At 41.6% G+C, this 72,089-nt stretch overlaps 2 protein-coding genes, 1 long non-coding RNA gene and 2 other non-coding genes across 6 annotated transcripts in view; 3 read left to right on the top strand and 2 right to left on the bottom strand.

Moving 5' to 3' along the window:
* Window positions 1-8,492, top strand: part of LOC121530403 — a 9,694-nt gene extending 1,202 nt beyond the window's left edge. The window contains exon 2 of the long non-coding RNA XR_005993942.1: window positions 8,152-8,492. This is a non-coding gene — a long non-coding RNA (uncharacterized LOC121530403). The remainder of the gene's footprint in view (window positions 1-8,151) is intronic.
* Window positions 8,493-22,819: 14,327 nt separating this feature from the next.
* LOC108117566 (segmentation protein fushi tarazu) lies at window positions 22,820-24,280 on the bottom strand. Its single transcript, XM_017230073.2, has 2 exons — window positions 23,481-24,280; window positions 22,820-23,332 (listed from the first exon to the last, which is right to left on the bottom strand). Exons 1-2 carry the CDS (start codon window positions 24,226-24,228, stop codon window positions 22,833-22,835), a joined length of 1,248 nt encoding a protein of 415 aa, XP_017085562.2. The 5' UTR covers window positions 24,229-24,280; the 3' UTR covers window positions 22,820-22,832.
* Window positions 24,281-40,418: 16,138 nt separating this feature from the next.
* LOC108117569 (homeotic protein Sex combs reduced) lies at window positions 40,419-68,243 on the top strand. 2 transcript variants are annotated; one of them, XM_041819426.1, is made up of 3 exons: window positions 40,419-40,926; window positions 49,496-50,481; window positions 66,737-68,243. In XM_041819426.1, exons 2-3 carry the CDS (start codon window positions 49,530-49,532, stop codon window positions 67,042-67,044), a joined length of 1,260 nt encoding a protein of 419 aa, XP_041675360.1. In that variant the 5' UTR covers window positions 40,419-40,926; window positions 49,496-49,529; the 3' UTR covers window positions 67,045-68,243. The 2 variants fall into 2 exon arrangements, with proteins under 2 accessions (XP_041675360.1, XP_017085569.2); XM_017230080.2 differs by lacking the exon at window positions 40,419-40,926 and adding an exon at window positions 41,855-42,948.
* A 1,163-nt stretch (window positions 68,244-69,406) lies between these two features.
* On the top strand, window positions 69,407-69,479 carry Trnak-uuu. The gene has a single exon. It is a non-coding gene; the product is annotated as a tRNA-Lys (tRNA).
* Window positions 69,480-71,439: 1,960 nt separating this feature from the next.
* Trnak-uuu lies at window positions 71,440-71,512 on the bottom strand. The gene has a single exon. It is a non-coding gene; the product is annotated as a tRNA-Lys (tRNA).
* Window positions 71,513-72,089: the final 577 nt, after the last annotated feature.

Genomic DNA, 72,089 nt, shown 5'->3' with positions numbered 1-72,089 from the left:
GGAAACTAAATTCTCTTCAATTTGGTATTAACAAATCAAAGTTCTAAAACAGTCTTGGTTTACTATTCATCGATCTTTAAAGAACCATTTAAGGAAAGTTGAGTAATCTAAAGGACTTGTCGTGGTAGCTTGAGAGGGTGTCACAAGTACTGGATCTCATATAAGAACTCTAGTTTGACTTAACATTATCAGATCAAACCTTTCATAACCTGTCATATCTGTTGAATACTCATTGAGATATACAGATATATTTTAGCGCATTTTACATCCTTTCAAAGTGCTATTAAATATTGATTACTTATCAAATATTCAAATAATTCTTCTTCCTAAGTTTCCAACATCAAATCTATATAGATATATACATAATCCGATAGTATATATACACTCCTATATAGTTAACAGTGGAATGAAAGAACTTCATAGTTTCCTCGTTTGTAGATTTGCATTGCCTGGGTAGCAAGTCATTTATCAATATTTGGTGGAAATTAATTAGCCATCGTTTGGCTCTGTCTTTAATTCGATTTGTATGCGATATCGGCTGGGTGTGAAATTCACGTTTGGGCTTCATCAATCAACCAGCTCCACTCCCCCTTTTCCCCTCTCTCGTTCTACAACGCTCCACTCGAAATGATCGAAAACAAACGCAATGTCGACATGGAGTCTACTGAAGTGCTGCCAAAGGATACAGAGAGTCTCTAACGCGGCAGACAAGATGGTACCTCGTACATGGCCAAAACCCACCCAAACATCAACACACTTTTCAATTGTTTATGCATTTCGGTTTTGTTTGCCAGTTTTTCGGCTTTAGTTCTGGGCCAGTTCATTAATTTCCGATCCAACCGAGTGGCTGCCCACGGATGTGATCCTTCGGACTGGAACCGCACTCCCTCCTTGGGCTGGACGTGCGTTTAGCACATCTTTGCAGTGGCATCTCATAAGCATTCATTAATCCTGACCGCTCCGCTCGTTGTATTTTGTTATTAATGATGTCCAACAAAACGGCGGCTCTTCGGTTTGTTTTATTTTGGTTTTGGTTTGGGGTTTTGGGGGTTTTGGTTCTGGTTCTTGTTTTGGTTAAGACTGCTTTTCCCTTTGGCTGCTGACACATTGGCGGGTGGTTTCTGTTTACTCTGCTGGGCCATCGGCTCATCATTGCTTCGGCTGTTCTTCATATTTTATAGGGACACGCAGGTCTTGGTTTATCATTACTTAATGTTGAATGATGTCGAGTGTTTGTTTTGACGTCGACTGTCCTGCCCCTCCCTCGCCAAATTAAACATTCGGACCTGTGATTAATGGTTTTCCAATTTGTTGCGAGTAACTCCTTTCGAGAGGTGACGTGTAATGAAGATTTGCTAGGGGATAACAAGTTCAGGAGAGCTCTCTTGGGTGAGGTTGGAGGAGAGCACGCGATTTTTGAAGGAATCTAATTAAAAAAATTAGCTATTATTCGGGGGATTAGAGATCCATAGGGAAAGATTGCCAAAATATGAAGAAGTGAACAAATAGAAAAGGGGGTGCTCAAATTCGTGTTACGGCAGAGCATTTACTAATCCAAATACAAGAAAACGTAAGCGTGCATATATTTAGAGACGCTTTTGTGCTGGTTTGCAACTGTGCACTGAGAGAAAGAAAAACACTTTTGTTGCTTACCAATTTATCACTTACACTCGCCAAATAGTCCACTGCGAAATCAATTCCAAAGTGCAAACCGAAGTTATAGGGAATGAATTGCAGTGCAGTGTTCGAAGATGATAAAGGAAGAAACAAGAACAGTTAGGGACGGAATGAGAGGGAAAGAAGAAAACGAGAAATTGATAGTGGAATAGCAAGGAGTTCGAGGATGATCTAGGAAGAAACAAAAACAGTTACGGACGAATGAGGCGGAAAGAGGAACACTAAAAATTGTTAGTGTAATGTCGTCGCGAGCGCTCAAAGCTTATGACCGAGCAAGCCCTTACGCAGAGAGCATAAAAAACAAATGAGCACTCAGAGCGTAGGCAATATATAGGAGCAAGGATTTAAAACTTTAGGTAATAATGATTTGGTAAATTTAATTAATGAAAGGGGATATATTTATACACCTAGTAACATAATACGGACCGGACTTGTTAATATTATTATATTATTAAATAATGAATAGCCATTGCGAGGTACTTCAGGTATACCATTTAGTTAACATTCCCTTGATGTTTACCCTAAAATTCCCTTGAAATTCCCTTGATGTTTACCCTAAATGCTCTTTCGATTGACTAAATTTTCAAGCAAACTTTCATATAAGTAAAACCCTGTGACATTTCCTATCTAAACTCCCACCTCTAAAAGCAGGGATTCCCCAAAGACTACAAATATTTGCGAATCGAAAACACTTAATGCAAACACATTTACTGATTTCCTGCCCAAACACACGGATTCCCGAAAAACACTAATAGTAGAGAAAGGGGAGGGGAATAAACACAACCACCCTCCCACGAAAGAATTTCCCCTTGCGTCGGGGGAAAACGCACCCACAGAAGCCAATTCTAATTCTCAGAAAATGCTTTTCATAAAAAAATGTCGAGGGAAACAAGGAAAATATTTGACATCGAATTCGTCAAACTCATGCGTCGAGGGCGTTTGGGTGGTGAGATGTGGGTGGTGGTTGCTGGCTGTAGGCGGAGTAGGCGTGGGCGATGACTGCGGCAAGTGGCTGAGTGACTTTAAGGCCCAGGACAATGCCGAACAGGATCCAGAACACAGGACCCTGTTCCGGCTTTTCTGCCTTCTGCCTGTCTGCCATTAGAGCCTCAAATGGAAAACGAAAATGTCTGACATTGACAAATGCCATCCGTCATTGCAAACACAAGATTGATATAGATTGGAATGTGACACAAAAATACGCACAACTGCCACCACCACCATCGCAGCACTACCACCACAATGGCTCCGCCGTAGCACCACCATGATGCCAATGGCCGCCATACGCACGGTTCTGAGTGCGTGCGTCCCTGCGGAAGCCGTGTGCACTGAAGAAAAGTACTAACTACAAATACGAAATGTGTATGTAATTTCATATTTTTAACTTACTTACGGTGATTGGTTTATGGTTTCCGAAAACTATTATCAAATAATTAATGATTGCTTACTGTCTTATGTTATTTCTCAGTGTGTTTTTTTCTCTTTTTCTAAAAGTAAGTCAACTTTAAACATTCTAGATAGACTGAGCTACAGACTGTCTTATACCAATGATATATTATGTTAAGTATAAAACTTAATTCTGTTCACAAATTACAAAAGATTTTATATTTACTATCATATTATTTGGAAAAGTTTATACCGCCGTTTGATACCGCAGCTCTAATGAGTTCAGCATTTTCATTAATTTATATATTCTGTATATCTGTAGAATCAGTTTGCTACCATCTTTTTCTCTCACTGTAAAAGTCGCCGTCTGACGATGACACAAGATGACGACCGCTGATGAAAAACGTCGACGTCTGTCCATCATGTCACCCTTGTTTTCCCGGAACAAAAAAGAAAACAGTAACAGGGAACTATGGTTGCCCAAAAAGAATATCCTTGCGGGGATGAAAAGCGGATTTTTTCACGCTTTGTCCTGACTTGGGTGGTTCAAGGAGTTGCCATAGTCAGCCAAGAAACCAAATTGACAGTTTAAATCGTTAAAATATAATAAAAATAAAATTATAAAAAAGAGTACCGTGACATATTGGCTTATTAAAAAGCAAAATAAAACAGATGTCAAGATTTAAAGTTTATGCAGAAATATTTATTTTTATTTTAGCTTCTAAAGTGAGAAGATCAAAATCAAATGCAAAACTATATTCCATTACTATTTTGCTAAATACAAATTATATTATTTTGACATCAAACTCATAATTCATAATCTATTTAAAGATGCATTTTTCATCAAACTTATATATAAAATTCTAATTTTATGGAATTGATTTCAATAAAAAAAGTTCTTAAATCATTTTCATCTCTTACTAAGTACTTATAACTTTTAGTTTAAATAAATTATTAAATTACCATTTATATTTTTATCTAATATTAAACCATTAATTCCTTATTACCACCATTAATTAGTACCATCTTTGAAAACTTTTGTATCCGCCCCGGAAGTCCAGAGTGAAGCGCATTTCTCCCATTCGCATTTCGGTGTGTGTGTGCGTGTGTGTGTGCGTGGCACATAATAATGGTGGATTTTCTTTGTTTGACGTTAATTTTTTATTCGTGGTGCTTTTGTCTTGGCTTCCTTTGTCGCCGGCTTGCAACTTGCACTTAAGTTTATTAGAAAGAACAAAGGCGAGGCGGAGGGTGTGGCGTTTTTTGATAAATTGGGGTTTGCATCCATCTTGCTGTGCTCTGCAGAAATTTGCATCCCCCAAGCGCCCCAAAAATCTCAGCTGCTTTTCTGCATTTTCCACATTTTCTGCTGCTGACAGCAGAGGCACAAGCTAAATCTGTTTTTAGATTGCAGCAGAATAGTTTTCCGAGGAGTTGGTTGAAAAGAGGCGGGGGAGAGCCTGGGGCGGAGGGACATTAAGTCGATGTCACCCATGTCGGCACTTAAGCGGAGTTGCCAAACTTTCGTCCAGCCATCGCTCCCCGAATAATAATCAAGTGTTAATTATTTTATGGTTTTCACAAACTTTCAACTCTCACACACCGCAAATCATCGCTCAAGATACGCATCGATTTCAGCGCTTTCGCAGGCTCTCTCATTTCCTCCTTTGGGCGACTGTAATGAAACTTCCGCTTCCCTGTTCTGGTCGCCCCTGGAAAACTAATGCCCTGCCATCAGTTGACGATGGCATTCAGATTAAGCGCTGCCGGCACCGAATGAACTCGATGCGGTGATAAAAGCATTTATCAACCAAAACGGACGAATAATCGCAGGAAAACCTCTCTCCAGCCCCAAAAGGCAGCCAACTAATTCCGAATTCGACTCTGAATGGGAGTCTAAGTCCTTGGGATTTCCCGAACGCGATTATGTAATTTGTGCGGCACTTAAAAATCAATTAAATTGTATTCAAAGTTTGAATTACATTCGGATAAATCCCCTAAACAAATGCTTCTGTCTGAGCATAATTTTTTGATTAATCGAAAAACAACGAAAATAGAACTTGGAAAATATATCTTTAAATATCTTCTCCACCTTGAAAGGAAAGGAAACTTCTTACCCATCAATTTTAAATTCCTAGTTTTAGGAAGTTTAATTTCAATTATTGAATAAGCTAATAAGTTCAGAACAATATTAAACATCTTTCTTCAATTATTTATATTTTTGTGATGATGCACAGCCAGTTCTAGCAGCTTCACTTATTGATTGCTTAAAAGTTACGAAAATATCAACTTCAAATATCACATTCCCATAATATTTTTATTTTAAGTCCAAACAACGTGTTTTGGTTGGAAGATGCCTAATGAGAGCCCAAAATCCCTCGCAGATCAAGACAAAGTACAGAGTTCGGAACAAGATCTTGGCTGTCTGTACAAGACGAGGGATCGGGGAAGATGGAGTCACACTTTGGGAATGCCGACATGGCCCGACAATGGTTATTAATCAGTTTCCGATAATGCCGTCGACCAGGAGACAAGAGTTTTGAATAAAATTCACAGATGTCTGGGAAAGAAGAGCGACAGAAGAGGTGTACAGTGAACACTCTTTCCAACGAGGACGTGTCACAGTCACACTTTTGTTGTTAATTGAACGTGGCAAGCGAATGCCAGTGCCCCCAAATTTCCCACTTTCCCTACTTTCCCCTCCTCCATGGCCGATCTCAAGTGTCTTCTGGGGATGTCGATGCCTTCCCACTAATGCCGGATTCATGCTAAGTGGTGTGCCTCCTCGTTGGTAAGTGCGATGGCAATGGTCTGGGATCCGGGTTCTATTCATAGCAGCGTTGTCATTGGACCTTGCCACAAGTTGCCAGCTCTTCCGGCAATTGATTGATCGCAGAGTCTGCCTGGGCGATGCACTTTGACGCCTTCGATTCAATGGGAATCTTCGAATCCGATTGTTATGTTCGTCTTGTTTTTACAATTTTGTAGGATTTATAATTTAACATTTGTTAACCAAGTTCTAAAGCTTTTGTTAAGTTTTTAAGATTACTCGCTAAAGTAATCGTATGAAAACATTTTCTTAATAATTGAAGTGTAGTTTCCTGATTTCTTGTAAGTCGAAAATAAATGTTTGATTTGGCTTGCAGGCGGTGCTTCGAGTTATGGAAGTTGGAATGTATTTCGGCAGACATACTCGTAGAGTATATTAGATTTGTTTAAATATATGCAACAAGTAGAAGGAAGCGTTTCCGACCCTATAAAGTATATTCTTGATCAGTATCAATAGCGAAGTCGATTAAGCCATTTCCGTGTGTCCGTCCGTCGGTCTGTCCGTATAAACGCCGAGATCTCAGGAACTAAAAGAGATACAAAGTTGAGGTTAAGCATAAAGACTATTGAGGTCTCTACTCAGCACAAGTTTATTTCAGCATCTTACCACGCCCACTCATACGATTACAAGCCGCGGAAAACTGTGGCGTCCATAATATTATAATGAAGGTCTTCGTTTGACCTTGTATAACAATTTTTTGTCAATATCTATCGATTTATCAAAGATTGTTCAAATCGGAGCATTATTTCGCTATTTATTAAGAAATGTATGTTATAAGGCGTCACATGGGCAGTGACGTCACAATCAGTTACTAAACATGCTTTTCTTGACAATAGGTGGAGCCTTGTCCCATTCCAACTAGCAAAATAAATATTTTAAGCCTGTATAAAACAGTAACGTTTATCTTATAGATTTTTAAATATTTAATTTTAAGTTTTTCGGAATATATTTCCTATTAAGTTTTTGGTTAACCTTCTTTATTTCGGAATTACTAAAAGCTTGAATCAGCTTTTACTTACAAAATCTACCCCTCTGTTCTTAGTGCCATCCAATAAAAGTAACACATCTGACAAGAGATGGTTTACTAACCTTTTTACGTAACTTTAAGATACTCCCTTTTGATAACCCCTATACAAATATGTCAATATAATATAGAGAAACCTTTCACTTCGGCTTATCTCGAAACAAAACTGAAAGCCAATACAAACTTTGGTGGTCGCAGAGCCTGATAAAAATTCACAACAAAATCCAGGAGCTGGAAACAAACACAAAATCGACCAAGCACAAAGAACGCAGTTAACAAAAAACCCAAAAATTTTGCCTTTTTTTAGCTGGCAAGCTGGCAAACATCCCCTTCTCTCTCCCGCTCCATATGTCCGTCTCACTTGCTCCCACAGAGCTGCTGGACTGGCTGGCTGCTTCTTCTGAATTTTCGGCTGTTCGTCATGTCCATCGAGTGATTTTGATGGATTGCTGCCATTAATCTATGACGTACGCAACTACCAAAGGAAATGCCATCATCATCAAAAGCAGCCCAGCAGACCGGGCCAGCAGCCGGGGTCTGAAGCCAAGGGGGAGCCAGCATACAGAGCCAGCAGGGAGGGCTGATTCCGAATCCGGAGAAGGGACTGGGAATTGGTAACTTTGTACTGGGAACTGCGAACTGGGAACCGGGGCCATGGCTCTCCGAAAACAATGAGCAGGCCAACGCCAAGGCCTCTCAAGGAAATCCAATCCAAGCGGCTCAAATTGCAGTCCCGCTCCTTGCTGAAAAATGTAACATTTGGGAATTGGTGAATATTTCGCTTTCGCTTTCTCAATTCCAAGCTCTGGCTTTTGTCCAACATAATTGGCAACACACACTGGGCAACTGAGTTTTTTCCTTCTGTTAAGCCTTAAAATTAGATAGAAAACTTCCGAACAAGTTAGTAATGAAAAATGTAAATTTGATAGAACCCTTTGGATCATATCGTAGATATCTTTTATAATACTATCTCCTTGCTTTTTAATATTATTTTTCCCAAAAAATCAGAAAAGTAATCCATTTTCCCTTACGCAATGGCTCCCTCCCCCAATCCAACCCTGTCGACTCTCTCAACTGAGACGCGCCATGTCAAACCATTTTTTACTAGCAACAACTTTGCATCCCCAGCCCTCTTGCCCCCGGCAGATGACAGGGCGGGGAGGGATATTTGTGTTTCGCGCAGATATTTTTTCACATTTCTACATAAATGCATTTCATGTTTACATTTTTCCAGTGACAAGTGTCTGAATCACTGGGCGCTGCACTGCGGATGACATATGGAGGCAGGGAGAGCCAGCGACACGCAGCCGACAATCGATTAATCAGCGGAAAATAATAAGAAACACGTTCGCCCCTTCCCCGCCTGGGAGTTCTGCCGGGAGATGCAACTGCAGGCGGGTCGGAATTGGATTTGGAATCGGAATCGGAGTCCCTGAATGCGGAACTGATGTTGCTCGGGGCCCTCAAAAAATGGGCAACTTCAACATTTCGGGCAGCCGAATAAATAAGGAGCAGCCAAAGGGGCAACGTTATGACAAAAATTCTAAGATGAATAAAGCTTTGAGTCCGAGTTGGGTCTCTTGTTGAGTTTTCACTGGGCTTGGGTTGGGGGCTAAGAAAATCGCTGACAAAGTCCGTGGTGGACCCACGAAATAAAGACAACAAAGCCAAATGAACGAAAATGTCAAAGCCAAATGACTGACCAAACTCATTACAACGAAACTTCAAATTACCCAAATTAATCTAATTTTGTGTGAGTTTTGTTTGTTTGTTTGTTTGTCTGTTTGTTGTTTTCAATGTCAATGAGTTGAGTGGCTTGTCATTGGGCAAAGTTTTGATTCCTCCCAACGTTCGACTGTCATTTGCTTTTCTTTGTTTTTTGGGGCTTTCTGTTTGCTTTTTGTTTATTCCGCTGATTTCTCTGTTAACACATTTCCCACATAATGGGAATTGTGTTTGTCATTTGTTTGGTTGTTGGCTTTGGCCCTGGGGGCCATTTGGATATTGAAAACAAATCTCACTTCCATTTATTCTTTGCCAATTTTCGTGGGCACCGAGTTAATTATATCTTAAACGGTTGCCACGGGTTCCACTTCAAAGCCTCCTGCAGAACGATATGTCACTCAAACAAGCCAATGGCAAGAGTCAGACAGCCATCCGCCAGCTCTTTGATGTCGCAAACTGCATTCAAATCGGGGAGAGATATGTCAGCGTGACACGATTATAGATGAAACGAATATTTTATACAATTATATTCATATTTCAGTAATGTTTGAGTGCTCTATGAGAGGTCAAAGAGGCTGAATGCGGTTTTGGGAATAAAATGCAAGCCGTTTGAAAAGATTTCCCTTATGCATGGCTTCTACTCTGGTTTTAAAGGGAATCATTCTTTGTAAGGAAACAAAATTTTTGAATTAATAAGTTGGTTTCTTATCCTTCGTATGGGAGCTAAAGGAAAGGAGGATGTTGACTTTTGGCTTTTAAAATAAAAATGTCATATAGGCTCATGTCATGGCATCATTCCTGGCTAAAGTGAAATATTATTATTAGAAGTATATTTATTGTGAAAATCGAAAAGTAATGAATGAGGTAGTTAAATTTAAATATAAATATCTTTTAAAGTATACAATATTTCCTATTATTTTTTGCATAGTATCTTAATAAAGTCATAATAAGAATCTGTAAGTAAAGCTGATGTACACCTCATAGACTTGACTATGCCTGATCCCGTTCCCATCTCTAGGTGCAATCTGCTGCCCACCCGACTGCATCTAGATATATGGCTATATAGCCTCGTCGCGCCGTCGACGCCGTTGGCGTCATTATTAATTTGTGCCTGGCATGCGGGAGGGATGCGGGAGCGGCTGTCGGAGGCAGAAGTTTTCAAAATGAATTTTTATGCGCCTCTGCTGCCATTGCATCGCCCAGCAGCTTCTGTTATTTTTACTTTTTGGGCATCACGCGGCTGCCACTCCCGCAGTCTACATTCGTATATATATATAGAGATATACATATATCCCCCGATCCCAACTGCTGCTGTTATATTTGACATATTGCCGACATTGATAGTATGAGACGTTGCAATGAAATTTGTTGTGCTCGTCAACGGGAGTTGCGGCCATTACTCAGCCGCCGACAGAGATACGCATTCAAATGGCAGGAGAGGAGCTCTCCTTGGCCTAGGCACCCTGTTACCTTTGGCTGGATTCAATTTGAGCAGATGTTCCATGTGGGCAAGGGTGTGGGTGTGGGCGAGGAGATTGGGTGTCGATTTCCAAGCTGATGGTGTTACGCAGTTAAAAGTCGGGAGAAACGGGAAAAAGATTTCTTCTAACCTCTGGTTAAAGGGGTCTCAGTTGTAGATTAGAGGATGAAAACTTTGACTCATTTTATAGTGTTAATACTATCTATATGTTAGTTTATGAGGTTAAACAATGATACTATTAATAAAGAACACTGTTAAGTTAAGATATTAAATGTTAAAGATAACAACTCTTATGGTAATCATCTCTTATGGTTTTCCTCATGTTAATTATTCATTAATTAATCTTTAACAAGACTTTTGTTACTTTAAGTATGACAGATTTGCCCAAAACTGTTACGAAGTCAGTTCAAAACGTTCTGCCAAATCAGTTTCTAGGATAGCTACACTTCTTTCAACACCCTCATTACACTTTTTTACGACTTTCTTTTACTTTTAATATGAGTGCTTTCCTCGATACTGATATAATTTTAATACAAAAACTCTTTTTTCTATCAATTTCTAAGTCAATCTATTAAAATTCCTGCTGAAATCGCATCCCCACTCTCCTCACTTATGAACTACACTGCCTTCATCACCCTCATGCCACTCAATGCAATAATTTATCCCTAGTTCCTGCACCAAATTAATCCACAGATCATCTCCCTCAGATGTTACTCTCCAGCAATTACAGCGTTTCCTTTCGGCCATTACATACAAGTCGGCCATTTTGCAAGTGCACCGAATGACGGCAATTAGTTTTTCCCAAACGCATTTCACTTTCCAATAGATGGGGAATAAGTGCGTAATTTCCCTGTTGAGGCAGCCACGCATGAAATGCAATTTTTCACTTTCCCTTTCGCCCTCCGACTTTCCTGCCCAGCTCCCTCATTCACTCAGCTGATCGAACACTAATTACGGACCAACATCAAAATAATTATGGCCACTTTGGTCATAATAACTGAAGAATTTCCACATGTACCTGTATGAGGCGGTGGCGGCAGTTTCGTTTGAGTCTTGACTTGGATTTGCTGAAATTGCTTTCACATTAAAAACACTCTCACCCACCGCAAGTCCTGGCAGGCTACCTGGACTCTGTCCGGCAATTAATACCTTTCACTCTGGCCCGTTTGATGTGCCCTGTCATTCCGACTGCCGCTGCCCCTGCCTCGGCCCCTGGCGCTGCTTCTGTTGGCCATTTGTTTGTGTCAACGCCGGGACGAACTGCCTCCGATGCCTCTGATTCCTCTGATGCTGCCACGGATTAGAAAGTAATCACGGCCGATAAGGAGAGTCCAGCGGCGAACGTCTCCTGGGACCTCAAGGTGGGCAGCGGTCAAAAGCGCTGCGTTCCGGCCTGGCTGGCAATTTAAATTACACTCGGATCCACCACCCAAAATATAATCCCATTCGTCGACACTCGAAGAAACTACTAGAAGCTTAGGTAAAGTAGCTTGAAATCTTTAAAGAAGTGTCAGGCGAAGGTTAGATACTAAAACAAGATCATCTTGGTCTTAATATTATTGGAAAATATCTACAAATCAAGTCAAAGAAGCTGAGGGATGGGAACTAAAATGCTTCTCTTGCCAATCTTATACAAATAATTATCATAATAAGAAAGATTATTATTTCTTTCAGTGGACATACCGCCCACACTCGAGTCGCCGTTCGGTTACAAATGTCCATTGGGACTTTGCTAATCTGTCATTCGCCATGATGTGCTCCCGAAGGCGGCCCTTCTGGATCGGTTCGGTTGAGTTTGGTTTGGAGTTTGGAAGTTACACACATGTGCCCAGACAGAGATAGCAGAGAGAGAGAGAGAGAGAGAGCGAGGCAGGGACACCAACTGGCAATGAAAAAGGACGAGTGTTCATATAAATGACCAAAATGCCACGCACTGACCCAACGCATCGCCCTTCGCCCAGCCCCTTATCAGATTCCACCCACTTGGCCAGCAGCCCACCACCAACCACCCCCACCTCCCACAGGACTACGCCCATTGGCATCGACGACATGGCAGATAAAATGTTTCAATGTCCAATCGGGCCATTTGTCAAAATACTCGCCAATGGACATGCTTATTTCGTTTTTTGCGCCCTTTCGGACTGGGCAAAATGTTTACTTTTTGTGCTGATGTGGAAATTTGTTTAACATTGCGATGGACTTTAAGGTTTCAGCTTAGAGGGAGATGGAAAATCTAGCTTAAAAGTATTTTTTAAATTTAAACAACAAACTTAGCCATGAGCTTAACTGTTGTATCAAAGTATAAACCTCGTTAAAAGACAAATATTTAATAACTAATAACATTTAATCCGACCTCACAGTTAACGACAGCTTGTTAAACAAATTTAACACTGAATTACAAATTTTGATTTAGTTCTAATAATTCAAAGCTAACACGGCAACTTGCAACTTAACCCCTCTTAGTTTGCATGTCAGATGAAAAATTCGAATAGAAAACACTTTTGCGCCGCTGAGTAATTTAATTACTTTGTCCCGACTTGGGCTGACACACGAGGTGGAAGAGGAGGATGAGGCAAGGTGCCAATGGAGCATATCAAATTCAATTCTAGCCAGTTACTCAACAGCCACGACTGCACACGCCGCCTCACATCGCCATTGTGGCTGTGTGTGGGCGGGCCAGGAGCTGATTAATCGCCTGCAATTAGTCAGCATAATTTCCGCTAGATGATTTTGCATTGGCATTTGCATGGCCTGCATATACGCACGTTAAGGACTGTCTTTTTGCACAGGGAGAATTTGGTGGTTGCTTTCGTAAATGGTATCTAATTGTTACGTAGAATTATCATTAACAAGGGGAAAGAGACCAATGCCAGTCCTATGAAAATGAGGCGGAAGCATAAAGTCAAGCTTATTACAAATATATAAATATAAAAAGTTAATGTTAGGAAAATACCTTAAATAATAACAATTAAATTGTGATTTCCCACAGAAAGCTATCATTTACGTACCATACTACAGAGTTACTGTGAGAATTCATTTCACTTGAGCTTAATTTTGAATACTAACAAATACTTCTAATTAATTCTTCCTAAACAATAAACTCTTCTTGCAGTGTACATTTTCTTTGGTCTTCAAAATATGCAAACCCCGAAAAAGGCAAAAATGTTGCGAATTTATTAAGTGAATATTGAATGCATGATATTGAAATGGGATTCCGGATCTGGAGTGGCAGTTGGCAGTTGGGCGAGCTAACGCTGCTGTCGTTGCTGGGCGATGCGATGCTCCTGCTCGCATCCTGGTCGCATTCCCATTTCCAGCTCCTGCGCCTGCTCCTGCTCCTGTTCCCCGCCCCTTTGGCATTCCCTTCAGAGAGCTGCGGACGCCGTTGCTGCTTTGTAACAGTCTGATTTTGACATTGACGGATTCCCCGGCATTTATCATGCACTACGCCCCTGAAGGGAGGCCAAGTCAGTGAAAGAAGCGAAAAGGATACTCTCTCGGACTGGCCCGTTCTGTGTTTCTGTGAGTTTGTGTCGGCCTTAAATGCCTACCATCTTGGTGGATGACGGCGATGACGATGACGACTGGCCCAGAAACCCAAGCCCAAGTCTGGCAGCATTCCGTCAGAAGGTAAGGAACCCTCGATGGCGTTGAAGTTTTCATTATACATATTTGATCCCCGGAACGTTGCGTGGAACAAATCCATATCAGTCAGCAGGCTGGGAAAACCCGGGAAACCCACCAAGCGATGCGTGTAATTAAAATGTTTTAATCTATGCGATACATTCAGCGAACGGGGGAGTACAATCATCTAATTGGTTTCCAGCATCTTTATCTTTCAGTAAGTTTGTCTACCATTGAATTGAAAAATATTACTTACTTTAAAAAAGGGTTCCTTTTATAAGAAAAGTGCAGCTAAAAGGCTACTTCTGATGATTTTCACTTGTTTCTGAACTCAACTTTTCTGTAATTCTTTTCTAATCTGGATGACTGCTTAAACTGACTTTTATAGAAATCCAAATGGTGAAATTATGAAATCAGGAACTATATTCAAAGGTAATTTAAGAGCCTTAAGCGATTTAGTTTCAAGTTCCTAGTTGCTTGCCCTTAACAACTTATAAATTATCAATTCAAAGTGGGAGCTCAAAAATATTGATAACTGAAAATGTATTATTAAAAAGGGAAGAATACTATACTATAAGCCCTTTAAATATTCATTTGCTATAACTTATTATGACTAAAATGGTACACATAAACTTATAAACTACTTCTGTTTATTCCCTTCACCTTATTATTAATCCCTACAAAACGCATTCCTAGAACCGCCGACCTCAAGCTTATCATTTCGAGAGTAATTTGAGGACGGAATTGAAATATCCACACCTTACTGATTGAAATCGATACGATTTGGGGATGCCTCGGGAGACAGTATCTTCGTCGGCACTTGGAGGACAGGAAAACCTGTAGAACCTGTAGATTGTTCCGAGTATTCCGAGGCCGCAACATGCAAACGAGCCAAATATTAATTAGGATGTCAATTTTAATTTTTCCCTTTCGTTTCTCCGAGACTTACATTTAACAGCTCAATTAATTGTGGGGTCTCATGTGACCAGGACGGCGGCGGCGGAGACCGAGAGCCGAGATTTGAGTTATGCGATCCATTGGCATTATCTGAGGCCCGACTTGGGCGCATGTGACAAGCGGCCACTGATTCATTCGGGGACTATCATCGATGGTCGGATGGTTGGTTGGTCGGAGGGAGCGGCGAGGCGATAAAGATCTCAAAAGGATCTCGCTGACTGCTCTCCCGCTTTCTTTCTCTACGGCCCTCTTCTCTTTTTTGGGGGACGGGGAGAATTAATGAGCGCCATTATAGTGCGACAACTCTTAGTTGTGGTGAAAACGACTTTAAGTCAGTTTTAAATTGAATAATATTAATTTGCGAGATAAAGCGTGTGATCGCGGCCATTAATCATTTAATTAGTTTACCTTTTGTGCGAGAATCTCTTCATTCAAGCGGCGATTCGGACTGCAGCAGAAACGGCGAGGAGGAGAGAGCAGCTCAATCTAACAGAATTATAATTGCTCAGGGAAGCCCTGAACAAAAGTTATTATTCCCCCAGACTTTCGGATCGAGAAAAAGCACTGCCTTGCGGCACTTTTATTACATTTGTTCTCCCATTCTCAGGTTGCTGCGGCTTTTAATGACCGGCGAGCAAATAAAAGAAAAATGTCGTTCTGATTGACGAATTGCGTGCGTATAATTGTATCTTCCAGATATTTTTGTTTACTTGCGCCATATTTACTCAGACCCCGCAGTGTGTGTGTGTTTGCCTTGTGTGGGGAGAATGGAGGCACAGGAAAGTTTAATTGAGGAACAACTGTAGAGAGGCGCCATACAAAACTTTGGCCCGTTCACGCTCACGACTCACGCAAGACAAAACAAAAATGTCGGATGTCTTTGAAGTTTCGACGAACGACACGAATATCTGTGAGTGCACCGCTTTCTGTTATTCGTTTCCCCAACTATTGTTTGCGGCCGTGGAAACTCATTCATGGGCCGCAATTAGGAGAACAAAGTGGGGAATCAGATACATTTCTTTGATTACACGGCATACCAGTGCAAGGCAAATTGAGAAACATGTTTTTGTGAGTATTTTATCTATTTTAAATGTATTCACATCAATTAAATCTTTATGGTAGCTATCACAAAAGTTTTTATTTTATTTTTTATTTTTTCTAAATTGGTTTTTTGTCGAATTTAACATTTTTAGTTCGTATTAAATAAAAATCTAAAACCTTTTGGTATCCTTTTTGAATCTAAGTAAATGCTTATCAACATTATTTCTAAACATATATTGCGCAACATGGATGGGACAGCAGCTCGTGTCAAGCAGTTCATGCAAGCAGTACAAGTAATGCCCAAGATTTCGGTTGTTGTCTTTGATATCTGTGTAAATAGAAACAATTATGTAGATAAAGGATATTTCCAAAAAATCCAATAAGGAAAGGAAACGTGTTTGTATCGCCTACCACCAGATGGTGCTTGTTTCTCGTCCTTTTTAGTTTCCATATCCTTTCACTAGGACCTGGGTAGCTTCGCATTTGATACAGCAAAAACGCTGAGGCAGACTTCTGTTCAGCTGAGGCCTTCGCTGAGAGTTCACGTCCCCATTTATGAAGTTATCCTTGTTTTGGATCAAAATATTAAGGCATACACCAAATGTTATGGATTATGGCAGTTAGTTTTCAATAAACGCCAATTATTTACAAATCCACGTGATAAGATCTGCAGTTGCAGATATTTAGGTCTTTAGGCATAGAATCAGTCGAGTTAACTACATTGAAAAAGAATTTAAAAGGTCGAAAGAGATTTGCTTATATTTGAGTAAAAGTATTGTATCCAATGCAAAGGAAATCTGTTGACACTTTCGGTAGATTTCCAGAATGGGGCCCGGATGATCATCCCAAGAAATCATTTTCCCGAACTATTTTTCCGAAGTGTTCCTTTCAAACGATCAGAAAGTTGTCTAGCAATATAAATAATTGTGTTACGGGGATCCAAAACTCTGCGGTATTCCCACAGGCTGTGCAAAAACTTTTTCCTTACCATACCGACGTATAGAAGTTCTTCTCTTTCTCAGATTTTAGTGCGGCATTGCCATGGCCGTGAACACACGAGTATAATGCCAGCTATAGACAAAGCTATATAGTACCGATGCGGAGGCGGTGGCAGTGGCAGATCGGACTCTCGAGCGCTCAAGATGTGCTACGTCGAGCGGTGCCATCCGCTGAATCTGAGGATGCATCCTCACATGTTTTTTCGGCGGTCTCTTTGACACGAAAATCCGCGGTGGATGGCAGTCCTCTTCGGTGCGGGCTTTGCACTGCATATGTTTGATTAAAAATTAAAATTATCTTTTACGGCCCATTTAAAATAAACCGACCAGAGATTTCCTCGCAGTCGCTCTCATTTTCAGAATAACGAAAGACTTTTTCATTAGCTGGCTGGCCAGGCATCACAATAATTGAAATATATCTGCAAGATTACTTTACAAGATGCTTTCTTTGTATTGTTACTTGGTAGAGTTTTGTGGGATATTTTAAGTTATAATTAAAGGAACTACTTGTAGGAGAGGCATGTGACAGGTAAGTAGATAAATCAGAGCAAATATTTCTTGAAGATCATGTTTTAGTCTGATGTATTGATAGATACTCTCACACAGAGGCTTCCAGTTTTAAAGGCTTTGCAAAACAAGTAATACTGAAAAGGACATTGAATATGTTTTATAGCTTTATATTGGGGAAATAATATCAATTAAAGTACAGGAAGGTCTGTATTAAAAATAACTTTTTATAAAACAAAAATTTATTGATTTGGCTTCCTAAGTTTATTTTTGGTTTTGATTTTGGCAAACGGCAGCGAGTCAATTTGTATAATCCCCAACTTGAGCAGCGAAATCCCTTTATTGGGAATGCCTAACACAAGCCCGAATCGAAACCGATTCGTGTATAATCAGCTTAATCATAAATTAACAATAAAAATTCGTGGCCAGCGCCGTCGCCGTCGCCTTTTGCAGATAAATTAGTCAAAGCGACACGCCATAAAGCATTCGGTGAACTCATAAATCCAGCAGCAGCCTCACATGAGGATGGCTTGGTCTGGGTTGGATCGAGGGTTCTCAGTGGCTGTGATATGGCTTATTACCATATTGATGTTAACCTCTGGCTGGGGCAGGGTTCAGCACTGATCTAGCCGCTGGCGGACGATCAGGTTTGTTTTAGTTTTGGTTTTAGTTTTGGTTTTGGCGCTGATTTCATCGCAGTTTGGCTTGGAGATTCCTCGGAAAGTACAAGCAACATGAACTAACTTGGTGCACTGAGGAAAACTTATTCATATTCTTACAAAAAGATATTTCCTTTCATTGTAAATTTAACATACATAAAATCAAATGGGTTTACATATCAAAAAGGTTTGATAAAAATTTACTGTTGGAGCAAAAAAGGCTATTAAGATTTTTATAAAAAACTAAAATTTCTTGAAGTGTGCATAGAAATGAAGCATTTGGGGCGACATCTTACCGTGGTGGCCATAACTCATGCAGCATACCAGGCCATGCCGATCTCGATCTCATTACCATTCCCATTCCCAGCCCCACTACGTGCACCACATACATAGTATATCCATTCCTATTCCTACGTCTTGGTCCGTGGAGATCGGTGGCATTTGCCGGGCCATTAGATCGGGCTGCCGTGTTGATATTGCCAGCCATTCGGAAATTGTTGATTTGGGTCACAATTAATTGCCTTTTGAGCGCCATAAATACATGGCCATCACAACAAAGGGTGCGCCCGCACCAGAAGTGCTGACCTCCGCGATGACTTGTCGAAGTCGTTTGGGTTTATCATTATGATTCGATCGATTATCATCTCATGTTCGGTGATAACATGACAGGAGCATGATTTCACAGAGATTTTCAAGTGTTTGTGGTTACTACCTACCCCTGCCATCAAGAGGGTACCTACTTCATGACAGAATTAATTAACATATTCATAATCATATACTCCATTACAATGTGGCAAATTATGTGAGAAAGGTAAGGGTGAGGGTTTGCCTATAAATTTTTACAAATTTTACTATATTTATGATGGTTTAAATTGACATTTAAAGGCGGAATGTATTAAGTTGTTAAATATGTAATATGTATTGTTGTTGAAGTAAGTTTTGTACTTAAATTTATGTGTCGTTAACCAAAAACGTGAAATTTAACAGAGTTGGTAGTTTACTCAATTTTTTTCTTAGAACTTTCAATAAACATTAAAAAAGGTCTTTCACTTTCTTTTACAAATGAGGCGATTTCTTCGACCGAAATATGATTAACGTCCATCCTTCCTAAAAGGCATAAAAAAAACATAAAGAAACGCTTTAGTTGAGTGCAGCGACTAGTTCCTGAGATCTCAGCGTTCATACGGACAGATGGACGGATAACCACGGCTTAATCGACTTCGCTATTGATACTGATCCAGAATATACTTTATAGGTTCTGAAACGCTTCCTCCTACCTGTAACATACTTTTCAACGAACCATATATATCATTTTATTTTACGAGTAAAGTATATAAAAAACCATCCCATAAATTCAGAAAACCCAGATATGTAAGTAGTCCTTAATATAAGCCAATTCAATGTAAGCCCTTTGCCTGCTTATGGCCTAGTAGCTATAGCTAAATGAAAAGATTATTATTATTCCCCCCAAAAAGAAAATATATAAATAAATAGGTAAAAAATCGTTCCTTATGTGTTAGCTGACAACTGATTTATATGTAATACATTCCAGTATTAAGTGCTTTCTCGAATTAGCTGACAACTTAATTCTTTTCATACCGCTATTTATTAATATTTATGAACACTATTCTGAATTTTGTACTCTGGTCAACTGCATTTAAACACCAAATAAAGAAAAGATTAGCATCAAAACTGCATTAAAGCCAAACCGGATGATATTGCCATGTAATAAAATTTGAAACCCAGGTATCTGTATGCAATTTTAAAAGGTATATCAACTTCCCCCTAAATTTAAAACCAAAGATTTCCTGACCGAGTTAATTCGAATATCATGCTTGATCCAATGTTTTGGATTAGACGCTCCGTGTTTATCTTAAACATAAGGATAATGTAATTTAATCCCTTCCAGCTAAAGGCTTAACCAGCGAGACCCTTGGCATTCCGATACCGGCCCTTCGTCTTCTTCCCCTTTCGCCAGGGTCGAGTCATTTGCGAATCTCCTCACCTCTCTGTCTATTTTGCCAGTCCATCTCCCTCTAAATGACTGTAAACACACGGCGGATTAAGGATTCGGCAGCGGCGACAGAAAGGATAATTCGCCAACCGACAATGCTGCGCGGACAAAGGTGTTTTGTTTTTATGACTTTGTAACTCCTTCGCCAGCTTAAGGAGGTAACCGTGTGCTCGTGTTTGCGAAAGGATAACTTTACGATCGTTATGGTTGAGGCTGGTGGAAGGGATAGGGATGCAGGCCAGGGAATCTTCAGAACGAGAACCAGAACCCGAGGATCGGGAGGAGGCGGTACCTGCCGGCTAAGTGGACACAATGGCAACACCCATTCGCAAATGCGAATTCTGCGAGCGAAGCGCTTTGTTTTGACAAAGGCGGGCTTTATTTTGGCTATTTAAAGGATTATGCTAAAGGATTGACTTTGCAGCCTTGACTGGGCCGGGTTTTGCAAAGGATTCCGCCCACAACGACGACTCCTTCCGCGAATCTCGGGTTTTATGGTTCGCGAATGAGTTAAGAACCGACTCCGCGGCTCTCTAATAAAGCGAAATGCGAATAAAAAGGATAAAAAAGGCTTCGTTTCGCAGAAGGACTCGGGAAGAGTTAACGTAACTCTTTCGCAATTTACACGTAAATCTTTTACTGTTGCTTGAAATTCTAAGGAACTTTTAAAAAAGGAATGTTGACTCTTGGGAAACCGTAAAAATCCTTGCTTAATGTTGACTAAAGGGCTAAGAAAGGATGTATGAGTTTATGGAATGTTCAAGGACCTTTAATATCAGCTTGCCTAATGTTGGCCAAAGAAAAAAACGGCATTGACTTTTGGTTTGCTTAGGCTGTACAACTAGGTAAACTTGTAAACGTCATTAAGGACTAAGTGCAAGGGAATATTTTTATCAAAACTTTCAATTTATTACTACAATTTGTATTTAGTATTCTTGTAACTATCATTAAACAAACATTTTTGATTGTTTCCTTTTTGATTGAATCTTTCCTGGGAACTTCTTTTTTTTACAAGCAGCAAGCTTTTTGTAGTTTAAAGTTTGAGAGTTACCCTGTACACTTTTTATTGGTTTTTTGGTTTCAGTCTCAAAACTGGAGTGTTTTCTAAAACAGAGCTTGCGACTTACAAAGTCAGGCGCAGATACAAGATCCTTCTTTGTTGAAAGTGTATTAAGCATTTAGTTATTCCAAAAGGTAATTCTGGAGAAATACACTTAAAGAATGGATTGGATTAGATATTTTAGCTATAGAAAATAATAATTTAAAAACAAATTATAAAATTTAATTGTTCGAAGTGATAGGCCTAGTCATTTTTTAATTCTAAATCGAAAGATTAGAAAGATTTCACCACTAAACTGACCAAATTTCGCACCTAACTCTGCCCAATGGCCCATAGATGCTGCTCCTTGCTCACCCACTGTCCACTTTTACCTAATGAGTCGGATAAATGTCCCCTCGGAAAACGCAACTGCACATGCTCCCTTTGCCGCTGGCTTTGATTCCGATTCCGAATCGGGATCCGGCTTTTCTTTGCGTTGCGTTACCCATAACTGTCACGGGCGAGCAATGAAAAATGACCAATCAATGTCTCACTTCAAGGGAAGAGTGCACAGCGGCCGAGGGGAGGAAGGAGCAGGGGATGCGGTGGTAGATGCACCCCGACGACCGACCAAAATGTGACATTTTCTCTGGCGAAAAGAGTGAATTTTATAGAAAATCCGGGAGATAGCAGTGGGTAGGGAATGAGGGGGATCTAGGCGAGAAAATGCAGCTGCTCGAATTTGCACGATTCGTGCTCAACATTAAATCGTTTGCTTTTCGTATGACTTGGGCTAAAATATGTGGGGTGGTTGCAGCGATCAAAGAATGAAATTTATCACAAATAAATCGAAAGGTAACTCGAAATAATATATGTAGATAAGTTCCAAAAATATATTCAAAATGAGTCAGTGCTCCACAGTTATAGAGTGAGGATATATATTCTAGTAAAGTAGTAAAAACTTAAGGCAGGTACATATAAACCACTCTTTTTTACCGAATAAGTTCTTTAATTATGTTAAAACTTTAAATAATATATCTATTAGTACTATCAAGGCTGATCCCAATATCCATAGAGTTTAAGACAAACTTCTCTCTGTACATCAGTACAATCTTAAAACTTTTCTAGTCAAAAAATCTTGTCAACTTACATATTGATTTATGGAAGTCTCACCCCTTTTCCTGTCAGGTACATTTTATCTGTCCAAAAGTAGATAATCATCCCAACATATTTTATAATCATAAAAAAATGTATAAGGTACATTTTTATACGTTTTTCGTTCCGTGGAGGAGAAGAGTGTTACCTGAATCGAATGCAGGTATCGGAAGTCTTAATTGCCTCTAAAAACACAGTTTTTTTAAATCAAAAAATCCCCCTGATTAACAAATTTCCCCCAATGAATACTCAATTTGATTAGTTTAAATTCGATTGATTTGTATTTAAATAAATAATAATCTTATATATTTAAAAACTTAACTAACTGTACAAAAACACGTGTCAGTCTCCAAGTCTTTTGGCCATTATCAGCCTCCCAGCTGAGTGTTTTGGGTTTGTGTTTGGCCGCAGCTAATCGATCGCTGAGAACCCATCATGGCCAGCCACTGGGTTCCGCTCGCAGCAAGGATCCTTTTCCTCTTCCTGCCTCACTCTTCTTGCACATGCGCACTGGTCCTTGTGCCCAAAATGTCCTGGGCACCATAGGGAGTGCGCCCTCTACTGTGCGACTCATCGCGTCGCAGCTTCGTTCTCGGCTTTTGCCATTTGCGTGTCACCTACAAATGGTCGAGAGAAGTGCGCTTCGGTTTGCGGCTGTACGGACTTCGGTTCCGCTCTAACGTAGGAACTGAGGAGCGAACGCAGGCAGGACCACTTCAAGGCAGATGGTACAGGTCCTGCGGATGCTGCTGGTAGCTGCACTGCTGCTGGTACTGCTGCGGGTAGGCCTCATACTGCTGATGGAGGCTCTGCTGCTGCTGCTGCTGAGGGTAATCATTGAGCAGGCCATAACCGTGGCTATGGCTGTGACTGTGGCTGTGGTTGTAAGCGGGATAGGCGGCGGTTGCTTGGTGGTGGTACATCGGCACTGATGGTACCCCAGTGGTGCCGGTGGTTGTGGCCTCCAGTGGCGGCAGCAGCGATGAGTAACCGGCACCACAGTGCTCCGGGGAGCTCTCCAGTGTGCGGTCCTTCTTGGACTTCATGCGTCGGTTCTGGAACCAGATCTTGATCTGCCTTTCACTCAGGCTCAAGGCATTGGCGATGTCGATGCGACGACGCCGGGTGATGTACCTATTGAAGTGAAACTCCTTCTCCAGCTCCAGGGTCTGGTAGCGGGTGTAGGTCTGGCGAGTGCGTTTCGAGTCTTTGCAATCTGTAAGCAAGAATAAGGATAGAGTTGGGTTAGTTCATGATTTATGATAAATTACTTTTGTTTTTTAAGAAATAATCAAAATATAAACGAATATATTTTTAATATTTCTAACCACACTATGTTTTAGGGGTTGTTGTGCGATGCCTACCTGATGTCAAAGTCTCCTCGATGTGCGACCAATTGAAATCGCCGGCTCCGTTCGGGGCTGTCACAATTCGATGATTGATCTCCTGGCTGACGGCTGACGAGGACTTCTCCCCCGGCGATTGGGGTGGTGTGCTGATGCCCTCGACTGGAGGCAGGGAGGTGGGCGTGGTTGGTGGCGGGGTGGCAAAGTCGCCATTCTTCATTTTCTGCGACTGCGACTGTGGCGAGTAGACGTCCAGGTAGTCGACATCCTCGGAGGCGCTGGGCGTGGGCACGGTCACGTATTCTTGCTCGTAACTGGGGGCAGGACTGGCGGTGACCTTGGTGGATACGGCGGGGGCCTTCTTCACCTGCTCGACGGTGGTGTAGAAGTAGTCGGGGGTGTACTTCAGTTTCTTCACGGGGTTGGTGAGCAGGGCCCTCAGGGTGCTGGGTCTCTCTTCGACGGCGGCGATGATGGAGGCAGCATCTTCTTCGGCCTTGCGCTTGGCAGCCTTGGGTGGTGGGGTGGCGGGCTGGACAGTCTGGTTGGTGGTGACCTGATCCTGGTTGTAGTAGTAGCAGCCCTCCGAGTAACTCTCCTGGGGATAGTAGCCCTGATAGCTCTGGTAGCTGGAACTGTTTTGGTAGTAGCTATTGCTGCCGGAGTTGTCGTAGTAGGTGGGTGGCAGGCTGTGGGGGTGGTACATGTTGTACATGTTCATGTTGTCGGTGTAGCTGTAGTGGCTCTGGCTGTTGGTGGTGGCCATCTCGGATATGTGTATGTATTACTAGATTTACTTTCTAACTCTGCGATGTGCACGCAACGATGGTGAGTTTGCGAATGAGCTAGTCCTGCGGCAGATCCTGCATATATAGCAAAAGCAGAGGGCTCTCGGCACACGCTCGACGTTATAGCGCATAAATATCCCTGCGCATGACACTTTGCCGCCTGCTGTTCGGCCAGCCACCCCTCCGGGGAAATGTCCTTGCCGAGACGGCGAGGGGAAGTTATCCGAGGTCCTGGCAACTTTATCCGTACGGAGCCTACCTGCTGTGCTGCTTATTACCTACCCATCGCGCCCATTATCATCGCGAGTTATCCGCCCGCGCACTTCCCCTCCTTGGCGACCTTGAGGCGCTGCTGCAGTAATTACGGCCATGAGGTGCCTACCTATGAGGTGCGCAGAGCGAGAGCATCCGATCTCCCTCTAATTGCAATAATCATAAAGACATAAAAAGAAATTCTAAACTGTTGCTGTTGCTGTTGCTGTTCCTTCGGCATAGAGGCTTTTTCCCCGGCTCGTTTATGATTCCCTAAAAATTTCTCTGGATTTTTGCCAACCCGGCCAACATCGACGTCTACTACTACGATGACTGGCTGCCAGTTGTTCCCGGAATCCGCTGCCCTTTCCCTCCGAATCCATTTCGCGGCACTGGGCGGCCAAAGGATAACATTACGTCCGATCCGAGGGACTGCGATTGCGCGTGGCCGAGGGTCGCGTGTTTGCGCTTTTTGTTTGTCCTCGTGGCCTGGCAAGTGCGCAACTCACGATCTTAAAACTCACTCCTGGGCCTGGTATTTGCCCACAGACCAGAAAGGAGATGGGCCAACATGACTGCTAAAAAATCTGACACTTCTGCTAGATCAAACATTCAAAATTTGTTTATTTATTTGTAAACATAAATGTATTGGAAAAAGGTACTGATTTTCTCATTCCAGAACTATCATTTGCTCATTTCTGTTATATTTTTATTACTTGTTTATTTTTACAACATTTGTACTTGAAAAGAAAACGTTAAACAAAAGTTATGTCAACATTAAACAAAGGCAAAGCGTTTAATTTTATGAAAAATTAATGAGTTTTTAAGACCCTATCCACATTTTCTAAGAAAAGTTATACATCCAACTTCTTACCAATAAAATTCCATTTTTAAAAACTTGTTTTTACTTTTTTAGTGATACTTCCGTACTTTGTATTTTTCAGTCACATTTTCACATTGAAAAATATATATTTTCCAAATAAAATCATGTTTTTTTCTCCACCACCATCTAAACCCTTTCCAAGGGACTTTAGGCAAAACTAAACTTCCTACTCTATATCTTATTTACAAAGAACCCAAAATCCGCTCAGCTAAATTGACTTCCAAAAAAACAATCACTTTTTGTGTTTACATGACTTTCCGATCGGCTTATGCTGGGATGGGTAAAATACTATCAGCCACCCCCGTAGGACACCCCTAACATATCGATATAGTCCTGACATATGTGTGCCGTTTCTGCATGTGCGAATATCCTACCCCCACCCCCAGTCCACTCCCCGAACAACCCGTACCCCATCTCCGACCGCTGGCAGCTTCCATTGTTGCACAAAATTTATGGCGTTTTTCAGTTTGACAGAAGAGAGTCCGCCAGACTGCAGTTCGCTTTTCCCCGATGTCCTGTGACTGCTATATAGTATAGCCAGGGAATGTGAACCGCCTTTTTGGTTTTAGAGTAAATTTAACAATCAGAGAGCGTTATGGATTGGGATATATAGTGTACAAATGGATATATAGGTATATATATAGAAATAAGTGTATGGTAGTAAAAAGAATATTTTCAAAGAAATAGTTGCAGGTTACTAAGAAAGGATGGACTTTTTCGTTCTCGTTTTGTCTAAAACATAGCCATCCTTGTTTGATGATAAATAATTTTTATATTTTTACATACTTATATATATATATATTATATATATATATATATATATGTATTATATATATTATTTTCTCTTCTAAGATTACTTAAAACTATTTTTGAAGAAAACAATTTATTTTTGTATATTTTAAAATCAGTAGCTTACATTTTCCTGGGCAAAAGCATTGGAACTTTCATTAATATATTCGGCATTTTAATTTAACGAACATTATTATGAATAACTCCTAACTCTTTACGGGTAACATAATGATAAATTATAAATATACATTTTTAGGTTTATTCCTTACCCAATCATTTAATTTTTATTGATTTTCATCGGCGGTTTCAGTGACTAAAAGCCACTTAACTTTTCACTTACGGCCAATTGGCTGCCACCGATGCCTCAATCGAGATTAGCCCGAATCCAACACATGGCCATAAAATACTCAGCTCACCCCGGATCCCGAAAGAAACAGTGCACCAGGCTCGGCGACCAGGACCCGGGCAACTTTAATTGAGTTGTAAGGCCCACATGCGAGTGTCCGACCACAACACACCCCAACTCGCTTCCAAATCCCAAACCGAATCCAACCCAGGGCAGGGCTGAGCCCAAGAATTCGTGCGTTTTTATTGTCGAATTAATAAATTACCTTGACAGGGAATCGGGACCATCCCATTGTGCCCGAGTAGCTGGCTGCATGTCCCTTGTCCTTTGTATCCTTACAAGTTCCAGCACCCCTCCCCGGCTCAGTTCATCCTTCCTGCCTTTCTTCCGCTGACGGCGTTGCACATTTTTGGCACTTCCATGAGGGTTAGCCCAGTCAGATTGCCATCTATATAGATATCTGCCATATAGCCAGCAGTTCGGTGGGTCGGCCCGGCGGACTTTTGATAAATGCCACGGAAAGGTGGAACAGGCACGCGCCTGGAGGAGGCGAATCTGTTAATTCCCAGCCCTCAGATACACTTTTTGGCTGCCGTTGCAGTCAATCGCATCATTATCTTCCCAAGAGACTGCATTATCAGCTGCCGTTGGTCAGCGATAGCAGAGTGACCAACATCATTAGTAAACTAAACTGTAGCTATTTTGCAAAAATATGCAGTCCATCACCTTGCTATTATTAATGGTTTTGTTTCGGAAGTATCTGTACGGAAGAGGTAATATTCCATAAGAAAATAAGAAACGAAGCTTAAAATAACTTTTAATTTAAATAAGTTCACACTTTTTGGCAGGGGTGCTCAAATTTTTCTTACGGCTGAGCATTTACTAACACAAATATAAGAAATCGTGCACTTATTTAGTGACGCTTTTGTGTTGGTTTGCAGCTGTGCACTGAGAGAAAGAAATATGCCTTTTACTGGCTCGCCAAATAGTCCACTGCGAAATAAACTCGAAAGTGCACACAGAAAAGATAAAGAATTAATTCCAGTGTAAGTTTTCGAAGCTGAACCAGGAACAACTAAGAACAGTTAGCGACGGAATGAAGGGGTAAGAGGAAACCCAAAAATAGATAGTGGAATAGCAAGGAGTTCGAAGATGATCCAGAAAGAAACAAGAACAGTTAGCGACGGAATGAAGAGGAAAGAGGAAAAAGAAAAATGGTTAGTGGAGGAGCATCGCAAGCGCTAAAAGCTTATAGGGCGATCAAGTCCATATGCAGCAAGGATTTACAAAAACAAAAGGACACTCAGAGCACAGCCGTTGGGCACCGGTGACTTAGATCCTAATTTCCATTCATTTAAGCCTGCTTATCCATAGTTAGGGTAAGGTGCTTCCTAAAACTTAAACTGATTAAAAATTACTTCTTAAAATGCGACTGGAAACCGAAGTAAAAAGTAAAATCGAAAAGTGTTTACCCCACAAATTGAGTATTGTTTTATTTTATGGTTTTATCGATTGGCGAACCTGCTGCTCGTGGCTCATTAATATTTGGAACTTCAAAGGCCTGTTGAAAATGGCCCAATACCACACCTGCCCACTCATAGTGCGTTACATAAGACATCCCATTAGGATGCTCCAGTGCCCGTTAGTCCCGGGATTTGTTTGTTTTCCTAGCTTGAGTTGAGCTACGAGAGGGTCACCTGCTGGGGTTGGAGTTCCTTTGAAGTTGCTGCTGATCTCCTCCGGGGGGCATCTCTCATTATATACCCGATTGCCATAATGTCGGGGAAGGGGTGATAAAAACAATCGAGTAGATCGCACTCATTATCAGAGTGGAACAGGCGACGGCCCGCTGCGTATAAAATAGTAAAGGGCCGAGAAAAATTATCAACAAACAAAACAAACAACTCGCGATCGGTGTGAATTCCCCGTACTATTCCGATACACCGTCTATATATAGTATCAGCGTCAATCCGTCTAACATGGGTCCGGAGATCCCAGCGTGAGGTTTTCTTTGGCGCGGATCGCGGGCAATCAATTTGATTGCCTCAATCGGCGGCTAATTAGTGGCGATGCTCGAGAATTATTCAAAATTTTGTTTGAGTTAACAATCAAACTGCACACAGATCGAATCGAATCGAATCGTTAACTCTGTGCTGGGGAAATCGTCTTGATGAATTTGCCAGATGTCTAAGGCTAGATGAAGTAATCTTCTGTCTTTGGAACGAGGAGAAAGCCAGGACAGGACGTCTTAACTCGATGACCTTCAGGCAGAGGCCCACCGACGACTCCTCTCGAGGTCAGCTCTCATAGCCTTTCGTCCTTGGATCGGCACCAATCAAAGTCAAGGATGCCGAGACGCTGTGCTCCTTTTCATACAGCCTCAATGTTTCTGTACAAATATTTTCCCAATGCGTCACGCGTCGCCTGTGGCCTTGGCTTCTGTGCGATATCCTTGAATTGCCTGCCATGTCTTCGAGCTCTGTTGTGTTGACATCGGAGACATCAGGATCAGGCTGTAATTGCCCCTGTCACACTTATTCGCATTGTCCCGCCGATGATGACCTCGTAAGCTGAATGAAATGGCAATTATGCATTATGCCTGTTGGGCCTGTTTATGGCCTCGAGATATAAATTTCGAATTGTCCAAGTCTCAGTTAGGGCCTTGTTAACACCTTCCGTGACAGCAGCTCCAACTGGGAGTGGTAAGATTGATGGGTTGTTAGATCTCTCTTAATCCAGGAATCTGGCTAGCACTTAATTCAAATTTCTTAAATTAGTGTTAAAATATTTACAACCTTTTAGTTTACTGTAATTCTAATATCATAATAGTCATTCCTAAACAGATCCCTACCTTTTGAATAGGTATATATTTTAGGCAAGTTTCTAGAAAGCGTGACGCTAAATTAAGAACATATAATGCGTGGGAGATCACTTTAAAATGTCAAGAAAAGCAAAGAAGGAAATGTAATTTACTTAATTTGTCATTTGTTTTATTTTATTTAATTATTTACAAAGGAACGCTTTTAGCTTCTTAGGTTTTGGGGCGGCTTAAAGTCATTTCATAAATTTAATATTTTCAACTCTTACTGGCTATAGTTCGATATGGATTTTTACTTTGTAGTTTCTCTTGACTTTTAGGACTATTTTTTTTTATAGAGATTATGAACTTAAAAAGTTGATTAAAAATGTAATGAGGTTAGTTAGTTGATTATTTGTAACCATAAGTTGTTTTCTAGTAATATAACATCTAATTTAAGTTCCTAATCTCAGCAGAAATATCTCCAGATATCTGTTGATGATGATCTCAATATAACTGAAGTACAACTCAGCATATTCTATGTTGCAGACATTTGGCATAACTGCATTATTCCAAGGCAGCTATATGCCTAGGCCGTTCGACATCGTGGGATATCAACAGCTAATAAGGAGGAAGTCCATTAACAATGATTGGGACAGAGGTCTCCGGGGAGTTCGGCGTAGGCCTTCAATGCGATTCCGCTGACGAGTCGTACGCCGGGGAATCGAAGTCGCGCGCGCTCCTCGGAATTCGGCGAATTCGCTGATGGCATTGGATGGATGGCTCAGTTTGAATCTCAGAGCTAGATGTCCGGACTGAGATGAACTGGACGCTGAGAAGGAGGAAGGGGACCCCTGCGGCCTGTTTTATAGTTTTATGATGTGCCAATAATATTTCCGCCTTGGAAACCAATTGCTGCTCGCCGGCGAAGGATACGCGGGCAATTAAGACGCTTAAGGACCCATGACACGGTGCATTTACCATCCTTAAACAGACGACTCAAGTCGGTCCGAGTCGAGTCGCGCGAGCCTCGTTCTCGATGTCGTCGTGTAGCTCGTCGGGCCTCGTCCTTCGACAGGACATCATTCTAATGCGAGACACACGCGTCTTCCCTTTTCAGGTAGGCCTTGATTCGTCCGTGGAAATCACGGAAATCAGAGAAATCAGAGAGATCAGAGGTGGAAATGGCTGGTTCGAGGGCGGGGGCGTCGGAAGGGATTTTCACTCTGTTTACCCAAAACAGACTTTCCTTCAGCCAACGCCCCCGTCTCGCTGGAAACTGAGCTGTAATGGCAGTTCTGGCCGAGGAAAGGATTAAGATGGCAGGGTGTTGAAGTATGTTACAATCTTCCAAAATATTTAAGTTACTCAAGGTTAACAGTTCCAAAAACTATAAAACTAATCGTAATCAAAATTATTTAAATTTATTTTTAATCTTTTTTAATAATATTCATTTTGAAGATTGACATAAAAGCCCAAGCCGCGTATTTTAATTAAAGTACTAGAAATTAAACAAAAAATTTGATTAGGTGAACAATATTTTTTTTCTGCACAAAACTTTCGGTTTCCTATAGGATAATTTTATTAAATAGTTTTCCAGCTTTGATTCCTAACGAAGCCAACACATGAGAGAAGTTAATATGAAGATTTTCAAACACGAAGATACCTATGTAAAATCAGTCGTTTCTATCTATTACACAAAATGAGAAGAAACAAATTATTACTATTAATGGCTTTACCTTTAAAAATATACTAAAAAGGCCAAAAATTGGGCTACAAAATATTTGAACCTTATGATTAAAAATGTTTACCTATTACTTCGCTTATTAATGAAAAAAAATGGCATTTTTAGAGTTAAACGAGTTTTTTATCGTGTGTTTTTAAGGAAATAAATTTTCGTAAAGAATCGTGAATAGACATTGTCTAAAAAACGGACACACTCAGTTGGTATCGGGATAGGTCCTCGACATTAAAATAATAAGCTTTAGAAAAAAAAACATAACAACCATTGTTACAGAGATGATGATTGTCTTGTTTTATTAAAAAAAAAGGCGTTAGTGAAATTTATAAAAAAATATTTCATAAAAATTAAGCTTTTGTACAAAGCTGTCTCATTTTAATCTTTTAAAATTATAATAAGTATGAAAAGGTGGTTATATTTAATTTCATATTCAAATATTTCAGTTTCTAAGATAATAAATAAATTGTATAAAATTTCAAATTCACGTAAATAAATGTTTTAAATACTTAAGAAGTAATTTTGATTTTTAAGGACTTTAAAAAATTGTTACTGCTATGAAAACAAATTACAAATATGTACTGGGGGCAGTATAACCTAAAGTGCGTCCGAAAATAGTGTTTTGCCAACTATAGCTATTTTCTGTTGACAATTTTAATCAGTCCGTAGCCTTCCCCGAAACTGGTTTCCCATTTCCCGATTTGAGAATCCGCAACTCCGAAGCCTATTCAAAAACTCTTACACAATATAAAATGATAGGAAATTCGCGGAAATCTTCACCGTTTTAGGTCGTAAAAACGAAAGACTTACTCGAAAACGTGTAAAGAAAAGTGTGCGGCGTAAATTAGGTCAGTTTTTAGGAAAGATCGCGAAACAATGGTGATTGGTAATTTAAATTAGAGCAAGCGGCGACTGCGGACGGGCATGATGCCCGGAGACCTTTTGAGAACGCCGGAATGGTGCGCCTAATCCCCGGATTTGCGAGATCGTTGTGAAATATTGTGTAAGAGGTGAAGGTGACGTTTTATTGACTCTCTCCCAGCCAGGCTCGTGGGCGGTACCGGGGTGAGGGCAAAGACAAAGCCAGCGGGACAATGCTAACTAGAGCAGTTCCCAGTTAAACAAATATTTGCCTTTATTATGCAAGCCCATCGCCGCCGTTGCATAGACTTGCATAACCCTGCGCGACCTTGGACTGGCTTAATTCGCAGGACAGGCCCAGCTACACAGATCCCGAGCAACCTGAACCTGACCCTGCTACAGTTCTGAGGCTACCAAACGAGGCCGAGGCCCAGAAACTCGAGCAGAACTCCTACGGCCAATAAAGTTTTATTAGGACCTCCGGTCGTAAAGCGATAAAATCATAAATTCGTGTAAAAACTTTTGTGCGACGCGCATTTTAAATGGAAAATGAGACCAGGACCTGGGAACGAGGCCAGGACCAAGAGAAAACCATAAGAGACTACGGCAAAAAATTATGTCGCGACCCAAAAAAATGCTCGAATTTTTTAACAATGAGCAAAATGCGCGAAGCACAAAGGCGAATTCGGTCTAAACGGTTTTTACAGGCCATCGTTTTTTTTATTGTCCCGCGTATTCCAGTTTCCATTTTTTCCCTCAGCGCGAACAGAGAATTTCTCCAAACCAAACTAGAACTGAGGCACATTTTTTGTGGTGCTTTATTTTTTCTAGTTCACGGGAGTATTTTACGACGATTTTTAGCGGAACTGACTTTATGGCAGTCAAGGACGGGTCTCTTCTGGGCCAGGTTCCTAAGATCAGTGTAAATTGTCACAATTTTTTGTAGCAGTTCCGGCGAACACATCGACAATGGGCTCAAGCGGCGTAGATAACTTGACGACCGAAGGAAGATAATGGAACTGCAGCTAAGGACAGTCAACACTCAATGGGTGTCCTTAAATTAGATGTAGAGCAGGACATGATCATAGAGTGATTGCTATTAACTATGGAGGCTATTTTGACTGGCGTATCAAGTCAATCTAAAACTACTCTACTTAAACTGAGATTCTTAAATCCACTTTTGTTTTGGAATTTGAAATTAATTGACTAAAAGAATATCCGAGTTATATGGACTTTTTAATCTAATGCTAAAATAAAGGTAGATTATTTCAAGAGGGTTCGTATAAGGAAACTTAAATTTCAATCAGATAAACTTTATTTTTAAAAACACAGTAACATTTTGCCATAACTTTCTTTGTAATACTTTAAAGACTTTCGATTGTCTAGTAGCAGAAAATGATAATTCAGCAGTATTTTACAAATATTTTTGGGAATATTTCTACATATTAAGAGACTTTTATATTCTAAAATAGAAGGGATACAAGGGAATACAAGGGTTTACCCCATGATCCATAAAAAAAAAAAATATTTTAAAACCATACATTTAAGGTAACTTATGGAAATCATTCCGATCAAAAAGCTGTCAGCCATCAGACGACAATAAAATCGAGGGAAAGAAGCCGCAGAAAAACTTTGGTAATCACCAACAAAAAAATTGAAAAAGTGTATAAACTTTTTCAACTTTCTGATGGCCAGATAAGTGTTGCTATCATTATGTCTTCTGGCAGTGTTTCTGTTGCTGCACATTCGGTGCTCGGCGAAATGTGGCTGCAATTAAAAACTGTTACGCCTCATGCTAATCAGCCCGGGAAATTTCTGGTGGAGAGGGCGACGGATGGGTGAGACGTAGGCCAATCCCTTCACCAGCAAGGCAGACAACCAACCAACTCCGACTCCGACTTCAACTCCAACCTCGAACGAGAAACATGGCAGCGACTGTCGGAAGAAAGAATTCATTATTTCAGTTTTAATTGCTTTTTTCATACTTTCGAAATGTTCAGCGCCAGGCTGGGTTCCTCAACCTTACCCCCTTTCGGGGGATTTTGCATGTTCGGGCCACATCTTTTACAACCAACAACTGTTTACAAGAAATTCAATTATGACTTTTAATAACCGACAGCTCGGGTCAAAGAAAGCGTTTAACTCGGAATGATGGCAAATTGCATGTGACGCTAAACGGCGGCCAAAGAATCCGCCAAATGATATTTGCACAAGGGCGGCGCAGATATGATCGTTGGGTGGGTTTTGTTCCAGGGGCTGTCCCCAAGACAGCCATTCAGAATGATTGCAGGAATTATTCAGCTGATGAACAAGGTGGTTTGGGATGGTTGATGAAGCTATATGATCAGCTTAATTTTACTCAAACAACTATTAAAAACGACGTTTTTAAGGCTTACAGATTTAATAATCAAACGTAAGAACTAAGTAGGAATAGTTAACCCTTCTGAAACTATTTTAAAATTTTTTGCCCATATACGTTTTTAAAATCATTTTTAAATCAGTTTTAAATACATATATATATATAAGTTTTCTGTGTTTTAAAAAGTTTGGTTTTATTGAAATCAGAATTGATGTATGAACTTAGACAATCCGTTCTTGTCTACAAATGTGTTTAAAAAAGAACAAAAATAAGATTTTGAGTTCTTAATGTAAGGTTGGTGCATCAAAATACACTAAACTAAACTATAACTACAGTTATTTCAAAAGTGCTAGTTCTAAGGTCAAAGTCAAACTGAACTAAAACTAAAATATTCTTTTAAAATAAATCAACTATTAACTCACTATTTTCTACAATATTTTTAAGAGAAATGTTTTTGGCAATGAGATAAACTTTACCTTGGAAATGGAAGCGAATTTAAGTTCCTCTCCTAATACATATACCCCAGTTAAAAATAATATAAATATTTATATTTTATATATCAACCTCCAATAACGTAACAAAGTTTGAAAATAAACGTATCTTTCAATCATCACCAAATGATTGCGTCTTGTCTTTGGTATTTCTGTTACATTTAAGAACCAAAGACTTTTCAACATAAACCTGGGGCTAAACCCCCGTTGACCCATTTTCCAGAGCTCGAGTTGCATCAGCCTAATGTGTGTGCCAAGGTGTCTCCGGGCCCGAGCTTGTGCGCCTATATGAGTGCCGGGTCATTAATTTTGATCATGCCCAAATATGTGTCAGTCAGTCAGTGAGCGAATCGCACACAGAATTTCCATTTTCAGACACACACAAAGTTTTCCTTCGCATGTATTCAAATTAGGCAAGGCGCCAACCACCCCGCCTCCCAGATTTACCCTTCCACACCCCCAGGGAAACCCTAGCAGAGCAGAGTCGATGGCCTCAGCTTTACAGCGAGTTGGAGGTGGAAAAACTTCACTGGCTTTCCCTGCACATGTGTCCGCGGGTGCGGAGGAATTTTCTAATTTATTTTTTAGCATCGGTTCAAGGCTCTTCGTGTTTCGTGTTGGCTTCACGTTTCAAGTTCGCCAACAAACAAATTGTTAATGGAAATCCACGCGTTCGGAATTATTGATTTTTGTTCCGACGCGTCGGAGGCTGGCTGAAAACTTTCTCCTTCTCCCACTCCATTGACATTCGAATTGTACAAATTTGACATGAATGGGACGATTAATGGCCAAGGTCGGTGTTCGATTTGACAGCTCAAAGGGAAGTTTGCAAGCTCTTGAAACATTTAAGTATGTTTGGGTTTGGAATTCGTCTTAAAACTTTACTGGACTTTAATGATTGGGACTGGTAAAGGTTGTCTGAAAATACCTGAAAAGCGGCATCTGTGGTCAGGAGTCAGCAAGTATCACGCGCATAATATATTTCTGGTTGGATTGATAAGAATATAGTTTATTGTCCTTCTGATTAGAAAAACAATCATTTATATACATTTTACGAACCATTTTTTTCCAACTATTTATGGCGAGGACACAAACCCTCACCCTCTGTTACGATGGTAACGCAGGGCAGGCTGCACTGCTTGCAGCTGTCCTTACAGCAGCTTTGTTGCAGACTCCCTGCAATAAATGTTGCAAATGCAATGTTGCAATGCAGTTGCCAAACGTGTTGTGACTATGATGTCTAAATTATATTTTACTGGAAAGAAATTTTATTTTATGAGGTTTTCGTAAATAAATTCATATTTGAAGGAAGTAATGATAAGATTTTGCAGATTACTTATGCAATTCTTGCAATATGGCTGATATTTCAGCTTACTAATTCCATTTATCTCCATTTATCAGAAAACTTAATCCAAAAATGAATTCTAAGAAAACAAAATTAGTATGAATTAATGTCTAAATGATGTAATATACAAATTTAATAGAAATTAGTAAGATTGGTATTCTTTATTTTGGTATCAATGAAGTCAAAGTCATCCTAAGAATCTGGAGATAGTGATGAAAAGCATTCTAAACAATAAGATAACTTTAAAACATTTATTAGGCTGATCACTTTACAGTTCCAACCTGCTTTTCCAGCAAATCATTTCCATGTTTCCTTAATTTCCATTGCAGGACCAACTGCAAACCGTGACGAAAGCAACTCATTTGCAAATTCCTTACACCACTGCAATCCTTCTGGGCCTTTAATGTGGCCTTGATGAGGTGGGCTAATTAAAGCGGCGCTGATTAGCAGCGTCGGCAGGAGGGCAAAGTAGAGCAAAGGACAGAATCGAGACACATGTAGCTTAGTCCTGCCTACAAGTGAATGCCCGCATTGTTCACACGCATGGTGTGGGTAAAAGAGGACGAAAACTAGGGAATTGGCATAGAAGGATTCAGATGGCGGCGCGCCGCAGGACGATAATGAACACAAATGAGCCTCGGCATCGGAATCCGGTTTGGAATCGGGCGAAGGAGTTTCGGGTAAGAAATTGGCAAGCATTTGCCAAAAACTACAACTGGGACATGTCGAACAATGCCGAAAGACCTGTTAGAAGGACATCGAGCTGAGCGCTCGACCTTGGCGCAGGATTTCAAGAGCAGCCAGTCGGGAATTTATAGAATTTTTTGGTTTCTTCTCCGTTTTTTTCCTCCTGGCTGCGTATCTTTTGTTGCGATCTGATTGATTGCTGTCAGGATTTTAGCTGGGAACGAATCCTAGGGGCTGCCTGGCATTGAGCAGCTGCCTTTTGTCCTTCCGTCGGCCATTTTTAAATATTTCCCTACTTGGTTTACACTTACTTTAAAGATACTTTAAAGTATCTCATAGGTTTGTGGCAACTTTCGCCGCTGTCCTGGGGAATTAATCATCGCCTAAGTACGCAGCTTGTGGCTAAGGACATGCGCAACAGTCCCCTCCCCCTACATCTCCCACCGAATACCATCTCGTCCTGCAGCAGCTGTGGCCAAAGCGAGAGCAATATACAGTTAAAGCTTTTCCCACTGCGGAAAAAGCTTGGCTATCTGGCTGGCTGGCAAATGTGTCCTTATGGTCCTTCTGCATGTATTTCGGGGGATGTGTGTATGCGAATAAAAATTCAATCAAAATGGCGTTTGCCCAACGCAGGATGCTGTATTATTTGTTTTGTTTTTTGCTGATTTATTTGGGTTTTCAAACGGAAACTTTATTAGGGATTTTAAAAGGGAGGAATCACTAGGGATTTAAACTGAAATTGTTACGATCTGAGCTTAATGTATTTTAATCTCTATAAAATTCCCGTTTACAAGGCTTACCTCACATCAGAAAAAGTGTAGAAATATATAAAGTATCATAATTATAAATAAAACATCAAAAATAATCGCAAAATTCTCTGCAAAAGATTTTTACATAACTCAGCACTCTTCCCTCACAACAACTCCTGAGCGTAGATGAGTCTCCTTCTCCGAGCTCATCGCTTAAGCTCAGCTGTTGTCTCCTCCTAATGACCTCCAAGGCCCTTTCCTGCAAAACCACTTCACCCAGTCTCAAGACCAAGCAGTCCTCCCTCTTCCCTCCCCTTAACAACTCCGCCAGCCATCCTGTTCGGCTAAGTAGCTCACGTCTGACAGCTGAGCAACGTTTGTCATAATCAAATGTGAATGGACTGACACTGACACTGACGCTGGGGCTACGAGGACTACAAACTGAAAACTGAGAACTGAGAACTGAAAACTGGTAGCTGCCAAAAAGCAGAGAGTGGAAATTAATTTAAATTGGCCTTTAATGTAAATGCATCTCTCAATGCATCGCCAACTGCAGTTCGGTTCTGTACGAGTTTTGCCCTGCTCCAGATATCGCTTATATCCCGACTAACACCGACTTGTGTTTGCCTCCAAATGGAGAGTATTTATCAACTACTCGTAGACACGGACTACCCATCCTCCAACCTATTTGGAAAACACAAAACAGAAAACCCCCATTTCCATTACGGATGCGTGAAGAACTCAAATGGCAAGGTATTAACGAATTGTCGTGAGCTTCGTCCGGTGGAGGGGTGTTCATTTTTCTTGGATCGTTTAATTGGAAACTGTTGCTCGAGCAGTTCTCCTGATGCACAGAGAAGAAATTTTAGTAACAGTATTAACTGATCTAAAACCATCTTAAATTTTAAGTCAAAAATAATTTATATAAAGTTTAATAACAGTATATGAAGTAGATACTGAAAATATTCTCTCTAAACTGCTATGTAAAGAATAGCTACAACTTCGACGATTTTAAGATCATTATTTCTTGATACTTTTAACATTAAATATTATTTAACTTAAATTTAATTTATATTTTCTCTCCGTGCCTTGTCCTATGCCCACATTTAATTTGAAAATTCCTATTCCGCGTTAAGCGCTGTTTTCTCGAACTAAAAACAAACTACAAACGCTGCTGATTGTTTCATATTAAAAACTGGGCGAGTGTGTGTGATGGGGAGGGGGGAACAACATGCAAGCGATGATGAAAAATCGCCTGCAACATGTTGGATGCTGCTGAGGGACCCTCCATGGATCTGGATTGGAATGGGATCCGAGAGAGGACGGTATATGCTATATGCCATGGATTGGGATACCAAAGTCTGGCTCTGACTGCCCGCTGGCATCGCCAACATCAACTCCAATTACAGAAGTACACGCAGGCGTCTCTCTTATGATTTCTTTTTTTAGTTTTTCATTTATTTTCCATCTTTTTGTCTGTGTTTTTTACATATTCTTATTTGCTTTGAGGATGATATGCGGGCTGAATAGAGAGAGGAAGCTGAGTGCCTTGCATGTGCGATGGGAAAATGGAAGGGAAACATGTGTCACAGTAAGGGAAGTCCTTAGTTTTGGCTATATTAGTAAATTGTTTGAACAGTCTAAGATCTAAACTTGTTTGGCATTGCCTAAATATGAGATAAACTTGACAAGCTTTAAGAAGTCTAAAAGGGATTTGAGGTAAATTGCGAAGTTATTTGGCTTTCAACGAAGAACTTGTTTAAGCTTAAGAGTGAAGGCAAATCGTCCACAAACTGTTTATGAGATTTTATTACTTGTAAAAGTTTAGGTATGAAATATCTGTTTATTAAGAAAGCAAATTTACGTTGCAGCTTACACAGAACCTCACATAAGGCTCTCTGATTTCTATTTTCATAGCAGCATCTTCAAGTTTTGCCATTTTAATAATTTTCACTTCATAGCTCAAAAACTGATATGCAAAGAAGATCGATTTGTGGTCCCACAACCTACTGTGTTAGTTCCAAAAATAGAAACCAAAACAATAATCTCATTGAAAACCCACTCTGGGTGTGTCTTCATCAGCAACTCAAACTAGTGATAAAAATAGCTAATCAACCTAAAAAAAAAAGCAAAAAACGAACTAATCAATCGAATTGAAATTCAAAAACCGGCGTAATCAGAAGGCATTTGTTCAGCTCTGAATGTGAATCTGGAATGTTGGTAGCAAATATGAAATCGACTTTTAATTAAGGCATTTAGCCAAACAAATCAAAATCGTTAAGCCCCGAAAACCGAATGAATCACGGCAACTTGAACTTGGCTGGAGTCCAAAATGAACCCGATCCGGAGCCCCAAAAAAAAAAAAAAAAAACAGACCAATAAATTTAAATTCAGAGACAACTGCCAACGAGCTCGTTTTAAAGGAGGAATAACTTTGGCTTTCCGAGGGGACTTTGCATTTTGGCCAGGCCAATAAAAATGCGAAATAATAATGTGACGGTGATTTAGCGGAACAGGGCCACGATTGAATACAAATAAAGTGGGGGAGACGCCTAATCTAGGATGATTTCGGCCTAATCTGGACCGTGAACCGGGGGCAGATGCGTCCTGGAGTGGCTGCCAACTACCTGTTTTTTCTCGCTTTTCTCGATTTTCTCGCTTTTCCCAGCAGCGGGCTTTTACCAAAAAAAAAAAAAAAAAAAAAACGGGGGAAAAGCTGGAGCGCCATAGGCCCGTTGCCGTGGCACCCTCTGCGCATAAATCAAGGCAAGAGGCGGAGTCAGCAATGGGTAGAAGCGAGATAGCATGGTTTTCGAAAATGCGCACTGTCCGGCCTCTCGTTCGCACCCGCTGGCAGGGTGCTCAAATGATTTACAGTGTTCGAAACGCACACAAAGGCAGCGAACTAGAGGGTCGTTCTGTCCGTTTTTATGGCTCAAACGTGAATCGAACGTGGCGCACTTCAGTCGCCAAGCTGCGCGCTCGGTCTCCTGCTAAAAAGTATTTCAAAGATACATTAACTCTCGTAATCGTTCTCAACCGCGCTCGCTATCCGCGAAGTTTCCGCTCGAAAGCCAGTCTTGCGATTGTCCATGGAAAGCTCTTTGGCGACGGCAAGGTGCCATGGTCTCCCCATAGCGGATACTCTAACGACTAACTCCTTTACATAGGAGGGGATTTCTTATCCACCTTAAATATATTCTCAAAGTGTTCACTATCTTAAATAACTAAGAGATACAAAAGTGCTGTGCTTAGAGGAAAATACAATTCATAGAAAAATACAAAGATACAGTGAAGTGTTGCTAGAAAAACTTATTGAAATAACACAGCTCATTCGGAATCTGCGATTGGATTTCTTCAATTTGTTCATTAAAAGGTAAGTTAAAAGTGTGACTAAGGTAGAAAGCACTTTAAACTTTAAATATAGGAAGGGAAATAGGTACAGGAGTCGTCAGAATGACATTGCTTAGGAGACTTTTGCTCAATTTTTAACTTAAAAGAAGGCTTTATCTTTGCCTTAACTTAAAAGAAAGATTGAAGGTGCAAGCTGAAAAGAATGAGATGAATGAATGAAGGAATGATATGAGAATGTAACTTTAATATTTCTTTGATTTGCGTTAGTTAAGTGTAAATAAGTCCCCTTAAAACCACAAATCGTCATTGTATCTTTATAGTAACGTTAAGGGATCTCATAAACCACAATATTGCTTAGAAATTAACCGCTTAACATGCCAGATATATCCGATATATCCGATTTTACATATTTACTTGCTAAAATTATGGTAATGGTAATACTTGTATTTAAACATGTAACTTTCAATAAACAAGCCATAAAAAGGCTGATCAATGTTTGATTATTTCATTAAATATACAAATTTAAAACCTCTTCCTTAAAAAAAAAACTTTAAAAAAGATTTAAATATAAATTTATGGACTAAAATATACTGAAAATGTATTAAATCTTTGACTCATATTTTATTAAAAATAGGCCAAAATCCAATAGTTAAAATTGAAAATAAAACCTTAAATATAACTCTATCATAATAATATTCTCCAACACTTATTTTGATAGTATTTTATCTCCCAAAATCCCCAAAACGAGTCCCAAACGTCTCCATTTCAATCCCGAAACCTTTCCGTGCTGACCCAAAGTTCGAAGTTCGAATGTTTATGATTTGAGCACCTCGGAATCGATCTCACACGGACAGTGTCGGTGAGAACAATAAGAATTTCGGATGGTTGGAAGTTCGAAAACGTACTTTTCGAACTGCCGACTGACGATCTCACACGTACACGGTCTCATACAGCGTATGCGTGTGAGAGAACAATAAGAACTTGTTCGAAGCTAGAGAGAGCCGAGCTATTCGAACAGGCGCTCTTTCGAACTCACACACACAGTAAGCTCGTATGGGTGAGACACAATTTGTGGCAACGAATTTCTGGTTTGGCGGTTGATTCGAAACGTTCTTCGCGTCCGCAAAGGTAGTTTCGGTAATTGCTCGAGTGCGAGCGAGATGGCAGAGCGGCGCAATGGCCGACGTCTCGCTCGCACACTTTTCGAATAATGAACGCTGCACTTGGTCGGCGGTATATAGCTATATGGCCACATAGCCCTACTTGCTCGTACTCGCAGATACAATTGGACGGGGGAAATGGGGCAGTGTGAGTGAGCCAGAGCGCTGGCGTGTCTGTGTGTTTTTTATTGATGCTCAGATATTTGAATTATGCCCGAGCAGTCAAAGTGAGACATTGGCGCTTCGAGCACGTATCCGCGGATACACCGGAATAAAAACAAAATTAAAAAAGAAAAACTCAAATTCAGAATCAGATTCAAACTTAAATTCTAACAATCCAACACACTGCAGTGCCGCGCAATAAGATACAAAGATACAAAGACAAAGATAAAAATTCTGTTCGATCTTTTTGCGCGAGAGATGGATGGGCTGCAAAGTGCTTGCATCGATGCTGGCGTTGATGGACAGTCATAAATTCGGCGTGAAATTTGCGCAGATACTTAGATACTTGGCCATCCCGCAGATACTTATCGCGTTCTGTGACAAATTGCGCGAGTGCGTTTGTGTTCTTGTGTTACCCAAAAGCCAAAAACCGTCCAAACCCGTCGCTTAGCCCTTTGCGGCCAATTAACCATTAGGACCATCCAAAACACTCTCACCTGCAGGTAGAACTCAAAAGTCTAGCCAATTTGCCAGCAGGATGCCAACGGATTAACTCCACAGATAGCCCAGATATCCGGCTGGTTGTGACAGTTTTACCCTTGTGATTGTCCACTGCAATTTCCGTAATTTCGGCGCAAGTGAAATTCAGTGAATCAGTGCAGTGAAAATCCGAAAAGAAAACTCACTTCAGCGGAGGTGAACGCCGTCGGCTAACTGAAATTGTGAGTAAATGAGTGTTAGGGCTGAAGAATTGGTTGCAACACTTTGGGGCAGGTGAAATCCGTGGTTGACTAGGATATATTTACGTTTTTTGTTTCTTTTTTGTTTTGTATTTTTTGTGATTTTTTTATGTGCTAAGAAATATAAAGAAACTGAAAGGTTATAAGATTATGAAGTCTTACATTGCTATAAGAAATATCAATATCAGAAAAGAAAAATGTATACTTTTTAGGGGATGTGTTTTTATATTTTCCAAGTTTAAAACCCCTGCAATATGATTTATTCATTAATTTAATATATTTCATCTTGTTATGTTTTGTAACTTTATTTTCATTATACAAATATCTGATCTTTTAAAAAGACGTTTACTTAGTCTTATTAAACCATCAGATTTAGCCTTTAATTGGTGGAGGATTTCATTTTAAATAAGTCTACACATTTTATTAGTCAAGACAAGGTCATAGGGAAAGGTTAAACAGTAACCCATAAAAATGAAACACTTTAAGCTAGTGAATTAAGTTCTTGTTTACCTAAACTCCTCAGCCATTACATGAAGACGTTCTCGTAACTCCCTCATCATAAATCAATAAAAATATGTTTGTTTTGTCCGAAAAAGAAACACCCCGAATCAACTGTTTATATATACTCCGATATCTGGTCATTGTTTCTGTTCTTTGCTGTGTGTGTAGTAGTAATTTTTCATTGGGTTGCGTGTGCGGTATCAACGCAAGGAATTTTCACTTCATTAAAACGAAATGCAGCCGCTTTTGAAATAATTAAGAGGCACAAAGGCGAAATGTCACAGCGAATGAAAAATGCCTAACAAGCGGCGCATATAGAAGGCTAATCCAGGCACATAGCCAGCCCTATATACCAAGCCCCGAAAGTAGGGATAGGGATGAAGAAATACCTAACATATAGGCTTGGCCCCTGGCACGGCGGACTCGAACCCATGCTGGCCAAGACGCCATGGGGCGAACCTGAAATTATGTAAAGTAAAGTAAAAAAAAAAGAGAAAAGCAGACGCACTCGTCTGGAACTTCGGGGGACTTTGCCAATGACCGAGTAAAGACGATGCTCCTGGGCAGAACTCCGCATCCCGGCATGGACTCCCATATGTGCTCTAAGTGGATGAAATTCCACTTGATGTAGGTCACTTTCATTCGCCCAGCCCGCCGGGGGTGGGCCAAGATCAAAGAGCTGGCTGCAGAGCTATTGCATAATGTGGGCACAACACAGAGACAGTTGCAGACCCAGACCCAGTCACATTCCCATTTCCATTTCCCTTTCCAAGTAATAGTCAGTAGTACATGGCTAATTGAGGAGGGAAGAGGCCAGTCCAAAGTTCCTTTGAGTGTCTTCTGCAGCGCCGTAATTTATTTGGCCTGCGCCTGGCGGAGACATTCATCACAGCCAAACCCTGGCTCGCCTCCTCGCTCCCTCTCCCCCTTCACAAATATTTCAACTCAACTTGTTCATATTTATAAATCAAAATCGCAAACACGCAAGCTGAAAATTTGTGCTAGAGTCGTTGATCTATTGGCCGCAAAAATGGCAGACATTTCTGACGGGAAACGAAATTTGTAAACTACATGCCAAAGTAAAGAGATTAAGAGCCCCTGAAGGTTCAAGCTAAACTAAAAAATGTGAATTTGGATTAAATAGTCTTTACCCAAGGCTTGTTTCTTCAAATTGAAACATAAATCATAAAGATAAATCTCTTTCTGTTAAGCAGTTAGCCAGACTCCCTATTTTAATTACGTATTAATGGAAGGGAACTCAAAAGAACATAAAGAATCATCCAGTTACTTCTTCTACTAATGAAAACACCCAGTAGCACCCCCTCTCCCTGTCACAAATCAACTTAATCAAAGATTAACCAAGAACAGTAGCCAAACCATGAAATATTACACAATTGAGATGTCCTTGACCAGAAACAGGACTTCTGTCCTGATACTTCCTCCTCAACCATTACGCAACAGATCGTAAATTATCAGGACAGAGATGAGATGACAAACTCAACCGCAAATGGCCGCTTGCAGTGAGGATCGGGATCGATGATTGGTTTTGGGCTGGGAAAACAATTGGAGAACTCATAAAAATTATGAGTGCCATGACAAACAAACAAGCAAACCGCAAACAGCGACTGCGACTGCGACTGCGACTGTGACGAGGGTTGCCACGGCAGTTGTAGCCACGAGATGGCCACAAAAAGATGAAGAGGAATAATATTTATGACTATTTTTATGAGGTGCTTACAAATTTTTATGACTTTTTAATGGGTTTTTGGCCCTCTCTCTTCCACTTCAGCCATCATCCATCCGAGTAAGCGGGACAACAGGCCTTGCCAATGAGTGTGACTGCGCGTGCGCAAATACCTTTTATTTATCTTTATTTTTTTTTGTTCTGTACTTCTGCTTTTTTCCTCGAGCTGAGCTGAACTCGTGCGTACCGCTGTTTGAGGTTCTAGAGCGGCGTGTTTACATGCACACAAGCTACGCCCCTGTTGACAACAAATATTAAAAATTATGATTTATGGCCAGGGCTCGTTTGGGTACAAAATCCGTAATGGTGACGACAAACAGCCCGGCGACATTCGTAGGCGAAGTAACTGCTTTCGGTGCTTTGTTCGGCCCGTAATTAAGATGGTGCCCTCTGGGCTCTGGGCCAATGACGTAGATGATGACGGTGATGGAGTGCTCAGAAATGGATGACAGTTCCTTCTTTAAGCCGAAACGAGTTAGGCTAGGTTTGGGTTCAGTTGGGCTGTGACTAGAATTAGTAAAAGTTGTTTAAAGTTGAGCTGAAGAACGGAGATAAAAGTAAAAGTAGCAGAACGTTTTAAAGACGGCAAGATAAACTTTTTAAGAGTTATGGTGGCTCTTTTAGATGTATCCCTTTCTCCCCTTTTTAAAGAATTAATACTGAACTAATTACTATAAGTCTGTTTGGATGATAGGATAGGAACCTATTAGGTTCTTTTTAGGTTTAACACTTCTTAGTTAACTTATGTTCTTAGGGAGTCTGAGGAATCTACACCCTTAACGTTTAAAAAAGAAAATCTGAAATGAAAATCATTTATTTTTCATTTCCCTAAAACAATCAGTATAAGCCAGATATGCAAATCCCAACGTCGATTGATTATGCAAAAGTTAATCATCTTAATTGGGCAGATGCTCAGCCCTCAGCCCAGCTCATAAGAAAAGCGCTTGGGAGAGTCAGGACCCCGCGACCCCCTGAAACATAACGTCAACATCTCGAACGAGGTTCGGGGAAGGAAACCCTTTTCAGCTGTCGCCCTGGAATATTTCCCCCAATTGATTTATGGCATCGGCCGACGCATGTGCAACTCAATTGCTGTTTACTCTCACTCTGCCCCGTACCCTCCTCTGGAGTTCAGATAGCTGGGATCAGACTCCTACCTGTGGCAATGTGAACAAGGAAAATGGAAAAGCCAGCGGGAGGGGAAGGGAAAGGAAATTCGTTCTGCGGTTTAAGTATCGAGGCAAAAGAGAAATTTCACTCCCATTTGGAGGCATATTAAAAGTGTTTATATAACAAAGGAGGGACAAAAGGAAAAACTCTCTCGTCCGCAGACCAAAATGTCGCTGAGCTGGAACCCAAAAGAATTGCCATAATTTATGGCTTTCTTATGAGCCCGACCGACGATCGCCAATCTAAGACGTCGTCCGACCATCCCCCTCTCTCTCTCTCTCCTCTGGCTGCCCCGTCTCTTTCGGAGCCCGCAAAATTCGCCGGCGTTTTTATTATTCATGGATTTAATTAACACCAATTGAACCGCTTGTCGCCTCAGCGCCGTCTCGAACTATTTGGAAAACAATTTTCAAAATTCGTTTAATTTATGGCTTCAGCTTTTGCTCCCCCACTCCCCCAGTTCTTTTTTGAATTTTTAATTTGCCCTTCAGTGATCGGGAAAAAGATGGAGTTAGTTTTCCTAAAGCAACTACAGTGAACATAGAAACTGCAATATGATATAGAAAACAGTAAGTTAAGTAAGTAAAAGGTGAAGATTGTCTAACAAGAAACTTTCCCATTGCCTTCCGTGTAAAAACAAAGGCTTGCATAAGACTTTCCAAATCAATTTCCATTACTTATGCCAGACTTTACTTGGCTGGCTTGGGTACTTCTGGTTTGGCGGCTTAAAAACTGCGCTTTTTCACCCAATCAATTTGAATCGCTTCCATTCGCGTTGCCACCAAATCGATTCGACCCCGGGTTGTTCAAATATCTGCCAGTCAAAGGTTCAAAGTCAGCCAGAGTCGCTGATCCTATAATTTCGCTGATTTCGGCCTTGTTCGGCTTAAACACGGGCGCTTGTCTACAACTATAATTCTCATATTGCCGGGCTTGAAACGCTTTCCTCCAAAAGCACCGTTACCGGGCTCTTAAAGCCTATAATCGGTGACGATCGAAGGAAGGGGAGGAGAAAGGGGACCTGAAGGCAAGTTTACAATATTTCCTTAATTTTTATTTTTTCTTGTGTTTTCCCCGAGAACCCTGCTCATCAAATAAATCTCTGTCCAAAGTTGAGCATTCGCTCCTTGGCCAGCTCTTGGTTCTTGGCCAGTTTCGTTCGAATGGCGTACGGCGTTTTAATTTAAGCCCAAGTTGAGAGCTCCTTTCATTTGGCCAACATGCTAAAGGGTTAAATTGCCCACTGAATCAAAATTATTGGTTTCAAGCCACACAAAAAAGGGCAGGGAACTGCGGGGTCTGCACTTGGTTGCATTGTTTTTGGCCAATGTTCTCTGTGCTCCGCTGTTGTGGTTTATATTTTATACTCTTAAAGAGGGTACTATCACTTGGGAGAGATAATAAAGTATCTTTTAATTAAAAAGTATAAAAATTGTTTTGTATTTAAGTTTAGTTAGGTTGAAAGAAGAACAACTCATTAGTTTCTGTGCTAAAATGAGTTTACATTCATGGAGACATTTTGGACTAAGTTTAAGGTTTTATCCACTAAAATCAAGCAAATATTTTTATTTTTCTGTTTTATTCATTTAGAATAACATAATGCATCGAATTTCATTTATTTCAATGTTTCATCTTCTTGATATAATGTAGATAGATGCAAATAGATATACATTCAAACCTAAATCCATAAGGCTTTTTAAAAACGACACAGGCTTAGGTCCAAGTACAAGTGTATTTCAAAATTCGACTTTTCCTAAATTATTTTGCAATCTCGATTTTTAGTTTTTTGGCCATGTTCATGTGCAGCGGCCTCGCTTGGCCTCTTTTGCCTCATTGCCTTTTTGCACTTTTTCGGCTCTGGGGCGATTCGAGAGCTCCTTTCCTTCAGCTCCTTTCGAAGCGGAGGGTCATTGCTTTTGCTTGCTATCTGGCCAGCGGAGAATACGAGTTTTTCCGCCATTGAACAAACATGCCCATGCCCAAGACCAAGAGTGCAGTATCTGCGATGGCTGCACTCGGAGGAGTGAGTCTTGCCAGCAAGTGCAGCCGCAAGAAGTTTCCGCCAAGTGTGTCCAGAAGAGTGGGCGGTCCCTCGGCATTCCTTTACCAAAAGCTCCTCTACATATACATCGAGTATATCCACTTCGATGGTCCGGCTGGCTGAAATTGCATGCTTAGGCAGCCCCAGCTCTCTCTCCACCAGCGGAAAATAAGAAGAAAAAACGCGACTCTTTACCGTTCTAAAAGTAATAATAATAATAACCAAGTAAGAGCAAGGGAAATTATCAGCGGGCCAAGAAACACTTCGAGGGAGGAACCAATCAAGAGGCGTGAGGCAGATGCAGGGGTTTGGGTTTACCTGGCTTGAAATCAGGAAAACAGCTTGCTTTAGGTGACTCTTCAACAGGTATTTGGCAATAGAGATATTTTAGTATTAGAAACCATATAATATTCTACACAAAGACCTGAAATCTTTGTTTTTGTAAGAGGCATAAGAACGCCTTTAAGTATGCAGCTTTGTCTTGGGTATAAGTTAGCTAGTGACTAGGGTAAAAAACGATTGAATTTTACTACGAAACAATGTAGTTTGGTTACCAATTTATCACTTAAGAGCATATATGGATTTTCCCTTCTTTTATATAATCTTAAACTGAGAACGTCCTCCTCAAAATGTATCCTCAGGGTGTTCGCATAAGCCAAGAAGTGGCTTTCGTTCGACTTATCTTTAGTCAAATGCAAATACTGAATCCCCCGCAGCTTTCAGCTACAATGTTGCCAATCGCTGAGTGAGATCTCAGAGCTAAAAGTGAAAAGCAAGAAAAACCAATTTATTACCTCGTTGGTTGCACTGTTGAACTCTTGGAAGGAGTCGATTAATATAAAGTGTTAATAAAAATAAGAAAGGAATGTTTTTTATAAGTGTAAGTTTATTTTCATCATTAACCAACGTTTATATCATGTTTTATGATTAAGAAATTAAGAGAGTAAGCCACTAAACTCATAACTAGGAGTGTTTTCCTTCTATCAAAAAGGTATTCTTAGGGGAAAGGCATATCACATCATACCCATATCTCAAAATTGAGTTTCTAATCCCTCTTCCCCTCTTATTTCCAGTCACCAATCCTCGACTAGGACCCCTGGCTTCAGAATGGATCCCGACTGCTTTGCGATGTCCTCGTACCAGTTCGTCAACTCGCTGGCCTCCTGTTACCCACAGCAGATGAATCCGCAGCAGAATCACCCGGGAGCGGGCAACTCGAGTGCTGGCGGCAGTGGTGGCGGGGCGGGCGGTAACGGAGGCGTGGTGCCCAGTGGCGGGTCAAACGGGGGTCAGGGCAGTGCGGGGTCGGCCACTCCGGGTGCCAATGATTATTTCCCAGCAGCGGCGGCCTATACGCCCAATCTGTACCCCAACACACCGCAGGCCCACTATGCCAATCAGGCTGCCTACGGCGGACAGGGAAACCCGGATATGGTGGACTACACACAGCTGCAGCCGCAGCGACTGCTCCTGCAGCAGCAGCAGCAGCAACAGCAACAGCAGCAACATGCCCATGCAGCAGCAGCAGTTGCTGCCCAGCAGCAGCAGCAACTCGCCCAGCAGCAACACCCGCAACAGCAGCAACAGCAGCAGCAGCAGGCCAACATCAGTTGCAAGTACGCCAATGACCCTGTGACGCCGGGCGGAAGTGGGGGTGGGGGTGTTCCTGGCAGCAGCAACAACAACAACAGCTCCAACAGCAACAACAACAACAGCCAGTCACTGGCCAGTCCGCAGGATCTGTCCACCAGGGATATATCCCCGAAGCTATCCCCCAGCTCGGTGGTCGAGAGTGTGGCCCGTTCGCTGAACAAGGGCGTCTTGGGCGGTAGTCTGGCGGCTGCCGCAGCTGCTGCCAGTTTGAACAACAACCACAGTGGATCCGGAGTGCCCGGCGGTCCCGGCAACGTCAATGTCCCCATGCACAGCCCGGGTGGCGGGGACTCGGACTCCGAGAGCGACAGCGGCAACGAGGCGGGCAGCAGCCAGAACAGCGGCAACGGAAAGAAGAATCCGCCGCAGATCTATCCCTGGATGAAGCGAGTGCATCTCGGAACGAGTGAGTACTTCATTTGAATGTGATTTAACCTAGTTTTAGTTCTTAAGAACTTGACTTAACGGAACTCTTAATCTTAAGTAAGGGAGTGCTGCAAGCCCTTGCAGTATGTTAACAAAATGCTTGTAAATCAAGTACAGGCTGCATTATTCTAAACAACAAACATTTTCTAAGATTTCTAATTAAATAATTATACTTTTGAATTAACGATTAACCCTCAATGAGCTAGTATCAGCATCTTCAATTAGTTTTCCCAACAATGTGCTGTCTCACCTTACTGACTCACTGGCTGTATCGACTTATGATGGAATTAGCTAGAAATGGGGATCATAAATCAACATCCATCCACCGATAACTCACCTCAATCGGTGCCTCTTCCAGTGCTCATTACCACTTCTGCGAGACACTTGTCTCACTCAGCCATTCAATGGGTGTTGCAACTCTAGCCAGCTAGGAATATTCATTGGGCAGCAAATGCTGCCGAGTGCTTAGCACCAAATTGTCTGGCAAACTGTGCGCGCGGGGAATCTTGTCAAAATACATAAACAATAACAACATTTCCCTCGCACTTACGCTCTTTGGATTTTTCTCCAGTTTTGTGGGGGAAAAGCAGAGGCAAACGCTGCGTGAAAAACTCGACCGCGAAAATCGTAGCTCGTGAAAATTGTAAACAAACGATCCCGCAGCTAAGGCCGGCTGACTCCCACAATAACTCATAATATCGTTTCAGATACACATACAGATTCAGATAAAGATACAGATATATATATATATAGATATCTGAGCAGACAGATACTGAGGCTTGATATAAATCTCAGCACCTCGCTCGGTTTATATTTAAATTTAACCGAACAAATTTCCACCCGAAATTTGTTGGGCTGGAAAATTGTGAACGAAAAATTGTTCAGTGATTTTTCATCATGTCTCTGGCGCGCACACAGATTTTTCTTTCTGCCACCCCCTCCAGCCTCCTGCTTCAGATTCCCCCAAAGAATTTTCCACCTTTTCTGACCCATCGACAGGGCAAGCTCACGAAGTCGTTTTCGCAGCTCCCAAGAGTAATCAAATTATTGAGAGGATTCCTCATATTCGCGCAGTGGTTGGGGGAGATTAATTGGGTTGCAAATAGTTTGACATTTGCTTGGATCTACCTGGCTGCAATCGTACCTGCAGCTCGTTTATTATTTTGCTAAAAAATAATTAAATATCTCTGTCCACGTATAAATCATTGGGTATTCAGGTTCTGGGAAACGCTTTTCGGCGGCTCTTGGCTGGTGTCTCATAAATCAAATTCCGCGCTCATTAGCTCATTGAAGTATAACCGAAAGGCACTCGAAATTATTCAATAAAAGATATTAGATATAGGTGGTTTTCCACGTTGAAAAGGTTAATTGCTGGCTTGCGTCTTGCATTTTCATATTTGCATTTGCATATTTGCTTACTCAACCGGCAGTTGACAACCCGAAATCACAACATGTCAGCCAATTAAAGAGACGCTGAAGTGCTGCCACACGAACTGCATATTTATGGATAGTCAGCAGATACAGATACAGATACAGATACATATTGGCTTGATTTTCCATTTCGATTCGCGAGAGTGTGAGCATGTGAGCATGTGAGTGGGGAAACTCGTTCCCTGCTCGGCTCCAATCAATGGGGCACATTGTTATTATTTGTGTATCTGTTACTCATGGCAGCCGGGCAATAACAGCAAGAACGGCGAGTATCTGTTATGCAAATTGCAGCAAGTGGAGGAATTGATTGCAGCGGGGGGAGGGCGGTAATGAAGAGCATGAACTTCACTTGGAACAGCCTGGCAGAGACATGAATGAACTGGGTATCTCTCGGAGGCAGATACATTTCTGCTGGCTGCTCACATCCGACGCACTGCGAACGCAGGAAATGTTGTATTTGTGGGGCGAAAGGCTCGTGTATCTCGTGTATCTACGTCTGGCTTTGCCATTTTCCTTGAGTTTTCATGCATCGCCGAGATTTAATTACTTTCTTAATCATATTCGGTTGAGGGCAATGTGAAAGGCAGCCATCTATACAACTATGTGCAGCCATATCTTTAAATATAATTACATCTCCTCTGCACATCTCCTCTGCCACAACAATAGCTCTGCTCTCCAAGCTCTTATGTAAAACATACAATTATGTGCAACTATATTAATGGCACGGCTAGGTGTGTATTTAAGGAGTTCCTAAGATCTTTGTACAGCTTTTCTTCTAATATAATTATGCAATATGAGCTTAGTGCTTTTGTAGATAAACACACTTTAAGATACATTGCAGCTAGCTTAGTTAGCTTAGTTCATGGAGTACTAATAATACTTTAGGGTAGTCTCTTAGTTCGATTGTTAGGAGGTATAAAAGAAGGCTGATTTACCTTGTAGATACCACTCCCTGCTCTCTTCAAACAACAAGAGTCAACAGCCTTTTAGGCAATTAGGCTGGCCACTTTATCGTCCCAGAGCACAACTCAATTTTCGACAGCAAATGTCTTTATTAGAAATTAGCTGGGTGTGTGCTGGCATGAGCAGGATTTTTTATAATTGCGCCCGAACTAAGAATCGCTATTAAAAAAACGCTGTTGCAGGTGCCAAGCAGCGCAAATGCCAATAATAAAGGGCAATCTCGAGGGTAGCATCGAAACAGGCGCTGATTAAAGTCCAGTAAAAAAGCAACAGCAACATCATGTTAACAATTATGCAAATTTCGAGTGCATGTTGCTTATGAAACGGGGCTGGAGCAGGGGCAGGGGCAGGGCAGAGTCCGGCTGATTGCATATAATCACGTCAAGTTGTTGCTGCGGCAACCATTTTATAATGCAAAGAAAAAACGCCAGCTCGAACGCCATCTTCAGAGTGGAGAGAACTGCGAGCGAGGCTGTCTGAATTCTGCGAAACACTTTTCGCAAAATGAGTTTACTTTTTGCCGAAGAGCTCCTAGTGGCATCAAGTATCCGCCAACCCGCCAATAAGCACACCCTGTGGTGCCTTGCTGCATGTTTGGTTAATATCGCATGCAGTCTTGTGAAGTCTTTAGGCATTCGAAATTCATTCCCTAATTGACAAGACCAAAGCTGGCAGACCTCCAAGCAGATCATCAAAAGATGCTCCCAGCGCTGATTCAGATTCATATTCAGATACAGATACAGATACAGATACAGATGCAAAGATACTCATGCTATCTGCCGAAATGTCAAATGCCTATTAGATCGCCTCTCCTCTGCCTTTTCCCTATACAAATTGACAATTTGTTGATATTTTTGCTTAGTTTTTTATACAACCAGGCCGCTCCCTAATTAGTCGGCTATTTATTTATTTATCCACTTTGTTTGATTTATATTTTCTCCCTGGGTTGGCCTTTAGTAAGTGGCTAATTGCACCTAAAAATATGTTCGAGCTTGCATGCAAGTTTTGGCTTAAAATTTCCCGTAAATTGCTTATAATTCGTATTATTAGCGAATCTCGTGTCAATAATGGTAACGGAGCAGAGGAAATCGGAACAGAAGCTAGGATGAAAATGGGAACTGCTGGGGAATGAATCTAGTGCTGGGGAGAGCACTGCCTGCTAAAAGTCTATTTTCTAAATCTAAATTGCAAATATCTGCAGTTCTGTTTCTTTGGCCGGGCCGATCGTGCCGTTCAACCCGAAGGCTTTGGCCACTCGATGCCGCAGATGCCAGGATGTTACACAAAATTAATAGTTTGCAAACGAGTTGAATGCCAGATACAAGATACGCGACGGTTGCGCTGCAAGGCAGCAGAATGCAGCAGCCTCTGAGACTGGGAGTGCACTGTGGGGAAAAGTGGGATTTAAATCTAAGAATCTCATATAAGGATTTATGCTTTTAGGATGAACTTTACTGAGGAGGATTAAGAACTGTTTTTTAGACATTAGCATACGAAATGTAGTCTTGTACCTTGATTTACCTTGAAGTGAAACGCAGGCTGATTACATTGTGATCGTTATCATTAGGTAACATGTTTTGAAAATGTTTCAGTTCTTGTAAAAAACTTTCTTTGGTTTGTACAATATATTTTGGAAGGGGTTACCTTATGATATATCATCAAAGTTTGGAGTTTATTTCATGTTTTCTTTTTTCTTTTTAATTAAAATTTAAAGGATTCCCCTTCAAAAATGAAACAGTTTGCTATGATTATTTTTTATAGCTTGAAATGTAAATTCCCTTGTTAATACTTCCTATTTATGGGAATATCTTAACTTCATGACTCCCTTTTCTCTGCGTGTTAAACTGCGGTTGTGTTCCCGATCTCGGAAATGGTCTGTGTTCTGGTCCGGGGTGTCGCTGTCTGCTGGTGGACCTGCTGTTGCACTTTCCAGCTCCTGCCGCCATGCTGCTTTTGCGCCTGCCTCCGCCCATAAAAAATGTAAGAGAAAAACGATGAAACGGCAGACAGAACCCGGAGATGGAGAGCTTGGAGAACCAGGGCCAGGAAGAAAAACGCGCCCGGCATTCGCTGGCCAATTACATTTTCATTAACTTGGAACACGACTTTTCAAATAGCTACGTTTAATCATAATGATTGTTATTATTTTTATTTTGGTGCTCGGCGCGTTCTAAGGTCCCCCCGAAAATGAAAATGATTTTTATAATGCCCACCGCGCGAGGTGAATGCAAAATGCCAGGCAACGTCATCGCCAGGCGGCGCAAGGTGCTGAAAGTGCAGTAGAACATAAATTTATTTCACTGCTCCTCCGGCTCTGCTCTTGCCCAAGCCGAGACCCATTATTAGCCAACTCCGCGGCATCCTGGCATTCTCTGCCGCTAATGGGAGCCTGAAAACAGAAGTGCCTGTCGAATTGTTTCGCACCAAGCGTAACTTTTTGGCAACGCACAGGCTGAGTGTGTGCTTACTGGCGATTGTTCTTAATGAATTTCGGTGTCCCATTCAGTGGCAGGGGATGCCAGGCGGACTCATCACTCTGCTTGAATTGAAATTCATTCGGCTTTAAGTTGGCCAGATACGGGCACTGAAAAGAGAGCAAGCGCTAAAGAACACTGAGCTACAGGGTTTCATTCTCATGATAGCAAGAGGCAAAGACACCTATCCAGTTTCAAAAACAAACAAGCATTAGGGCATCAGAACAATCTCTTAAGCTAAAGATACATTCTAAAGGATGAATATCACTCAAAAGATCATCTTCCCTAAGCATAATAAAATTCCTTAAAACATATACAAAACCTGCAACACAGTGTAATCAAAATTAGCTGCTCATTAGCGTCTAGATTCGACCAGATACCCCCCAAAATAATTTCATCTCTTTCTAGGTCAACTCTAGTGCAGTTCTATATATACAGACATTGTCTGCCTTAGAAATATCACTCATCGTACAGCCCGAATCAGTCGACGAAGAAAACGCTTTTAAAGCGTCTTCGACTCGGCAGGCACACGGAAAGATGAATGATGGCCCGAAGAGCTTGTTGTTTATGAAACTTAGTTGCCCATTGATGCCGTCAAGTGGCAGTCGGCCACATTTTGGCCAAAGTTAAGAAAAGCGCATAAAAAGGGGGGGGAAAGAGGGAGTAGATCTCGAGGGAGACAGTAACAATGGAGGCCACTCGCCGCCAACAAAGAGGGCAATATTTGAAGAGCCAACAATGGCGCCACTAATGACTGATGATGTGCCAGCGCTGATAGATACAAAGATACATCTGTGGATGCAGCTCAGGAACACAGATATAGATATAGAACCATTTCACTTCCATACGACATTCTAATGGACTTGCACAGCCTCCGAAGTGTTTACTCTTTCTCCATTGTTTAGAGAACTACTGGATCGGTCAGTGCATATAGCTCTATCTATATATCTCTAGCTGCCAGATACTCGATTGCCCGGCTGGGGTGGGGGAAAATTAAATTGCGAATCAAGCAAAGTAATTGCGATTTGAATGGTGAAAAAGTGCGAGCCATAAATTCAGGCGAGTGTCACGGCAGCGCTGCAATGCGAATTTATCAAATTCAGTCGCAAATTGGCGCACATCTGCAGATGGCCACGGATTCCCGGATCCCTGAATCCCCCAACCGCCAGCTATCCAGTATCCACTCATTCTCACCCAGTTACCGATTTCCCCCTTTCTTCCTTTTTAGCCAGTTTCGCCGAGATACGCATAGAATATTAATCTCTTTGCGCATTAACTTAAATGAAATGACGCAACGGCGATAAGCGGACCGAGCACAGTGGGACGCGTGGGGTATTGAGTGCTTAAATCTGGGAGAATTCCAGGAAAACAGCTGGAGATGCTTTAAAATATCTCTGTGATTAGGAAATTGCTAAAATTAAGTTTATTATTAGCTTAACAAAAAGATCAACCCAGAGAACTATATAAATATGAAAAGTTATGGGATGGAAAAGCTGTTTAAACTAACTTTCTTAAAGGTATTTTCAAAACCATTTACACTCTCTAACTCTTGACTCCAAATACCTGAAATTATCCACACCCTCCCACACTTATCTCACATCTCAGCCCTGCTGCCCACTGTCCACTGTCTACTATCCACTATCCACCAACTTAACCAGCAACAGCCTGTGGATTCAGTACAGTGGTACCTGGTCTCAACCGCAGACCTTGGAGCTGGGCGGCAAACAAAAACCGAAGTTAAACGAAAACCATCACAAATCGCATACAATCCGAGATGAAATTGTGAATTATTAATGCAGGCGGCAAAACTATTTGACTGAGTAGACAAACCCACAAGTGAGCCGGGGTCTTGGGATCCCCTTCCTCGGATTGGGGCCCAACTCGGGCGGAGGAACGTGTGCTGCCACCTCCTCCATTCAAAATTGAGTTACACGCGTGGTCCGGGCGTGTGTGCGAATGTATCTGGCAGATACATATGTATCTGCTGTCTGCGGCTACGTGCCCCGAACTCTGGCTTACATTTCGCAGATTAAAACCGGGCTGTGTGTGTGTGTGTGTGTGTGCCACCTGAAGCCAATTCGATTTAAATGTCTGGCACTTCCACTTGGCTTTTCCTGGCCATATTTCGTACCAGGCCCTGAATTGGGGCTTTCTTCCTGTTTATGGCGTGCTAAAATCGCCGGGGTTCAAGGGTCAGCTTCAGGTGTGTTTGTGTGTGTGTGTGTATTATGTTGTGCTGTGTTCTCTCTCTCTCTTTGGCAGTGACAGCTCGAATGCAATGGCAACAACTGCAATTTGTTGGCAACATTCTGCCCCGAGGGCCAGGACCGCTTTACCTTTAGCTTACTTTACTTTCAATGCGCTCAAGGCTGCAGAGAGAAAAAAGACTTTTGGTTGATAAAAACTTCAGCAACTTTAAATTAACGATTGGAATGTTCTTAGTATCTGAGCAAGATAGCAGATTTATATGCGACTTAAATCGAATTTATATTATTATTACTTTTCGTCATACTTATTTCCATATGATTTATTAACAAGATTTATCACCATCATCTTCACCTTTTCTATTTCTACAAGCTTATATTTTGTATTTATTTTTATGTGTAATAATATCTAACATGATATCAAATGGACAATCGTAAAAGCAAAGGCTTCTATAACTTTAAACCTCTAAAAATCGAATTGAAATATTTCAAATATTAAAAATCCAAACCCAAACCCAATCAGAAGATTTCTCCGTGTGCAGTCACAGATACAGATACATTTGCTGCACTTCGCGGTTCATTAAAAGGCGGGCGGCGACTCCCAGCTCCCATCTCCCATCTCCCAGCTCCCAGGCCCTTTCGGAGCTCCTTTGCCAGCTCCATTTTCAGTTCCCCACTGACGACAGCAAATTTGCACATTGCTTGAACAGGAAAAAAGAAGAGTGGCAAGCGGCCGGGGGGGAAAGAGTCGAAATTAAAAGATTTTTAAAGACACCTTTGTAGCAAGTTTTGAAAACTTGTTCCGCGCCCTGACTTCACCATAGCCATAACCATCTCCATCTTCATCATCGCGGCAGCCCCGGCTCCAGCCTCCGCCGCTGCTGAGTCGTTGCTCTGGGTTTTAATTTGCTTCTTTTTTCTCAGTTTTTTGTATGCTTTTTTCGTGTTCACATCTTCTCTGACATGTTTGCCGGGGCAGCCATGTTGAATACTTTTGTTTTCTAAAAACGAAGCTTGCAAATAATACATCACTTCATTTCCCAAGTTTAAATTCAAGTTAATTCGGCAGAGCCAGCTGTGTGTTTTGTAGGTTGTCTTTCCATTTAATTAACTACCAGCAGCGACTAGAACTGGTAGGTTTTGCAATAAAAATGAATGGCCCGAGCCGAGAGAGTTCTATTGAAAGGAACCGCACACGATGAACAGCTCTATTAGCCATAATTTGAATATAACTTCCCGCTTGATTAATGGCCTCCAAGTAGATCGGCTAATGGCTTATGTAGAACACTTAATCTCAACCCCGTTGACCTGGGCCAACGTAAAGTTACTGCTGTTAGGCAACCCCCAGTCAATCAGATAACTGAACTTAAATGCACCATCAAAATGCCCATTAACTAGCGAATTAAATAGTCCAGAATCCAGGGGGGCAATACCTTACATTCAAATGCAAATTGTTTGCCAGCCATCTGATGGATCGCCCAGCCTCAGAGGCTGCGGCATAAGAAATATGGAAGATAATTGAACCTGACGCCATTGACGCCAGCCCCCTCTGCCCACTCCCAACCCCCTGAGCTTGCATTAATAAAGAATTCATCACAATTACAACGATTGCCACAGGATGCAATTTACAAAGGAAATTATTAATGGAAAGTCAATGAGTGCGAGGAGAGTAAATCAAAATCGCGGACGAAAAAATTCTTCAACGTGCCCGTGATTGATTACTGAGTCGGGATGGGCAGTTGGGCCAGGACCTGTGGTCATCAGCGCCAGTCAAAGACCCCGAGCAGTTAATCATGGGGCTGAGGGAAAATGAAAATGAGCGAGAACTCCAGAAGCCAGACAACGACAATGCCGCATTTTGTAGCCCGTTCATTCAACTGCAGACGACAGGACACTCATTAAAAATGGGTGCACCGGTACCGAAGCCGGTGCTTGAATGCAGCCCAGGGTATCTCGATCCGAAAGGGGTTACTCTGTTTACCCGGTCTTTTCACGGGCAGAGAGAGAGAGAGAGAGAGAACTGGTTTTCCTGCGCTGCCGCTCGGCTAATTTATGTGCGCATGCGCGACGCTCGCTCCCTACTCGGGAGCCCCATAATTAACTGAGGTAGTCATTTTGGACTCGAACATGACCGCACTACCTATATGGTGTGTACATGGTCAGCATCCTCTGCTGCTGCCTCTTCTGCGGCCGGGAGAGAACTCTTTAAATCAGAGATAAACGATAATTATCTGAGCGAAAATGCGCGCATAAATAATTTGCAAGAAGTCACATTAAAATTGTATCTAAAAGATACGCCAGGCCTGATAGCCACTCGGTCGGCTGGCTGGTTCCTCGGCGGAGCCTGGGTCCATTTGCCTGCCTGCCCGGACCCTGGGAGCCTGCGTCGCGCCATTAAAAATTAAAAGCTCATTAATTACGCAGATAATTCATTTATTATATTTTCAACACAATACAAGCTACAAGCGGCATAATTTGTTACCCAGCTCATTATGCCAGCGGAGGATTGAAGGATGGTTCGGGGTGCGGAGTCGGGGTGGGCAACTGTTTCGAATTCAAAACAATTACCAAAAGCTCTCCAAGGGTTGATTGTCTATTTCCAGGGCGAAGCCTTAACTTTCAAGGGGCGGGGTCAGGTGAAGGTGGTTGGTCGGGGGCGTCACGTGTCTCCCGAGGGGCGTTTGCTTAACTTAATCCCTGAAAAGCACTTAAGTCCTGAGTGTCCAATCAACAGGTTGTCTCCAATGGCTGGCTTAATTGCTGCGATTCGGTGGAGGGAGAAGGACACTGAGCTGAAAACAGTTACAGATTCGTTGGGAAGTTAAAAGGTCGCTGCCGCTGGCTAATCACCACGTTTGAGGGCCAAAATCAGTATCGATTTATAATTTGATGTTTCTTATTTTGAAATTTCGGTATTAGCTTTTGAGGTTGAACAATAAATGCTCATTAACTTATAGCGCCTAAGCTAACTACTTTGGAACTTGAAACCAATTCAATTTGAATCCCAATAACGCAGATGCTAGTTTGTTATCAAAGAGGTGTCTTACGATTTGATTAGTTTTTAAAAAGGTTATCAAAAACTGTAATAGGCTACTAAAAACGTTTTACTTTTAAAACATTAATGAAGAATCAAACCTAAATCGATTGAATTGAGTTCTCTCTCCTTAATTATACATTTTTCAAACATTTTTAAATCCTATTTGGAGGAATATTTAGTTAATTCCTTAAAAATCACAATAACAAACTTAAAGTGACTTATCTTCACCAATAGTCCAACTTATTTTAGGTCCAAACTAGCTTACTAAAACCAAAGAAACCTTCTTCACCGGAAACCATATGCTGCTCCATCTGGACAAAGCGGTCTTCCCATCCCTTAGCCAAACCTTCAAGGTTCAGATCGTTCAATTTGCCAACGAACCGCATCAGCTGTTGCCGAAAAAGTCGAGAGCTGGAGCTTTGGTGCCACATGATGTCATTTCACTCGAGTGCCTTCGAGTAGGTGAAGAAAACGGCGAGAAAGAGCTGGGAATGAAATTCTGGGCATTGTGGCGGCTCTCAAGCTCTCAAGCCGGCCCTTCGGCTGTCGGGCTGTCGGAGTGACGAAACTGAATGTGTTCGTGTTGACAACAAACACGGAATATAAATTGAAAAATGCTTTAAAGCGAAATAATCAATTTACTTCTTGACATAATTTCCATTTTTCACGAAACCAAGCCAAAGGCAGCCACGCGAATGCCCAAAAAACCTGAAAGGGGGTGAGGTGGGTTGAAAGTAGATGGGTGGCAGGGCAAGGCCACGCACAATTCGCACCACAAAACAAGAAACAAAAAAACAATAAAAAAAAGAAGTTCCACCCAGCCCCATCCCCAGCTGCATCCCATTTCTTGGAGTGTTTTTAATATTCTTGCCATTTTTCTGACCACCATCCTGTGACTGCATCGCTTCCTTTATTTGAATTGTGATTAATGATCAAGCTCGGTGGCTGTTCCTGCTCCTTTTTTTTTTTGGGAATTCCCCACTCCCAGCCCTCCTGCCCAGCCAGGGTGTGACAAATATACCCAGACGGAGGCAGACAGTAGTTCTGACTACGATTTAATAGCGCTTTAATGGTCCGTGGACATCGATGGACCCCAAAACACCTGTTGTCCAGCGCGTGCTGAAGTGGTTACTGCGTGGGTGGAGGCCATGGCAACACTTTCATTATCACAAATGTCACATCATTTGTCGCCTGCCCCCAAAAATAACAAAAACACACACGGTCAGAACCCGGGGCAGCATCATTTATCACGGGAGGAATGCAACGCACAGGGAAAGATACTGCCTGCCGAATAGAGAGCCAGATACATTCTCAGATAGCCGCGCGGCGGCCGCATATTTGATTAATTTTCTTTTTCCGAAAGAAATTAACCCGCGCGCTGCACATGTCCCGTTGGCGACCCCCGCGGCGGCCCTTTTGACTCCTCCATCTGCATTCTATATAACCCCCCGATCCGATCCGATCCGATCGGTCCCAGGGTCCAAGATTTATCTCTTCCAGCAGTCCTCAAGCGTGGCACCTCTCGCTCTCCGTCTGATTTATTTCTGGAACTGTTCGAGTTTGAAACATATTTTTTGAGGGAATATTTGAGTTTCAGAGAGCCCCGCAAAACTGCTCGGAATTCCTTGAATTGAAGCGATCTTGGCCAAGAGCACTTGTTGTCTTTAATTAGTTCAATTTGTGACAAAATTCCTCTCGTGACTCGCTTCTTATGACTAATGACCCGCGCCTGGAATTGTGGCATTGATAATGGTTTTTGGTTAAACGACTCATTAGCCAGGGTCTCTTAAGTAGCCACCGACCAGCTGCGATGATCGGAAGTGCGTTGATTTATGAAGTTTTCGCTTGGACATCAACCTGACTCAGCAGATCAGCACGGGGAGAAATATCAGTCACTTTTTAGAATCTAGATCGTTGTTACCATCTTATATAAAGGGATACCAAGAAGTTCTCTAACAGCCACCATGACAAACAGCTCATCATATTTATACTCAAATTATGTCATGCTTTTTCTCTCTGTGTAAGCTTTACAATTCGCTGTAAAAAGTGCAACAAGTTCAAAGTTGTTTTTGCATGATAAGATCAAAACTGAGGCCGCCCGATGATCGTGCCCCTCGCCGCCATCGGAGCCCAGGTGCCGGGATCTTGGAGTGCCGCACACGTTGCTGATTACGATGACGATGTTCGGTTGTTGTTTTTTTAGTATTTTTTTGCCTGACCAGACGCCAGACCGTTGACAAATGACCGGTACAAGTGTTTGTGACAAGCCGCAAGTATCTTTTTGTCGTATTTTTTCATTTCTATTTGCGCCGCGCCAAACAGAAAGCAATTAAACTTCGACTCGAAAGATACTGGTGTCCGACCTACGCCAAAGGTTTTCAGCTTAACTTTGAACCTGGCTTAGCGATCTGAGCTGTATGCTAATCTCGTGTCAATCACAGGACGAGGACGAGGCCGAGGATGAGGAGTATGCAAAGAGACACTGGCGAAACATCGAAGGGAACAAGGAACATACCGGCCAGACAATGGCAATTTGAATTGCAGAACCGAGACCCGCTGACACTGAGATCGAAGGAGCTCCCAGCTCCGATCGTCACTTAATAAATTCTGAAACAGATTTTGCATGCAGGCCGAAATGGGATGCACCAAAAAATTTCAAATTTCCAACTGATATGTTAAGCGGCTGTCAGCCGAAGAGGCTCTCTTAGCCAAGTACACTTGACGTCATCTTACGCGAAATGCAAATGAAATGGTCAACAATGAAGGGAGCTTAAGGTCGAACCGAAGTATGGATGCCCTTTTGTTGTAATTAGAAACTCGACTGTAATAATTCTGTTCATTTTTCCAACCAGTTTGACATAGGTATAGCTACTTAGGAGTATCTACTCAATGGGTTATAAGAAACTAATGTTACCCCAAAAAGGGTGCACAAAAAGTCGCCTAAAAGCACATTCTTTATACTTTTGACATTCTGTCTCAAAAATATGTGCACATATACTCGTGTACATGCAAAATCCAATATGTCTATATAGTATTTCACAAATGCCCAGACACAGACAAAGATACAGCGAGCGTCTGAGGGGCTGGCAGCCCAAACCGAATCCCAATCCGAAACCATGCCATCCCATCCCATTGAGGTGGCAGGGAAATGGGAACAAACTTGTAAAACGCTTCGAATGTTCGCTCATTGGCGCTGTCAAGAGATCTGTCCCTCCCCCCTTGGGCTGCCCTACCCCTGGCAAGTGCTATAAGCACCAGTGATATGACATGCCAGGTGCCGTTGGATTCGGATTCCGATTCGAATGCTATGGGGCTGCTTTTGGATGGTGCTCTGCCCTGTCAACTCATTGGGGCTTTCGCCTTAGATATTGCGCCTGGCCATGACGACAGCGATGCGCTACTTACTCGCATGTAGTTAACCAAAAAATAAAGAAAAATATAATCTGAGGAGCAGGAGATGGGAGGCCATAGTGTTGACACTCGGCTGGGGACTCAACGGGTTGCGGATGTGTGTTGATCTTTAGTCGGAAATCAAACAGAATCTGAGTGGGAATTAGTGGCTGATGATGCCTGTGATGGTGATCTGAGGGTGCAGGGCAGACCCTAGGAATGATGGGGCTGATATAGACATAATGAGAGATGAGAACTGAAAATTTGCAAAGGAGATGGTTTTAGATTTCGTGGAAATTGATTCTGCAAAAGTAACTGAGAAAATCTGAAATTAATATACCCTTTTTTACAAGTCAATTCCTTAATCCGCTTGACTACTTGTTTCCGAGGAACTCTCTCAAGTCTTAAGGCGCCCTAAACTCTTGCAGATACCAGCACGCATCCGTAAGATACATTTCGCAATGCTGCTGCCTCCGCCGCTTTCCCTCCGCTCAGCAGCATTCAGCCCCTGAGTGGTGTAAACAAATTGCAACATATGACAGCAGCATTTGACAATTGTAAATGGTCGGCGGCAGTGCAAGTGTTCAGCTTGTCTTTTGTTGTCTCCCTGCCAGGCAGACTATGAAAGATATTTCCTAAAAAAGAGTGTCTGTGACCCTTGAGGAGGAGCATGGCCACAGGACATATCGATTTGGCCGGACGCCCTGGGCAAGGTCAGGATCCCAGCTTATCAAATAGTAAAGGGCACTCAAAAATGTCTGCACATCATGCATCAGTCGGAAGGCTGCCAAGTTTTGGGCAAAGTTTCCGCCCTAATGGCTAACCAGAAATATTACTTGCCATATTAAATTCGATGGCCTGACTGACAGTTGCAGCTAGACGGTTCGAAATGGGTCAAGACTAGTGCACTTCAATTTAGCCAACAGTTGGCCAGCTACTCCCCAGAGTCCCTCTCCATTGCCGGCTGATCCGCATGACTGATGGAGCCGATGCCCGTTGTCTGGTTACTGTCTGCTCGCTGTTTACTTGGTCATTAGTTTAAGCCCATTCAGGATGGCAGCCAGCCAGGGAAGTGCAGGAGCTTTGATGTCGGCGCTTTCGCTCTCTCTTTCTCTCTCTCTCTTTCTCTGATCCCTGGCCACAGTCGCCACGCTGAAACTCGCCTTAATTAAATGAGCGGTAATTAATTTCAACTTTAATCAGAAATTCCATTTAGATTTTGGCCGCTGATTGATGTGACCCGACATCTTCCGCCAACGTCACATCGAAGACCACTAAACTGTGACAGCGCCGGCAGCAACGGCGGAAAACTTTCGGAAGTGTGTGTGGGCGGTATTTGTTTTCTGTTTCTGCTCAAAGAAGGCCATAGCTAAAATTTGTATTTTTGGGTGGCCAAAGGCAGCAGAGACGTTGATTAAATTAAATCAACTTGGAAAACCTAGAAGAATAGCGCAATTTATATAGAAGAATGCTTACTTTTGTGTTTTTTTTTTGATTTAAAGTGAATCAAATTTGAAATAAATAAAAAGTGAACTAAATTCAAGCTAGAAGAATGTCGTTCAAGGACTTAGAACCAGGAGATATAGCCTACTAACACTCTTCAAGAGTAACGAACAATCTGACTGATTCTCAAGAAGGCTTAACCAAACTATTTCCCATTTAGCAAATGGGCCATGACCCATATAGGGCGGGTGAAACTTGGAGTCAATCGAGTGAACAATCCGCCCCAAAAAGAAAACACACAGAGAGGGACGCACTGGCAAGTCAGCGGTTGCCGTCTATCACATTGACTGACTGCCACACATTTCGCAGATATAAATACTAGCGATAGAGATACAGTGTCTATGGCAGAACTGCCTCAACCTCAACCTCAACCTCCCCCTCAACTCTTTGCCGCGTATTGGCAAAGCCCAAACAAAGCGGGCGGGCCAATTGAGTTGGCCGTAATAACACGCCACGGTAAATGGCTTTTAAAAGTCTACTTTGGCATAGCACGCCCCCTCATTATGAACGACGCGCTTCGAACGCCCTCATGCCAATGGCTTGCCTCAAATGAAAAAAATGAAAACGCCGAAAAAACCCGATACAGATGACAGAATAGTTTTCGGGGGCGACTTGCCAAGAACGGGAAATTGTCATTATCTGCCGACGATTGCCGATACAAGGATACAAGTTTTCGGGTAGCGACAAACATCTGTCTGGGGCAAGATACGTTCGCCAAACTCTCGCAGCCCTTTCCCTTCCCTTTAACTTGCCAGAACACAATGCACAGTATGAACTTTTCGGGTGCCACGAAATGGCAGTTTGACACGTCATATTTATGAAATGCGCAACGTTGCAGAAAATCACAATATAAATGAGAAAATTAACTGCCTCGAAGCGGTGGGAAAGCTGGGAAGGATTGGGGATCCGGTGGTGTTGTCCACTTGAACGTTTGACGATTGCCTAGGAACGCCCTCAAATAGTTTTCGGTAGAAATAAATCATATTTTGGCTGAAGTATGGAAAGAGCATTTTGGGTTTAAGTAGATATTCAAAGGTCTTTATCTTTCTTAGTTGAACCGATTTATCATCCCGCTACTCACTGAGAATTTGTAATTATTAGAATTTACCTTTAATCTTATTCGTAATTTTATGTTTTTAGAACTTTATCGTTTTAACATTTCATTTATATTTAACTTTAACATTCCCATTTTCCAACACAACTAATGCAAGTTTTTGTCACTTTTCCCTCCAGGTACTGTGAATGCCAATGGCGAGACGAAACGACAACGGACCTCATACACCCGCTACCAGACGCTGGAGCTGGAGAAGGAGTTCCACTTCAACCGCTACCTGACCCGCCGCCGCAGGATCGAGATCGCCCACGCCTTGTGCCTCACGGAGCGGCAGATTAAGATCTGGTTCCAGAACCGGCGCATGAAGTGGAAGAAGGAGCACAAGATGGCCTCGATGAACATCGTGCCCTACCACATGGGTCCCTATGGCCATCCCTACCACCAGTTCGATATCCATCCGTCACAGTTCGCGCACCTGAGCGCATAGGACGCGTGGCACTTTTCGGGTACTGGTTAGAGACTCAATCAGTTGTATCAGGAACCATATCAGACGGCGGCGGCGGCCTCGGCGGCCAGTGGCTATCAGTCGCAGGACGGTGGCTCAGTGGGTGGTGGTGGCTCCGTGGGGGTGGGTGGTGGTGCAGGAGGGCCGGGTTCGCTGTCCAATGGCGGCAGCAACGGCAACGGTCCCAACTCCCTCTTCGCCTCCACCGCCTCCAGTTCCCAGGCGCCCGACTGCATCAAGTATCCGCAGGAGTTCTGATCTCAGGTTATCATCAGGCAGCAACAGCAGCACCACCAGCAGGATGATCCCGTCGATCGGAATCAGGATCGGGGCCTGGAGCAGCTCTTAGAGTCGGACTGTGAGCCCGACCCGGAGTTGCAGCTGGAGTTCAAGGCGGACATTGTCGGCTGCAATTTGTTCTGCTGCTGAGTTCTGTCCGCCTGCCAAAGCCTGCCATGCCCCCAGATGCCTGCCGCATACCGCCCATCGCCTACCGCCTGTCGCCGCCCGTCGATCAACCAACATCCAGTGATGTTTCTTGTTTGCAACTGATTCGTGTTAAGCTAAGAAACGAGCCGCACATCCGCGTGGCTCGTTTGGGTTTATGATACTGGAGGTGGCACCCCGGGCAATCGCAGTCCCTCATCTATGGCGACGTTTTCAAATGTTGCATGATGCCATCCTTGAGTTACTCTCTAAATGTATTCAACATATCAAGATCATATTTTTCACATCAATGTGAAACGATTTCACATTAATATCTGATGTTGATTTGCCGTTGGATCATAAGGATATGATGGACCACCTTCTATCCGTGCGAGTGCCCGTGGGTCCTTCCAGTATGATGAATCTCTTTCTCTAAGCAGTATTCGAAAAGCTGTTAGTTCGTAAGCCTAGCATAATTCTAGCCCGTAAGCTGCACAGATGAACAGACAGAGCTGTCGAGTTGAACAAAACTAATATCTGCAATAATTTCAAAGTGATTTCTAATTAACATTAGTTCTTCGTTTGTATCGTACCCCAACCTCGATCCCCCCACGTCCACAACACCCCACCCAGCACCCTCCAGGGAGTCCTAAAGAGTGTACTTAATTCCTAGCTAGTAGAGAACCTAACTCTAGTTAACCACATAAGGCTTTGTTTAGTTTGTAAATAGCAGAGCGGCCCAGCTCGGGAATCGCCTTTTTTATGTTTGTGTTTCGTCTTGGAGAGAAAATTTCGGAAAAACCTAAAACTGTTTTATTCAAATTATTTTGTATGTTTGCGTTTGTGTTGTTGAAAGTGCTCTAGCAGCTTTGAAGAGGAAAATGCTTTACTAATTTTATCAAAAATCAATCGTTTTTAAATGCCACTGAAGAACAAATTCGGAATATAAACAGGAAGTAAAATATTTTAAATTTAGCATAGAACTTGCTATAGTTAATCAGGATTTTCTTTAGAACAGCAGCCGATCCTTCCACGTTATTTATTCAAGGCCTCTCAACAATGTCTGTAAATGAAATTTGTAATTCGGTAGTTAATCGATACATTAAGCCAACGAAATTTGATTAAAGCGAGAATTGTTAAAGCCTAATGCTAAAGGAAACCCATAACCGTAATGTAAAGTAATTATTTATGCTGTACTTTTCGCTAAGCTAAGGTTAGTGCATTCTAGAACTATCGGTAGTCTACGTGAACCTAGCCCGTAAGCCTAAATTATGTATATCGAATTAGCAAGACAAATTTTAGAGAAAACAAATCAGAATGAGCAAGGCAAGGCAAATCGAACAAAACTATGGAAAATGAGAGAATCAAACAAAAAATACCTAGCACAAATTAATTAATCGTTTTTTGTTTCCCATTTTGTACATTTGTTCAATCTTAGTTTGTACATTTTCGATCGTTTGTTTAATGCAACTTGTCGGAACCGCAATCAAATGATTTTCCCAATCGATTGAAATGAAAAACCATTCGAAGTTTTGGGTTAAGGGGGCACTCACTGTCCGCCAGGACACGGTGGGCGCAAGAAGTTTAACTGCATTCCATGTAAAAATTAAATTACGCAACTAATTTTTAATGAAATTCGCATGTATGTATTACCTTAATCTGGGTTCGATTGCAAAGGCAATTATTATACAAAAAATGGAATCGAAAATAAAAACAGATAAAACTTCAACTATGAAAACACAAAAACCATAAAAATATAAAGAAAAACAAAAAGTATGTAAACATGTATGAATATGGCATAAAAAATAAAAACTATTTTAAATTGTACCCTCTTGCTTTCCTTGGGTGGTGATCTTGGATAAGGAACGGAGCTCTGTACGTTCCTTACGAAATGTTCAAAGACAGATGCTGCATGAAGGCCCGGATAGCTCAGTCGGTAGAGCATTGGACTTTTAATCCAAGGGTCCAGGGTTCAAGTCCCTGTTCGGGCGGTAATAATTATTTTTTTCGTTTGTGATCTTTTAGTGTTTTGCCGAAAATTATTAAGAATTGCTACAGATATCATATTTATAAATGTCAGGATAGGATATCAAGTATCTCAATTAAAATTAATTTAGTTCCAAAAAAAAATAGAGCAGAATGAACATCGTTGACCCAACCCAAAATTGTTTAACAGGTTAATTAAATTTTTTAAATTAACTTTTAGAGAACAGAAAATAGAAAAAATTTGGAAATTTTTTAGCCAGAAACTAATAAAAAACCGTTAAATAATAATAATTAAAGCAAAATTTATTTTGGTCTACGGTATTGTTATTATACCCGTTACTCGAGTAAATGAAATGTATGTAACATGTAAAAGGAAGTGTTTCCGACCCCATAAAGTGTATTCTTGATCAGTATCAATAGCGAAGTCGATTGAGCCATGTACGTCTGTAAGTCCATCCGTATGAACGATTAGTTCTCAGGAACTATTAGAGATACAGAGCATAAGTAGACAGATTCTCGAGATCCGCAGAATCTAACGCCCACAAATTACGGAAAACTAAAATCGCTGAAATCTCAGGAAATATAAGAGCTAGAAAGTTGGAATTAACTCATGAGATGTCAGCGGATCTTATGGTGGTACCAGCCACACAAACTCTTACGCCCACAAAGATCGAAAGACGGTTTTCGCATTTTGTAGATAAGCTGATTCTCGGTAACTATAGGTTATAGAAAGTTCCGATTAAGCATGTAGGTTTTATGAGAGCTACAAAGTTAGGCTTAGAAATACGTATTTACACTGCACGTCAGTTTTCATCCGGCCACGCCCATTCTAACGCCCACAAACCGCGGAAAACTGTGGAATCCGTAATATTTTAGAGTATGTATTCGTTTGACCTTGCATAACATATATCATATATATCTATCGTTTTACCAATGAGTTTTTAAGTCGGAACATTATTTCGCTATTTAGGAAGATATGTATGTATGTATGTACTCTGACAATAGGTCCACTAGCAAAATGAATATTTTAAAATTGTGTAAAACAGTAACGGATATCTTACAGTCGCGGCACTCAACTATAGCGTTTCTTCTTGATTTTTATTTAATTTTATAAGCATTTGGAGATAAAATATAATGAAATTCTATCTATATAAGTATTATATGTACTCTATCTAGATATTAAGGTACTGGGAATAGAAGTGGAGAAATAAAATAGTTATCATAGCTAAAAAATTATTAATATGTAGTTTTTAGTTTTCTGATGGTGGCTCGAAGATTGCGATCTAAGAATTTTTACTACTTTTACTAAGTGTCTCACCGAAAAAGTACTTCGCAATTGTTGTAATACGTGTAGAAAATAATTTTTAGACATTTTGAAAAAATAGTTTTTTAAGCGGTCGCAAAAAGATTGTGGTCCAACCATATTGGTTGGGCTGATAACGGCAGTTCACTCCGGTACGCTATCCCACTACTGCCTACCACGGGAACTCTTGGCTGCTGGTTTTCACCCCTGGCCCGGTTCATCCCTCCTTAGCCAACCTGAATGCCGCGGACTCCTCCATGGCACCCATATTGATGGCAAGCTTAGTGCGGACGTTCCGTCAACATGAGCTAGTCCGTTACACAGTAGATCCCAGCCTCAGGCCATCCCACAATCGGACCTCACAGAAGCGTGATTACAGAAGCTGCCAACCTTCCAGTCGGAGTGCCTGCGTCCAAAACTCGACCACACGTCACCGGTTGTGACTCGATTTCAAGCGAACTGCTTTATCGGCGCACCACTCCATCGACATCAAGCAGCTCATGAAAACTGCTTGATCGGCAGCCGCGTTGCCAACTGCACGGTGCAGGGTGACATTAGTGGCCGTTTTATTTTTATATTTCCCAATAATTGCAGAAAACTTAATTAAAAAAAAAGAAAAAAGAAAATATTTTGGGTTTACAAAAAAAATATAAAAAGTAGATCGCCCGAACAGGGACTTGAACCCTGGACCCTTGGATTAAAAGTCCAATGCTCTACCGACTGAGCTATCCGGGCATTGCACAAGGAGCCGCCAAACTGCCCAGCCATCTACAAAGCACTTTAAAGGAGGGGCTTAAAAAGTTATCCTTTCCGAATTCTAAGCTCGCATTTGTTACACAGTTGAAAGTTGAAATGGCTATTAAAATGAAGTTGGATGAAATAATCCATTAAAGCAATACTTTTTACCAATAAGAGTGTAATCATGATTCGCTGGCTGAAAAGGTCTAAGTAAATCTCAGGAACTATTGGAGCTAGAAAGTTGAAATTCAGAAAGTATAATCTTTAAATGCCAGCACATCTTATAGTGGTTCTACTATCCGGCCACACCCACCCATACGCCCACAATGCTCAAAAAACGGATTTCGGATTTTCTAGAAAAGCTGATATCTCGGTAACTATAAGAGATAGAAAGTTCGGATTAAGCATGTAGGTTTTTATGATGCTCCCAATGCGAATTGCGTCACGAAGTTCCATCCGGCCACGCCCACTCTAACGCCCACAAACCGGGGAAAACTGTGGCGTCTATAATATTATTATGAATGCCTTCGTTTGACCTTGTATTACTTATATATAGCGTTTCCTCTTGTTTTAA

The sequence above is a fragment of the Drosophila eugracilis genome, unplaced genomic scaffold, assembly GCF_018153835.1.
Source record: "Drosophila eugracilis isolate 14026-0451.02 unplaced genomic scaffold, ASM1815383v1 contig_722, whole genome shotgun sequence".
Classification (NCBI taxonomy): Eukaryota; Metazoa; Arthropoda; class Insecta; order Diptera; family Drosophilidae; genus Drosophila; species Drosophila eugracilis.
Note: the sequence above shows the minus strand (reverse complement) of the source record. Positions and strands in the feature narration are given on the sequence as shown.

Bases quoted from the DNA above. Each gene is read 5' to 3' on its own strand.
- LOC108117566 (XM_017230073.2), bottom strand. From the start codon at position 24,228: ATGGCCACCACCAACAGCCAGAGCCACTACAGCTACACCGACAACATG. The intron at 23,333-23,480 runs GTAGGCATCGCA...TCTTGCTTACAG, and splicing joins CGAGGAGACTTTGACATCAG to ATTGCAAAGACTCGAAACGC.
- LOC108117569 (XM_041819426.1), top strand. From the start codon at position 49,530: ATGGATCCCGACTGCTTTGCGATGTCCTCGTACCAGTTCGTCAACTCG. The intron at 50,482-66,736 runs GTGAGTACTTCA...TTTTCCCTCCAG, and splicing joins GCGAGTGCATCTCGGAACGA to GTACTGTGAATGCCAATGGC.